Source organism: Neovison vison, chromosome 3, assembly GCF_020171115.1.
Source record: "Neovison vison isolate M4711 chromosome 3, ASM_NN_V1, whole genome shotgun sequence".
Lineage (NCBI taxonomy): Eukaryota > Metazoa > Chordata > Mammalia > Carnivora > Mustelidae > Neogale > Neogale vison.
This window is the reverse complement of record NC_058093.1, coordinates 232,734,373-232,806,461: the sequence shown is the minus strand read 5'-3', so window position 1 is coordinate 232,806,461 and position 72,089 is coordinate 232,734,373. Positions and strand designations below refer to the sequence as shown.

Genomic DNA, 72,089 nt, shown 5'->3' with positions numbered 1-72,089 from the left:
TTTTCAGTGATCCAAAATTCATTGTTTATGCACCACACCCAGTGCAATATGTGCCCTCCTTAATATCCACCACCGGGCTCACCCAACCCCCTTCTCCCCTCCTCTCAAACCCTCAGTTTGTTTCTCAGTGTCCACAGTTTCTCACGGTTTGTCTCCCGCTCTGATTTCCCCCAACTCACTTCTCCTCTCCATCTCCCAATGTCCTCCACGTTATTCCTTATGCTCCACAAGTAAGTGAAACCATATGATAATTGACGTTCTCCTCTTGACTTATTTCACTCAGCATAATCTCCTCCAGTTCTGTCCATGTTGATACAAAAGTTGGGTATTCATTCTTTCTGATGGAGGCATAATACTCCATTGTGTATGTGGACCATATCTTCTTTACCCATTCATCTGTTGAAGGGCATCTTGTTTCTTTCCACAGTTTGGCAACTGCAGCCATTGCTGCTATGAACATTGGGGTACAGATGGCTCTTCTTTTCAGTACATCTGTATCTTTGGGGTAAATACCCAGTGGTGAAATTGCAGGGTCAATTTTTAATTCCTTAAGGAATCTCCACACTGTTTTCCAAAGTGGCTGCACCAGCATGCATTCCCACCAACAATGTAACAGGGTTCCCCTTTCTCTACATCCTCTCTGACACTTGTTTTTACGGTTTTGTTGATTTTGGCCATTTTAACTGGTGTAAGGTAGTACTTTAACTGGTGTAATGTGGTTTTGATTTGAATCTCCCTGATGCCTAATGACGATGAACATTTTTTCATGTGTCTGTTAGCCATTTTTATGTCTTCTTTGGAGAAGTGTCTGGTCAGGACTTCTGCCCATTTTTTGACGAGATTATCTGTTTTGTGTGTGTTGAGTTTGAGGAGTTTTTTATAGATCTTGGATATCAGGCCTTTGTCTGTAGTGTCATCTGCGAATATCTTCTCCCATTCCATGGGTTGCCTCTTTGTTTTATTGACTGTTTCCTTTGCTATGCAGAAGATTTTGATCTTGATGAAGTCCCAAAAGTTCATTTTCACTTTTGTTTCCTTTGCCTTTGGAGACATGTCTTGAAAGAAGTTGCTGTGGTTGATGTCAAAGAGGTTACTGCCTATGTTCTCCTCTAGGGTTTTGATAGATTCCTGCCTCACGGTGAGGTCTTTTATCCATTTTGAGTTTATCTTTGTGTATGGTGTAAGAGAATGGTTGAGTTTCATTCTTCTGTACATAGCTGCCCAATTTTCCCAGCACCATTTATTGAAGAGACTATCTTTTTTCCATTGGATATTTTTTCCTGCTATGTCAAAGATTATTTGACTGTAGAGTTGAGAGTGACTATCTGGGCTCTCTACTCTGTTCCACTGGTCTATCTGTCTGTTTTTGTGCCAGTTATCATGCCGTTTTGGTGATCACACCTTTGTAGTAAAGCTTGAAATCAGGCAATGTGATGCCCCCAGTTTTTTTTTTTTCTTTTTCAACATTTCCTTAGCAACTCCGGGTCCCTTCTGGTTCCATACAAATTTTAGGACTGCTTGTTCCAGCTCTTTGAAAAATGCTGGAGCCATTTTGATCGGGATGGCATTGAAAATATAGATTGCTCTAGGCAGTATAGATATTTTAACAATCTTTATCCTTTCAATCCAGGAGCATGGAGTGCTCTTCCATCTTTTTGTGTCTTCTTCAATTTCTTTCATGAGTATTCTGTAGTTCCTCAAGTACAGATCTTTTACCTCTTTAGTTAGGTTTATTCCCAGGTACCTTATGGTTCTTGGTGCTATAGTAAATGGAATTGATTCTCTAATTTCCCTTTCTATAATTTCATTGTTGGTGTATAAGAAAGCAATTGATTTCTGTACATTGATTTTGTATCCTGCCATATTACTGAATTGCTGTATGAGTTCTAGTAATTTGGGGGTGGAGTCTTTTGGGTTTTCCATATAAAGTATCATGTCATCTGCGAAGAGAGAGAGTTTTACTTCTTCTTTGCCAATTTGAATACCTTTTATTTCTTTTTGTTGTCTGCTGTTTCTAGGACTTCTAGTACTATGCTGAACAACAGTGGTGAGAGTGGACATCCTTGCTGTGTTCCTGATCTCAAAGGGAAGGCTGTCAGCTTTTCCCCATTGACGATGATATTCGCTGTGGGTTTTTCTTTTTTTTTTAAAGATTTTATTTATTTATTTGAGAGAGACAGTGAGAGAGAGCATGAGCGAGGAGAAGGTCAGAGAGTGAAGCAGCCTCCCCATGGAGCTGGGAGCCTGATGTGGGACTCGATCCCGGGACTCCAGGATCACGCCCTGAGCCGAAGGCAGTCGTCCAACCAACTGCGCCACCCAGGCGTCCCTCGCTGTGGGTTTTTCATAGATAAGATTTTATGAAGTTGAGGAATGTTTCCTCTATCCCTATACTTTGAAGGGTTTTAATCAGGAATGGATGCTGTATCTTGTCCAATGCTTTTTCTGCATCAATTGAAAGGACTATATGGTTCTTCTCTCTTCTCTTATTGATTTGTTCTATCACATTGATTGATTTGTGAATGTTGAACCACACTTGCATCCCATGGGTAAATCCCACCTGGTTACGGTGGATAAGATTTTAAATGTACTGTTGGATCCTATTAGCTAGGATTTTGTTGAGAATCTTGGCATCTATATTCACCAGGGATTTTGGTCTGAAATTCTCCTTTTTGGTGGGGTCTTTGCTTTGTTGGGGGATCAGGGTAATCAGAGTCTGGAAGTTTTCCTTCAGTTTCTATTTTTTTAAAACAGCTTCAGAAGAATAGGTATTAGCTCTTCTTTGAATGTTTGGTAGGATTCTCCAGGGAATCCATCAGGTCCTGGGCTCTTGTTTTTTGGGAGGTTTTTGATCACTGCTTCAATCTTGTTACTAGATATTCTATTCAGGTTGTTAATTTCTTCCTGATTCAGTTTTGGAAGTTTATGGGTTTCCAGGAATGTATCCATTTTGTCTAGGTTACTTAACTTATTGGCATATAACCTATTGATAATAATTTCTAATGATTGCTTCTATTTTCTTGTTGTTAGTCGTGATCTCTCCCTTTTTATTCATAATTTTATTTATTTGGGTCCTCTCTCTTTTCTTTTGGATTAGTTTGGCCAGTGGCTTATAAATCTTATTGATTCTTTCAAAAAAAACAGCTTCTAGTTTCACTGATGTGTTCTACTGTATCTCTAGTTTCTATCTCATTGATCTCTGTTCTTGTGTGTGGGGTTGGCTTAATTTGTTGTTGATTCTCCAGCTCTTTAAGGTGTAAAGAGAGCTGAGGTATTCTGGATTTTTCAATTGTTTTTGAGTGAGGCTTGGATGGTTATGCATTTCCCTCTTAGGACCGCCTTTGCCATATCCCATAGGTTTTGGACCAATGTGTCTTCATTCTCATTGGTTTCCATGAATTGTTTAAGTTCTTCTTTAATTTCCTGGCTGACCCAAACATTCTAAAGCAGGGTGGCCTTTAGCTTCCAAGTGTTTGAATTCCTTGCAAACTTTTTTTTCCAATTTATTTATTTTCAGAAAAACAGTATTCATTATTTTTTCACCACACCCAGTGCTCCATGCAAGCCGTGCCCTCTATAATACCCACCACCTGGTACCCCAACCTCCCACCCCCCCGCCACTTCAAACCCCTCAGACTGTTTTTCAGAGTCCATAGTCTCTCATGATTCACCTCCCCTTCCAATTTACCCAAATTCCCTACTCCTCTCTAACGCCCCTTGTCCTCCATGCTATTGGTTATGCTCCACAAATGAGTGAAACCATATGATAATTGACTCTCTCTGCTTGACTGATTTCACTCAGCATAATCTCTTCCAGTCCCGTCCATGTTGCTACAAAAGTTGGATATTCGTCCTTTCTGATGGAGGCATAATACTCCATAGTGCATATGGACCACATCTTCCTTATCCATTCATCCGTTGAAGGGCATCTTGGTTCTTTCCATAGTTTGGCGACTGTGGCCATTGCTGCTATAAACATTGGGGTACAGATGGCCCTTCTTTTCACGACATCTGTATCTTTGGGGTAAATACCCAGGAGTGCAATTGCAGGGTCGTAGGGAAGCTCTATTTTTAATTTCTTGAGGAATCTCCACACTGTTCTCCAAAGAGGCTGCACCAACCTACATTCCCACCAACAGTGTAAGAGGGTTCCCCTTTCTCCACATCCTCTCCAACACATGTTGTTTCCTGTTTTGTTAATTTTGGCCATTCTAACTGGTGTAAGGTGATATCTCAATGTGGTTTTAATTTGAATCTCCCTGAGGGCTAATGATGATGAGCATTTTTTCATGTGTCTGATAGCCATTTGTATGTCTTGATTGGAGAAGTGTCTGTTCATATCTTCTGCCCATTTTTTGATGTGTTTGTCTGTTTCGTGTGGGTTGAGTTTGAGGAGTTCATTATAGATCCTGGATATCAACCTTTTGTCTGTACTGTCATTTGCAAATATCTTCTCCCATTCCGTGGGTTGCCTCTTTGTTTTTTTGACTGTTTCCTTTGCTGTGCAGAAGCTTTTGATTTTGATGAAGTCCCAGAAGTTTATTTTCGCTTTTGTTTCCTTTGCCTTTGGAGACGTATCTTGAAAGAAGTTGCTGTGGCTGATATCAAAGAGATTACTGCCTATGTTCTCCTCTAAGATTCTGATGGATTCATGTCTCACGTTGAGGTCTTTTATCCATTTTGAGTTGATCTTTGTGTATGGTGTAAGAGAATGGTCGAGTTTCATTCTTCTACATATAGCTGTCCAGTTTTCCCAGCACCATTTATTGAAGAGACTGTCTTTTTTCCACTGTATATTTTTTCCTGTTTTGTCAAAGATTAATTGACCATAGAGTTGAGGGTCCATATCAGGGCTCTCTACTCTGTTCCACTGGTCTATGTGTCTGTTTTTATGTCAGTACCATGCTGTCTTGGTGATCACAGCTTTGTAATAAAGCTTGAAATCAGGTAAGGTGATGCCGCCAGCTTTATTTTTGTTTTTCAGCATTTCCTTAGCGATTCGGGGTCTCTTCTGATTCCATACAAATTTTAGGATTATTTGCTCCAGCTCTTTGAAGAATGCCGGTGGAATTTTGATCGGAATGGCATTAAAAGTATAGATTGCTCTAGGCAGTATAGACATTTTAACAATGTTTATTCTTCTGATCCAAGAGCATGGAATGGTCTTCCATCTTTTTGTGTCTTCTTCAATTTCTTTCATGAGTGTTCTATAGTTCCTCAAGTACAGATCCTTTACCTCTTTAGTTAGGTTTATTCCAAGGTATCTTATGGTTCTTGGTGTGAGGGCGATCTGGCTGCGACATCTGTCACCCCACTGATCGCCAGAGTTGATTTGGCTGATCTGGCTGGCTAGGCGGGTGTCCCCTTCCTCCCTCACCGCTCCATGTGCGTCCCTCCCGAAGCTGCGCGCTCGGTCGAAGAGGACGACCATCCCCGATAGAGGAGAGGACCGTTCTTCAGTCAAGGGTATATGAGTAGCTGCGCTCCCCTGCTAGAACCTCCAAACAAGCTCTCAAGGTCCTTGCAAACTTTTTCTTGTGATTGAGTTCCAGTTTCAAAGCAGTGTAGTCTGAGAATATGCAGGGAATAATCTCAGTCTTTTGGTATTGGTTGAGCCCTGATTTGTGACCCACTATGTGGTCTGTTCTGGAAAAAGTTCCATGTGTGCTTGAGAACAATAAGTATTCTGTTGTTTTAGGGTGGAATGTTCTGTATATACCTATGAGGTCCATCTGGTCCAATGTATCAGTCAGCGCTCTTATTTCTTTGTTGATTTTCTGCTTGGATGATCTCTTACTGTGAGTGGTGTGTTAAGATTCCCTACTATTACTGTATTCATATCAATGTGACTCTTTATCTTGATTAACAGTTGTCTTATGTAGTTGGCTGCTCCCTTACTGGGGGCATAAATATTTACAATTGTTAGATCTTCTTGGTGGATAGACCCTTTAAGAATAATATAGTGTCCGGGGTGCCTGGGTGGCTCAGTGGATTAAAGCCCTGCCTTCGGCTCGGGTCATGATCCCAGGGTCCTGGAATCAAGCCCTGCATCGGGCTCTCTGCTTAGCAGGGAACCTGCTTCCTCCTCTCTCTCTCTCTGCCTGCCTCTCTGCCTGCTTGTGATCTCTGTCAAATAAATAAAATCTTAAAAAAAAAGAATGAGGTAGTGTCCTTCTTTTTCTCTGACTACAGTCTTTAGTTTAAAATCTAATTTATCTGATATGAGAATCACTACCCCTGCTTTCTTTTGAGGCCAACTGGTATGAAAGATGCTTCTCCATCCCTTCACTTTCAGTCTGAATGTAGCCTTAGGTTCCAAATGGCTCTCTTGTAGACAACATATGGACAGGCCCTGTCATTTTATCCAATCTGCAACCCTGTGCTGTTTTATGGGAGCATTTAAACCATTCATGTTGAGAGTGATTATTGAAAGATACATTTTTATTGACATCACATTGCCTGTGAAGTTCTTGTTTCTATAGATTGTCTCTGTGAATTTCTGTTCTATGTCACTCTTGGGTTCTTTCTTCTTTTATAGAACCACCCTTAATATTTCTTGTAGTGCTAGCTTGGTGGTCATATGCTCTTAAAACCTTGCTGGTCTTGGAAGCTCTTTATCTCTTCATCCATTTTGAAATGTAACCTTGATGGATAAAGTATTCTTGGCTGCATGTTCTTCTCATTTAGTGCCCTGAATATGTCTTTCCAGCCCTTCCTGGCTTGCCAGGTTTCTGTGTACAGGTCTGACGTTATTCTGATAGACCTTCCTCTGTATGTAAGGAATCTCTTCCCCCTAGCTGCCCTCAGAAGCTCTTGTCTAAAATTATGATTCATCAGTCTCATAATTAAGTGTCTTGAGAGGTCTTTCTAGATCCATTGATCTTGGGGGGTGTTCTCTCTACCACTAGGGCACAAATGCTGGTTCCATTCCCCAGACTGGGAAAATTTTCAACCAGAATTTGTTCAACTATATCTTCTATACCTCCTAGTCTTCTCGGTTTCTCCACCCCCTCAGGGATCCCAATAATTCTGACATTAGAACATATCATGGCATCATTTATTTCCCTAATTCTGTTTTCCTGGCTTCTAAGTTGTTTCTTCCATGGCTTCTCCTGATCCTTTTTCTCTATTAGTTTATATTCTAGATCACTAATTCTATCTTCTGCCTCAGTTACCCTAGCTGTTAAAATATTTAGATAAGATTGGATCTCACTGATAGCATTTTTAACTTCTTCCTGGGCAGCTTTCTCTTCTGCTCTTAGAGATTCTATGTTGTCACTAACGATTTTCTCCATCCTAGCCATTGCCTGCATAATTGTTACCCTGGAATTCCCTTTCCGACATACTGTTTATGTCCATATCCATAGTTCCTTTTTAAAAAATTTTTTATTTAATTAATTTATTTGATAGACAGAGATCACAAGTAGGCAGAGAGGCAGGCAGAGAGAGGGGGGAAGCAGACTCCCTGCTGAACAGAGAGCCCGATACGGGACTTGATCCCAGGATGCTAGGGTCTGGACCTGGGCTGAAGGCAGAGGCTTTAACCCACTGAGCCACCCAGGCACCCATATCCAATTGTTCTGATGGAGAGGGCACAGTCTCTGAATTTTCCCTCTGTTGGGCATTCCTCCTCTTACTCATTCTGGTGAGAGGTGGTTCAGGGGGATGTATATCTGAATATATCAACCACGATCCAGGCAAGGTGCACCCTGGAATGCTTCTAAGCAATCAGAAGTCACCACCAAAAAGAAAGAAAAAAGAAAAAGAGAGAGAGAGAGAAAAAAAAAAAAGAGAGAAGACCCAGCTGGAATGGGTCCCAAAGGTTAAGATTTATAAGGTAAACAAACAAAAAGACCAACAAAAGTAAATGGCAAGAACAAAAAATCAGAAAAAGAACCCAGCCAAAATGAACCCCAAGAATAGGATTTATATAATACCAGAATAAAAACAAATACACAGAAACACTAACAGAAGAAAAAGATGGGAGGGTGGTTATAAATCCTTGATGTGGGTGAGGAAGGTTATTTTGATTCTTCCTGGGTGTGTCTTGGTATCTTTGTTAAAGGACTCAACTTTCCAGAGATAAAGGGAGATTAAAACTGGTTTATATGTATGGGTAGTATTGATTAAGGAAAGAGGATTACTTGAAGTTTATATCTATAAGTATGTTTTAAAAATAGAAAAAAACCACAGGTATATGTATGAAAAAAGTTCAAGTGAAAAGATTATTATGGAATATGTTGTATTAAACCTCTAGTTGTAATGGTTAGGAGGTTAAAAAAATTAAAAAGCACAAGATAGTGACAACGAATTAAAAATAAAAGTTGTATCTATGAAATATACAGGTTTTAGGGCAATACTGGGAGTTTAATATATTGTTTTCCCCTGTATTGGAGGTTTACAGTTTTATGGGACCCTATGGTGGTTGTCCTCTTGTTCTTTTGGCTGGCTTTCCAGGGAAGGGCCTGCCCTGTTTTTCAGTCAGTCTTGCTTTGGGTTGAGTCCTTCTGCCCCCTATCGAGGGGCTGCGCTCTGTGGAAACCAGTTTTTCAGGCTTTTGTTCTCTGGAGGTTTTTGGGTTTTGGTGGCTTTCTGAGGGTTTTTGGAGATTTAGTGGAAAGCAAGCTGCACCCAGACCTCCGTCTCAAAGAGAAGCTTCAGTCTGCTCCCCTCTGGTTGGTCAGGAACACAGACTCCCCTTCTGCAAACTCCACTGAGCCATGCGACTCCCCACAGGCACTACATGTCCCCAGCCACCCTCTTAGGGGTCACCTGAAGCACCCACTTGTCTCTGCATCCCTGTGCCACTAAAACCACAAGTGTATTGGTCCAGGGAGTCTGCTTCCGGTGGCTGTCTTTGCCAGGACTGCTGTCTGGGATCACAACAGCGAATGTTGCCACTGCAGGATCACAACCAGAGATCACACTGAGTTCCTTCAGGCCCTGGCTGGGAGAGTCCAGACCCTGCCTGTTCCTATAGACTGCTGGCTAGTGCCCGAATGGAGCTTTCTCAGGCACAGACGGGGAGTGGTTCAGAGCACATGCAGAACACAAAAGTTCTAGGAAACGCAGGCTGGTGCCATCACCAGACTCCCTCATGCAGGGGCGGGAGTGCATCCAGCCAAGCAGTGGTATAAGCCACACAACCCCAGGGGCTACACTGCACTCTCTCTGGCAGGGGCTGTCTCGGGCTGTGGCCATCCTGGGTCCATGGGCTTAGGCCCATGCCTGTGACTGCCCAATTCCACCATTTGCCCCTTAAGATCTTTTGCTCTTTTTGAGTGCTTTTAACAAGATTCCAAGTTAATGCTGATCCCCAATCACAAGGCACTTTCGTATTGAGGTATTACTTTCCAGTGCCCCCTTCTGTTTATCTTCAGATATCAGTCCAAGGGTTCCCACTCCACTTTACCTCTCCACTGGTGTCTTCTGCCCCTGTAGAGATGCAGAAGTGTATAATCCTACATCTCAGGCTGATTTCATGGGTGATCAGAGTGTTCTGGTAGATAATTAGCTCACTTTAGGAGACTCGATGAAACAGGGTTTCCTACTTCTCTGCCATCTTGCCCCTCCTCTGTTACATTCTAACAGATTTTTAAATGTGCTTGACATTAAAAAATAAAATGGTTCTATTTATTTATTTATTTGATAGACAGAGATCACAGAGGCAGGCAGAGAGAGAGGAGGAAGCAGGGTCCCTGCTGAGCAGAGAGCCCGATGCGGGGCTTGATCCCAGGACGACCTGAGCAGAAGGCAGTCTTTAACCCACTGAGCCACCCAGGCGCCCTCTTGTGGTTCTTTTTTAAATGTATTTTGAAATAATTCATAGGAATTTCCCTCTACCCTTCCCCATCACTCATGCTCACTCTCTCATGCACATACTCTCTCTCTCAAATAAATAAAATCCTAAAAAAAGAGAGGATACAAGAAAATATACATGCATTTTCTAATTTGTGCAGAAAGAGAGGAAAAATAAAGATAACATAGGAAGATCATATATACCTTTCACTGAGCTTTTCCCCTTGATACAGGAGGTTATCATAACCAGGACACTGACATTGATAACATGTGAATAGTTCTATGCCATTTTATAATATGTGAAGATTTCTGTAACCATCACCACAATAAAAATAGAGGACTATTCTGTTATCACAAAGTTCTCACTCATACTACCCATCTATAGTCATACCACTTCTAGCCCACCCCACTATCTCTAACCTCTGGCAAACACTAATATGTTTTCCATTTTTATAATTTTGTCATCTCAAAAATGTTATACAAATGGAATCATACAATATGTAACCTTTTGAGATTGCTTTTTTTCGTTCACCATAATGCCCTTGAGATCCAGCTAATTTTTGTGGATCAGTGGTTCATTCATTTTTGCTGCTAATACATGATATGGACTTACTGCAGTTTAACCTTTACCCTATTGAGCAACACTTTGATTGTTTCCAGTTTGGGGCCATTACAAATAAAGCTGCTGTGATTATCCGTGTACAGTTTTTATAAAGACATACATTTTCATTTCTCTGGAATAAGTATCTAGAACCGTAATTGTTAAGTCACACCATTTGCTTAGTTTTTTAAAGAAACTGCTTGTTTTCCAGAACTGATACACAATTATATATTCCTATCAGCAACGTATGAAAGATCTAGTTTCTCTGCATCCTCACCAACATTTGACATTGTCTATTTTTCAAATTTTAGCTATTCTAATAGGTCTGTAGTGATCTCTCATGGGGTCTTAAGTTTCATCTCTCTAATGCCTACTAATGTTAAACATCTTTTCATGTGCTTATTTGCCATCCTTATATTCTGGTCAGTGAAATGTCTCTTTGTCTTTCGCCTATTCTCTAACTGGATTGCTGAGTAGTAAGAGTTCTTTATATATTCTCGATGAGTCCTTTATTAAGTATGTGGTTTGCAAATGTTTTCTCCCAGTTTTTGGCTTGTCTTCATATTCTTAACAGGGTATTTTATAAATTAAGAGTTTTTACTTTTGATGTGGTCCAATTTTTTTGGATTTCTTTTATGGATCATGCTTTTGGTATCATGTTAAAAATTCCTCACCAAGCCCTAGATCCTAAAGATGTTCTATATTTTCTTCCAAAATGTTTTATAGTTTTACATTTTACATTTAAGACTATGACCCATTTTGAGGTGACTTTTGTATGTGAGGTTTAGGTTGAGGTAACTTTTTTTGGTCTCTATATATCTAATTTTCTAGCACCATTTGTTGAAAAGACTGTCCTTCCTCCATGCAGTTCCTATTATTCCTTTGTCAAAAACTAGTTGGCCATACACGTGTGGGTTCTCTCTTCTGTTTGATTGATCAGTGTATCTATCCCATCACCAGTATCACATTGTCTTCAAATTGAAAAGAGGGATTCCTCCCATATGTTATTCTTCTCCAAAATTATTTTAACTGTATGAGTTTCTTTGCCTTTTAGAAAATTTACATTTACACAAATATATTTATGTTTTATATGTAAATAAATATTTCACAGTCCACACATATATCAAGTCAACATGTTGTATGCTTTCATATATACACAGTTTATTCATGAATCATACCTCAATAAAGCTGGGGGGTAAAGAGAAAATAGACCAAAACCTTGATAGAAAAGGGGGTAAAGACATGAACAGATAACTATTAAAAGATTTTTTTAAATGACCTTAAACACATTAAAACCTGTTCAAATTCACTCAAAGTAGAAAAATACATGTTAAATAGCACTGAGATGCCCCTTCTCACCTATTAAATGGCTGAAAATTAAAATTTATGGCATGGTAACATACCCTGTAGCTTACAATGTGGGAAAATGGGCATTCTAATACATTGCTGGTGGGAATGCAACTGGCAAAACCCTTTTGAAGGGGAATTTGACAATATTAAACAAAGCTACATTTACAGTTAGTTACAGAGGCACTGCTTCCCTATTTTGTGAAGGAACGTGCCTCCACAAAAATACCTATGTGCAAGATTATTTGTTGATGTGTTGTATGTAATTTCAAAACAATATATACAATTCAAAAGCCCATACAGAGAAGAGTGATTGAATAAATTATATCCATAAAATAGAGTATTATGCAGCCGTGAAAAAGAAAGAACGAAGACGCTCTCACTGAACTGCTATGGGATTATTTACAGGATTTATCTTTAAGTTTAAAGAGGAAAATGCAAAATGTTATGCTACATTTATTTATAAGAAAGAAGAGGATAGAGATGCCTGAATGGCTCAGTTCGTTAAGCATCTGCCTTCACTCAGATCATGATCCCAGGGACATGGACTGAGCCCCACATCAAGCTCTCTACTGAGCTTCTCCTCTCTGCTTCTCCTTTCCCTCTACCCTTCCCCATCACTCATGCTCACTCTCTCATGCACATACTCTCTCTCTCAAATAAATAAAATCCTAAAAAAAGAGAGGATACAAGAAAATATACATGCATTTTCTAATTTGTGCAGAAAGAGAGGAAAAATAAACTAAATACTATTAAGATAGGTGGTTGGGATCTGGGTAGAAAGAAGTAGGACATGGAACAGATTAAAGGCTCAAGGAGGTATACTCTGCATACTTTTTTCAGTACACTACTGAGTTTTAGAATCATGGTAACATTTCACATATGCCAAAAATCATCATCATCATCCAAATGAAATACAAACAGTAATACATGAATTTAGCTGTATTCAAAATGAATAATATCACCATGCCAAATAAGTTTAGATAAAGAAGTATAACCTAGATAATTCTAGAAAACATTATTTTGACCTCATACTGTAAGGCTAAAGAGAAAAAAAGAATTGAATACAAATATTACTTTTCAGTTTACATATGTGCTTTTCACAGAGACATGGGTTACTCTAATACTTTACATGTATTCTAGGACTTAGCCAATAAACATATTGTGACAAAGAAAGGAAAAGGAACTGGAGGTTTGAAAAGGGCTGAATGATTCAGAGTAGGGATGGTGCAAAATATGACCTACCCAGAGATCTACAAACCCCTGCTCTGCAGTCAAATGCTCTACCACTGAGCTACACCCCCAAAACCCCTGCTCTGGAAACCTGTGGTTTCAATGACTCAAAAGAACAATGAATGACAGGAGAGGAAGACTTCCATGGGGACTGGGACTAAACAAATAAGGTTATAGCTTTTTCTTTTCTTGGTGTGTGATCCTGAGTCATAATACTGGCAGGACCTTTGAAAGTTTCCTCTCTGTACCAAGTTTTCCTTGGTACACTCCTCTATTGAAGACAGCCGGAGCTCAATTAAGCAGCACTAAAATTTTGTGCTTTCATGAAGGTTGCAAAGTTAGGGCACTCCTGAGAAGAGAGACCACAACAGGAGTAGGAAGAGGCACAGTCAAACTACAGATGTCATCTTTTAACTCTCAGGATAGAAGCAGCTATCCTTGCAACAGGCAGCAAAGCTTTGAGCTTTAACCATACTATGTCACTGACAAAGGTATGGATCTCAGGCAAGGCAACTGAGACAGAAGTAGAAGTGGTTTCAACTGGGCCATGAAAATTACAACTGTAGTTACTTTGCCTCCCTTTTGCTCTTCCTTCTATGAAATCAAGTGGTCATGGGTAAGGTTTAGAGTGATTTTTCTTCCAAGAATTCTTGAATGGGCACTTGAGAATGAGCCCTTCCTACATTAAGCTGCATGACATATTTATAGCTGATAATAACTATTCTTCAAGGGGTACATTATAAATGGAAATCTCTTTATTATAAAACAGTCATCCCTAGCAACTTGATGATATTCAAACTTCTGAAAGAAAAAGCAGAAAAATTGTCCTATATTCTACTCATACAAGGAAAATAGCCTCTTATTAATATGAAGCAAAAGGATTATTTATCAAGAACTACCATGTTTATACACATCAAAATGGGATACTAGGATTAGACATACCTTTTACTCAGGATGAATGGATGTTCAGAGGGTGAACTGCATTCTCTGTGACTATCAGCACTTGCTCAGGGGTATAAAGGGAGTCCGGACTTTATATGACACTGCCTTTGGCATTAAGACCATCTATACTTCAAAGAATTTTGGGCATATGGTTTTCAGCATATCTTTAAAATCAGGTTATTCTTGTACAGTGAGTGGAGATAAACAAGAGGGGCTCTTAACCACTTCACAATTTCAGAGCAAAATAGAACCCTCTTCCTTTTCAATGTCGTGTATGTGGTCACTACCCAAGCATACAGAAATATTTACTGTAGTTGACAGTATGCAGTTCCAAGTGTGGAATAATAATGCTACCAAGACAATACAGATTGTAACGGATGTTCATGTTAACAGGTACAAGAAGAAACTAAATGTACTGTAACCCAGTATTATTTACTAGGTTAAAGATATAGACAGAAAAAAACCTAGTGAAAAATCTCCCTGAATTTGCAAGAAACACTTCAAAATGTTAATTGCTAGAGAGACTGGCATCTTTTGAGAAGAGTGAGGCGTAAATGTCATTCATATGATCATTGGCCAAAGTCTTGGGAAGTACCAGAGCCATGCATTTCTTTTCTTTTTTTTTTTTAAAGATTTTATTTATTTATTTGACAGGGAGAGATCACAAGTAGGCAGAGAGGCACGCAGAGGGAGGGGGGAAGCAGCCTCCCTCCTGAGCAGAAAGCCCAATGCAGGGCTCGAACCCAGGACCCTGGGATCATGACCTGAGCCAAAGGCAGCGGCTTAACCCACTGAGCCACCCCAGCACCCCAAGCCATGCATTTCTTAGTGGGACCTGCATTGCTAAGAATTCAACCAGTGTTGAATCTTTCTGTCATGAAAATATAACACATTTTACAGCTTTTATGGCTCACAAGCTTGGCCAAAACTTGGGAATGAAGCATGACCATGTGGGCCTGCAAGTGTCATGGCCAGAAGCTCTGACCTCTGAATGAATTTCTTACTGTAGATAAGGGCTTCAGCAACTGCACCATTGACTACTTCCACTGACTATTGCATAAGCACAGAGGGTATAGCCTGTTTAAAAAAACCTGAGCTCCAAAGCTTCTTTGGAAAGCCATACTGGGGGAAAAGAAAAGACAGTTAATAAGGGAAAAGAATGTGATTGTGGCAGGGTCCTTGGTTATTAAAAGGATCACTACTGTCTGTCTTCATGCCAGTGAAGGAAGGTTCAGATAACACATTTGGGATCCTTCTAAAAAAAAACCAGCATATTTCTACACCCTGCTGCCTCAGAGTAGATGAGTGTGACCTCCCAGAACACTGAAATGGCATTTCCAGGTAATGCCAGACAGATACAAGGAAGGTGGCGTTCCTTACAAAGAACAGGTTACTATTACCAGGGCTGGTGCTGAAGCCTGGAGAATTGGTGTGTTAAAATCTTTGGAAAGGACAAAAAGGTAGCCTGGAAAGTTGTAAAATGTGAAAGGCTGTTGACTGAATTAAAAAACATCAAACTTTACCCAGTTCCCCATGTAGGACATGTGGTATTGGAGTGCAGAATTTTTTGAAGTCATGGACAGAGCTGTTGAGAGGGATGGTACCCAACATCATTCACAGATCTATATTAATCAGACCTGCTTAGATACCTCTATACTCTACTATGACTACAACCTGGACAAGTGTCATGGAGGGGTATTTGCAATAATTTTATGAATATCACTGTGTCTACATCCATACCCCTCCTACATGTGAATCTAGGGCTTTGGGGGGCAGTTTGAATAGTGGCCCAGCTCCATGTGTCTGCTCTGACTCTCAGTATGACAAAAAGCTTATAATCCTAATCTGGATCTTGCCTAGCCTTTTACTGTCTCTCATTCCTACTATGTTTTTGTTTACTTACATCCATAGAAGATCTAAAACCAATGTCTGTGCAAAAAATTCATCAGAGAAGCAAGATGAACAAACCTGAAAAACATTTCATCATTACCTTCTTTCTGATAATAAAGCCAAATATGAAGTGATACAAAAAAGACCTTTCTAAAAAATATTTTATTTATTTGTGAGAGAGAGACAGAGAGACAGAGAGCAAGCGCGAGCAGAGGAAGAGGAAGAAAGAGACTCCATACTGAGCGTAGAGCTGTGGGGCTCAATCCCATGATGCAGAAATCATGACCTGAGCAGAAATTAAGAGTCAGATGCCCAACCGACTAAGCTTCCCAGGTACCCCACTTAAAAAAACTTTTTAAGAATCAGACTCCGTAGTTCTGGTGTCCCTCAAGGTCTACAGAAATAGGAATTTTTTTTCCATCTGCCACCCCAAATGTTAATACATACTCATTTTTTAAATTAAAAGAATTTAAAGAAGCTCCCTATGTGAAGCAATCTTTCTTGTTCTGTGCGACCCAGAAATCAGGTTTCCAGAACTATGGGGCAATGACAGGCCTCAAGATGTGATCTTGAAGTAAAAAGGCCAGGTCACCCTCCACAGTAGGGTGAAGCTCATGGCCTCAAACCTAAAGATCCGTTACTGATCTCCCTAACATTTCTACAGAGAGTTCCTTCAGAGTGATTTCTGGAATTTAGGTTTCATAGTATCCTATCTAATTCACCATTGTAATCTACTCTGTCAATTATCTCTAACCTTGAGGATTTTTCCTTGGACAGACCAAAGGAGTAAATTAGGTGCGAAGCATCTCGTTATTAGTTCCAGGTGTTTTATTTGATTGTCATTCCAGCTACTTTGTCCATTTGGCTTTTCTTCTTTGTTTCGGCATCTTAGTATCTGATGCCCTTAGTATCTGGTTTTGTTCATAACTTAACTAAAGAGATCAAACACCACTTGTTGTGTGATTAAAGAAGAAGGGTGGTCCCTGGCTGGCTCAGTCAGTTAAGTGTTTGAATCTTGGTTTCAGCTCAGGTCATGATATCAGGGTCCTGGGATTGAGTCCTGTGTCAGGCTCTATGCTCAGCATAGAGTCTTCTTGTCCCTCTCCCTCTGCTCCACCCACTGCTTGCACTCTCTCTCTCAAATAAATAAATAAAATCTTTTAGAAGAAGAGGAGGAGGAGAAAGATGATGAAGGAGAGGGGAGGGGGAAGAAGAAACAGGTAGACATTCTTGCTAGTGAATGTGGCTCTGCAATCTGGGAATCTTTTCTTTCCCAAAAGGTTCTTTCTAGCCATTCATTCACTTATTCATTCATTTATTTTATAAACATACATCGAGCACCTACCATTAGGTTAAACCATGCAAAATTGATGATATTAAGTCATTTGCACCTACAAAAATGCTAAGTTCAAATGGTTCAATCTAATTCTATGTCCAGGGACTATGAAACCTACCTTTGGACTTCTGCTTATAAATGCGAGTTGAGAGTTTTTGATACCTAAAGTTTCTTTTAATCCTGATTTCTCTTAGATCATATTATCCCTTGTAACTTCATGAGATTGGCCTTAATTTCCTAGAGCAGATGGTTCCTACTGTCAAGACTTAGAACAGCACTGAACAAATAAGAGAGGAGGCTGTGCCTGAGGATCCCACTGTCAGTTTTTTGGTAGTTACTGTCCTCGCTTCTTCTGAGTTTCAAAAACTCTTCAAAAAACAGAAACCCAGGACTTTCTTTGTCCAACTTCAGAGAAAATAACAATACTAGCAAAATCTGAGCAAGTTGCTGCATGCCATCCTACTTCCCACACGACCACAGAGTAGAGAGCCTGGAAATGGCACATGTAAGTAATAACTTGGAAATTATCCAGAAGAGCTTTAAACAAATATAGTATTCACTGAGGTATAGAAGTCTATCTCTTAGAAGGAAAGTGACTTTACCTCTCCGAACAAAGACTTTAGTAAATCTGAGAATAACAGAGAGATCCTGCCCAATTCAACAAGAAAAGCTACTAACCACAGCACTACATCCTCTTTCACTTCCATAGTTTAAGGCATGGTTGGAAAGACCTGAGATGTTGTTCCCCAACATTCTCAATCCATTAATGTGGAATAATTCTGGTTCCTGGATGTTCCAGTATTACAGTTTCAAAGAATGGTGGAGGGCTGGTATCAAAACCAAGGGCAGACTCCATCGTATCTAGGCCCCTGCTATAGAATCTCTTCTGTGAGCATAATAATGGTGTTTGGGTGTCTGCATCACGCCGAGCCTGTTGCTTTAGTTGGTAGAACTTGTATTGTGTCCAGCTATATACTCCACAGTTGAGAAGACCCTGGGATGATGCTGTTATAGCCTGAGGAGATGAAGTGATGGAACCCATCCTTCAGGTTTTCAGAGATCCAGGGAATTGTCCCCATTCCCCTTATTTATAAAGAACTGTTATATTTGTTTTATCTCAAACAGCAAAATCTGGTGTCAGTTTTTCATATTTTTCTAGCTATTTTTTTTACTATGCTCAATTAGCTAAAATATAGTACATCATTAGTTTTTGATATAGTGTTCAACAATTCATTAGTTGCATATAACACCCCGTTCTCAACATAACACATGCCATCCTTAATACCCATCACCCGGTTACCCAATCCCCCCACCCCCTTTGTTCTGTAACCCTCAGTTTGTTTCATGGTCCCGACTCTCATGGTTTGTCAACCTCTCTGATTTCATCCCATTCTAGCTCTTCCTGAACTCATTCTTTGCACCATACCTTGTAATGGATGACTGCGGGTTGGTCATACTTCTTGGCACATACATAACGAAAATGAATGGATTTCAATCCCCTTTCTCATTACTCCCATTTCCCAGGTCAGGCTTGAGGAAAATGCCCTATCAGTATAGTCAAATAACCCAAAAAAAGCTTCATAAGTCTAATAAAAGAGGAAAAGAGAGAACTGTTCTATCTCTGTATTCGTCGCTCCTCATTTACCTGGAATAGCTAATCTGTCCCATTCAATTCGCTTTGGGTGGGAGAGAGATTATGTCACAATCAGTGTTTCATAAAAACATTATCTGGTAGATTTTGGTTTTTTGTTACCCATTCCTTAAAAACACACCAATAAAATGAAGTTAACCAGAGATACATATGCTCTGGAATGCATGGCAACACTTTCACAGAAGTATCTACTTTATCTGTGAGGAAAACTTCACACTTTTCATAACTGAATATAAATAATACATTTTCTTTTTTGCAACACAGAAATAAATACACTAAGGGAAAAAACTGTGCTTACTGAGTAATGTCAGTGTAAGAGAACAGGATAAGAGAGTGTAAAAATGGATAATGAAGGTGTTACCTGGAGAACACAGAGGGCCATGTGAAGCTTCATGTTCTGTAGCTTGGTCAACTTTATGATCACCAGAATGACAGCTGTGAAAACACGAAGTATAAATCTTCTCGCCATCCCTACCTGTCTGAGCATAAAATTCCCCAGTATAGGGACACCTGGGTGGCTCGGTCGGTTAAGCATCTGCCTTCAGCTCAGGCCATGATCCCAGGGTCCTGGGACTGAGTCCTGCATGGGGCTCCCTTTGCCTGCCACTCCCGCTGCTTGTGCTCTCTCTCTCTAATAAATAAAATCTTTACAAAAAATCCCCCAGTATACATGCCTATGCATCATGAGAAATAAGGATACAGGCATAATGAAGACTAGGAATGAGATTAACCAGTAACATGCACCACTGGGCCTCCGGTCTCCTACTTCCATTCCTCACTGACTAAACTTTGCAGGTTACAGTGTAGCAATGTTGGTTAAGATACACTATGGGGAGATAAGTTACACTTCTTGGTGCTTCAGAATTCACCAAGATCTTTCATAAGTACTATTCAATCTGATCTTCATTATATTTTATGTACTAGGAGGGACAGGTGTTAGTATCTCTGAACTCTATCAGAATGTTTCCTCTCTAAGGTTGCATCTCATGTCTAAAACACAGGAAGAAAAAGAAGAAAGTGGGACCAACATAGATTTTACAGTTGGACAGGAATTTTACAAGTTGCAGTCATTCTTCTTGGTGAGACCACTTTGCTTCATCAGAACCCAATAGGTGTCCTCATTATTGCCCAGCTCTTCCTTTTAAGATACCCACCTGGGCCCCAGCAGCAAAAGAAGGCCAACGGGTAGAAGCGTACTCGCTGCTCCACAATGTGAATCACTGCCCACTGTTCACTCCCCAGGAAGCCAGTTTTTTTCACAAACTTTTTATAAAGGGTCTGGGCTTGGATGAGTAAGACCTAAACAGGGGTACATCAATGAGTAGTTTGCCTGAGGCTTGGTAAAACTTCCATGCTTTAGCTTCCTATTGTTATAGGGGGATCACCTCTCTCAGGATCTGACAGCAGGAAAACTTGTTCTCCTGTCTTTACCATCTAAGACTGGATTTTTCTGAAAGAAAATCATCTTCAGAGTGAACTTTTCTAGCCCAGGGGAAATGGATAGATATTAGCCAAACCTGTGGTTACCATGTTCAATACATAAACTTTACATCAACTCAGGCTTCCCCCCCGCCAAAAAACTGAGGCTAATCACAGTATATATAGGAAGTTAAAGCTAAGATCTAACCAGGCCCTCTTTTAAAATGCTTTACTAGGGGTGCCTGGGTGGCTCAGTGGGTTAAAGCCTCTGCCTTTGGCTCAGGTCATGATCCCAGGGTCCTGGGATTGAGCCCTGCATCGGCCTCTGCTCAGCAGGGAGCCTGCTTTCTCCTCTCTCTCTCTGCCTGCCTCTCTGCCTACTTGTCATCTCTGTCTGTCAAAAATAAATAAATAAATAAAAATAAAATGCTTTACTAGAGCCTGTGTTAGAAAGTATTCTGTGCTTAATACCCTTAAAATAAATACATCAGCACCATGGCTGAGCTGAAATTCTCAACTCAAAGCAAAATAAAGTTTTAGGAAGTCTCTTCTTGCCCTTAGATGGAAAAGGGGACTGTTTTCCCCTTACCTCTGGGGGTTCTCCATATAAGCTAATGAAACAAATATAAATCAGTTCAGACCTCCAATGTGCTTTCTGTGGGGAGTAAATTAGGTAATAATCTTGGTAACAAATCTGACAAATCTAAAATTCTCCCTAATCATCCAGACCTACTCTCTAAGTTAATAAGCCAATTATTTCATTAAGTTTAGCCATGTAATTTCATTTCCTCACAGACATAGGAATCAAAAGAAGGCTTTCACTTATTTGGGAATATTAATGTCTAGTAGAATCAGTTCTGAAGATTGCATTATTTAAAAAAGCAATCAAGAATCCCCAGGGTAGCGGCACCTGGGTGGCTCAGGTCATGGTCCCAGGATCCTGGTATTGAGCCTGGTATCAGGCCGCTGCTCTACAGGAAGCCTGCTTCTCCCCTTTCCACTCCCCACCAACTCCCCACTCCCACTCCCCCTGCCTGATTTCCTCTCTCGATGTCTCTTTCTTTCTGTCAAATAAATAAATAAATTCTTTAAAAAAAAAAAAAAAGAATCCCCAGGGTACCAGGCTATGGGATACCTGCCTCTCTTGTCAATTAGTTCTAAGTGAAGATCATCAGAATCATCTTAATATAAACTATTCATTTCACCCTCTTTACAAAGTTGCTGATTTGATCTAAGCTATCTCCACAATTTATTTTTAAATTGTTAAAGGAAATTCTCCATAATTTTATTTTGTTCACAAGTGCCAGCTGCACTAGCAAAAATTCCCTCATTATTTGGAAAATAATCAAATTAAATCACAGCACATTTCTAATGTTCTAGAGCGTTATACTTGACATATACTATACAGTATACATGACATATACTAATTTTCTGGTCTGGTCTTCCATGAGGATCCACAGGAACATATATTAATTAGTCCTAGAGTGAGCATAATTCTCACATAATGACCAGAGACTCTTTCCCCCCTAATCATTTAATCTTGGGAAGTCCAAATACTGAGATAGTAATTAAACTGTCAATTATCTCTTAGCTACTTTCTTAGTTCTAAGACTTTAGGAAATGCCTCTCCATCCCATTTTTCCCAGTCCCTGGGAATAACGTCCTATCACTCCCAATCCCCTCTCTTTCCATAAGAGCAGATGGCACCATACCACAATGGTGAGGAGGCTGAGGAGAAAGCTGGTCAGGAAAATGGTGATCCCATAAAAATAAAGTGTGCTACAGACAGATGTGTTGGCAGAAGGCAGTTTAGCCATGGCTGATGGTGGTGAGAACATCAGAATACACCTAGGAAGAGAATCAATGGACAGGACCACTACTACAGATACGACACTAGAGAGATACATATTTGGTAAAACAAAATTTATTAAGTATTCAATTTTACTTACCATTCTGCTAACCCTGGCCCATAATACCTTATTCTTTCTTATAGATACATTATCTTCCAGTCACTTCATATTATATTCCTATTTATGTATCTTTTGCTTTGATTATACCTTGTTCTATAGACTCTACCAAGGTTCCATAGAACCTTGTTCCAAATACAAGCAACTTGGCCAGAATGTATGTAGAAAGTCTTTTCCATCTCTATATATAGAAAAGAAAAGGTGCAGTCTACCACAGAAATGACAGATTTGGCCCTTGCTTACCTGTGGCTCTGGCTGAAGTTGTGGAAACATTCACTAACATTGCCCAGACAGAATACAGGTATCATTAACAGAAGAGGTATCAGGCTGGGAGGGACAAAAAAAAAAAAATCACCCTAATAGTCCGGCATTTTTATGGCCTTTCCCCATCACAAAATACTCTGTTCTTCTCCCAACTCCATCACCCCTCCACTCTCCACAAATATATATATATATATATATATAAAATATATATTACATTATATATAATACATTATATATAACATATAATAAATATATTATATAATAATATATATTCATATATATAATTATATAGATATAATTTCTTCAAGAAAAATGCCTCAAAAACCTTATATATAGAGGTGCCTGGGTAGCTCAGTGGGTTAAAATCTCTGCATTTGGCTCAGGTCATGATTTCAGGGTCCTGGGATTGAGCCCCAAATCGGGATCTCTGTTCAGTAGGGAACCTGCTTCCCCCTCTCTCGCCAACCTCTCTGCCTACTTGTGATCTGTCAAAAAAAAAAAAAACCTTATGTATACTTTTTGTCCAATTGGTGGGTAAGTGTAGTGGAGAATGCATTTCCTACCTAAATTAATGATCCCTACAATGGTGTCAGAGAGTCTCTGGGTGTGGATCAAAGTGAAAGGAAAAAACCTAACAGGGGGTTATGTGCTAACTTTCCATGGCCACCAGGAATAACTTAATTTTCAACACCCCATATCTAGGAGCTTTTTTAAAGCATACACTTAAATAACCAATTATTAATCCAGCTAAATACAGCCAGCTTCCTACAAGAGGGAAAGATCCACAAGTAAAAGTTATAAACTCTAATGTCAACTCTGACATGACTACTACATTAGGTGAGATCCAGACCCCTCTGAGGGTAAATAGTTCCAAGACTCTCACCCAGTGTTATAAAGGTGGATGAGATCTTGAAAGCTATCTGTTATAACTCTTTATGATATAAAACAGAATTAGAAGTCCAAAGACTTAAAGCGAAATATTTGTTGAAGATCACACAGAATTAATGGCAGAATTAAGGTTAAAATCCGAATCTAAAATTGCTTGCCTATTCTACCTGGGAATATGCTTCCAATGATCATATGTTTGTTGCTTCTAACTCAGTAAGGCTCTGTGAGGACCTAGGAGTGATAGACTCTATGGAAATGAAGGGCACTGTCCTATTTGTTCTCACCTAGACCACAGAATAATGAGTTTACACCTTGCTAGGAAAGGAAAGCAAAAACCTTACCTTGACAAAATGATGGTTATTTGACCAACATGACAAGTATAATCTATAACCTATGAAAAAAATAAATATGAGCAAAGTCTTAGTATACTGTCAATCATAATAAAATAAATATCAGGTCATTACTTATCACTTGTACAAACAAAAATTCCCAAGAGCCTGCTTCTGTCAAGCAATATTTGCTACAAAACTCAATTAAACAGATAGTTCTTTAGCAATGGAGACAAGAGAATTTTATCTCTATTACTATAATCTAAAAAGTACAACAGCAACAACAGCCACAAGGAAAGCCTGTGGGAAGTAGTTTAATATAAGACTTGGATACCAAAACAAATTCTTTAAAAAAGAAAGGTAAATATGAAATCATACAGTACTCCTCCATCTTCTAATAACAGTTCAATCCTATTCTCTTTTAGATCCAGGGAGGTGTGGACTTTTCAGACCTTAAGAGTGGAGCAGAAGTCTATGTATAAAATGACCAGCAGAAAGCTTAGTAGGCCAGGATTAGCATAAAGGAGGGAGGTCAAATAAGCCCTTTGGATATAACATCTATTAGAATCTAGAAGAAAGAACATTCCAAACACCCCCAGTTGTGTTAGACACTGAAAAATAATTTATAGAAGAATGTTATCTACCCACTGGAAGTTTATGATAAAAGAATTTGAATAGAACACCTCAAAGTGAGAATAGACTAGAAAACAGCTTTTTTCTGTTCTGAGGAAAGAGATCCTATTATATTCTAGAATGGCATTGTTAGGGGCGCCTGGGTGGCTCAGTGGCTCAGTGGGTTAAGGACTCTGCCTTCGGCTCAGATCATGATCTCGGAGTTCTGGGATCAAGCCCCGCATCGGGCTCTCTGCTCAGCAGGGAGCCTGCTTCCCCCTTCCCTCTCTGCTTGCCTCTCTGCCTATCTGTGATCTCTGTCAAATAAATAAATAAATAAATCTTTAGAATGGCATTGTTAAAAATCAATAAGCATTAAGTGAGCAGTTAATCAATAATCAGAGATGGGTAATTGATTTGCCCTAAAAACTATGGATCAGAAAGAGTAAATGATTTCAAGTAAAACAGTCACTGTTGACTTTAAGTAAAATGAGAAAAGTAAAATCAATCTTGGGTGACCTCTCCTACCTGTGTCCCTTCTTCCCTTTTTATTCTATCCTCTACCCATCAGGCTAAACTGTTTTTAATTCTTGTTCTTACCTTACTGTCAATGAATCTCTGATTTAAAAAAAAAAAACTTAGATAATAGTACCATTTATTCATTCAACAAATTTTTATTGAGTTTCATCAGGCATATGAGAGTATACCACTTTCATTAAGTCTAGAAGTGATTTGTAGGCTCTAGAGAAAGGTATGTGGGTAAGTTCTCCAGATTAATTTACTCCATGATGATTTTAAACAAAAAATCCCCTTCAAAAAAAACAAAACAGGGGTGTCAGTTGGTGGAGCATGCAACTCTTGACCTCGGGGTTGTAGGTTCAAGCCCCATGTTGGCCACACAGATCACTTAAAATAAACTCTTTTAAAAAACCACAATAGGGGTGCCTGGGCGGCTCAGTGGGTTAAGCCTCTGCCTTTGGCTCAGGTCATGATCTCAGGGTCCTGGGAATCGAGCCCCGCATCGGGCTTTCTGCTTGGCAGGGAGCCTGCTTCTGCCTCTCTCTCTTTCTGCCTGCCTCTCTGCCTACTTGTGATCTCTCTCTCTCTGTCAAATAAATAAAAAATAAATTTAAAATGAAAAACAGTCTGCGGGGTTTGAAGTGGTGGGGGGGTAGGAGGTTGGGGTACCAGGTGGTGGGTATTATAGAGGGCACAGCTTGCATGGAGCACTGAGTGTGGTGAAAAAATAATGAATACTGTTTTTCTGAAAATAAATAAATTGGAAAAAAAAGAATATGGTATATAATACATAAAGCATACAAAATTTTAAAAAATAAAATTAATTAATTAATTAATTAATTAAAAAATTAAAAACCACAATAGAATGGATACTATAGAAATAAGAAAACTGGAATATTAAGTGAGATCTATACAATAAGATTAAAATATACAATGGCAGCCAAAGAAATGAAAATTGCTAACATCATAAAAATGTTTTTTTAAAAATGATTTTATTTATATGAGAGAGAGTGAGAGAGCATGAGCAGGAAGAAGGGGAAGAGGGAGCAGGGAGCCTGAGGTGGGGCTCAATCCCAGGACCCCAGGATCAAGACCTGAGCCGAAGGCAGACACTTAACCGATGGAGCCACCAAGCCGCCCCTATAAATGTTTTCTACCAAGATCACTTAGTGATATACTGAAAGAATCAGGAATAAGAAACTATACAACGGAATACTATTTAGCACTAAAAAAGAATGAATGACTTACATATGCTATAATGGATAAACTTCAAAAGCTTATAAATGAAATCAATCAGACACAAGAGAATATATATTGGATGATTCCATCTATATGAAATGTCCAGAAAAGGAAAATCTACAGAGTCAGAAATTAGATTAGCAGTTCCCTAGTACAGGGGGTGGGTAGGAAATTAACAATAAATGGGCATGAAGAATTCAATTAGGATGAAGAAAATATTTTGGAACTGATTTATGATATTATTTTACAATAATAGTAAGTCTTCTTTAGAAACCACTGGATTGTAACTTAAAATAAATGAATTATGTGATAAGTAAAATATGTTTGCACACACAAAAAATCCATATGTACTTAGTGTTCTCCTCTCTTTTATAAATGTCATACTAGACAGTGCACCAAACTCTCTTTGAACCAAAGAAGGGAAGACAACTATTCCCTGGATCCATCTTGTTTTCTGATTACCAAACACGAACCCTTCTGCTCTTCTGCAAACCACCATCTGTTATCCACACATATTGAAGAATTATAGCAGAGCAAAACAGACATTCTCCCTTTCCAACACCTGGAGCCCAAATCCCATGTGAGCAAACTGAGCACCTTCCCTGACTCTACCCAAGATCTTATTCTTGGCATGCCGGACTGGCATGGAGCTAAGAAGGACGGAACTAGGCAGTAATGACAGTACTGCAAATAATGTTTCCTATAATCAAAACCTTTTTATTTTTTTGATGGCAAGAGAGAAGAGGAAATCTTTTCAACAGAATGGAAACATGACTTCTCTTTTATTAAGCTCCATGAATTCACCTACCCAGTCCTGAGTGCTTGCACTGTTTATCAAGAATATATGGATTTGTTTCATCATACTCTTTTTTTTTCCATTGAGGCATTTTATTTGTACATACGTATTAAACCCCTGAGAAAAAGAATTCCAGGATTTTCCCTCCTGTGTGTTTTCATCTTGCTTATTCATGGTCCATGATACCAGCTGAGGTTGTCAGTACAATGAAACCAAACTGGTGGGGTAGAAGCAGGTTATTCTTCCATTTTTCTACATCTTTCAGTTGTACATTAAATTGGGACTGATCATTCCACACTTGTTTAACCTGCCCCTGAGGTTCACAACAATTTTCCCCACTCTGTGATCATCAATGATTTCAAATTCGCCAATGTAATCATGCTTCATCATCACAGTGAGAAACCAGACGATGACTTTGGAGCACAGCCTAATAAGAACCTGGGTTTTGTCTCTCTTTTCAGCATTTTTTAAATTTATTTGACAGACAGAGATCACAAGTAGACAGAGAGGCAGGCAGAGAGAGAGGGAAGCAGGCTCCCTGCTGAGCAGAGAGCCCGATGAGGGATTCGATCCCAGGACCCCAAGATCATGACCTGAGCCGAAGGCAGCGGCTTAACCCACTGAGCCACCCAGGCGCCCTCTTTTAAGCATTTTTAATGCTCTTAAGAGCATGTGCCAGGACATTCATGCACATCACTATGGTGGCACTAAAGACAGAGGAAAGAAGGCAGGAGGGGTGAGTCCACAGAATTATGGGTAGCATAGTTTGTTTGTTTGTTTTAAGATTTTATTTATTTATTTATTTATTTATTTGGCACAGAGAGAGAGAGATCACAAGTAGGCAGAGCAGCAGGCAGAGAGAGGGGGAGGAAGCAGGCTCTGCACAGAGCAGAGAGCCCCATGCATGGCTCTATCCCATGAACCTGAGATTACAACGGGAGCTGAAGGCAGAGGCTCAACCCACTTAGCCACCCAGGCATACTGTTCTTAACTATCAACTCTGAATAAAACTTACCAGTGGAAATGTGCTCTCTCCATTCTGGTTGTGTCTCATCCTCAACTCTTTGTACAGATACCAGATGTAATTGACGGTGTAAAGAAATGAGGAAATGTAGAATATCTAGGTGAGAATAAAAAAAAAACCTCATAACTGTTATGGTCTGACTTCTTTCAATTTATTACATTATCTTCTACCATAAGAATCCTACTTAATGGTCTATTAATAATGTACCATCTAATATCCATAACATGCAAAACTGGGCCATGTCTGGGAATTCTACCCAGGCCTACCTATTTTACGTCTTGGATTCCTTATTTTATCCTTTTGACTATTTAGAGAAATCACATCATTAGCCACCTTTTCTCACCCAGCTGTTCTACATTTATGAAGATATCCTGGAGTATTTTTCTATTTTATTTTTTAATTGGAAAGACTGTAAAGGTTTCCATTTCTAATAATTTGAATTATTTGAACCAGTTTCCCATTTAAAAAAAAAAACTAAACATAGGGGGCATCTGGGTGGCTCAGTGGGTTAAAGCCTCTGCCTTCGGCTCAGGTTATGATCCCAGGGTCGTGGGATCGAGCCCTGCGTCAGGCTCTCTGCTCAGCAGGGAGCCTGCTTTCACCTCTCTCTCTCTCTCTGCCTGCATCTCTGCCTACTTGTGATAAATAAATAAAGTCTTAAAAAAACCTAAACATAGTAGATGAGATATTTTTTAGATCCTTAAAAGGATCAAAGAACTGACAAGATAGCAATGAATAAGCAGGACAAAATCCCAGAGAAAAAAATTTCTGCTTCCATCTTTGATGAAATAATAGAAATAGAATTTGCCCTTCAGCCTTAAAAACTAAAAATTGGGGAAAATATATGGAATATCCTGTTTTCAAATATTAAGGTAACCATCAGTCCAGAACAGTAATCCCTGAAAGAAGAAAAACAAGCAAACGACCCAACTCACTGGCAGGAAAAAGTGAGTGCCGTGAAGGAGAAACCAACAGACGGGCTGTCTTGGTGAGTGAGGAGGCAGAGTTCAGAGTTTGGAGAGGCCAAAGCAGCTATAATATATGAAGTAGATTATCAAAGAAGAAGTAGCTACACAGGTGTAGTGCTCTGGAGATTTGCAGTGGTACCGTCAAGTCCTTGATTAAGTACTGATCTATACATGTGAGACAGAAAACCATGAAGACCAGGAGCAGAACAACCACAGAGGAATAGGTGAAACAATCTCCAAAGCAATAGTTTGTGTTTCCATCACTCAGAGTGTAAAGATGTCCTAATACATAGGCAGGAAATGAAGATATTACAGCATAATAAGGTAGAATCATAAGAAGAGTCCCTTATGATTAGTGTCCCTTTGTCACTAATGGGACAAAATTAGCTGTACATGGAAAACTGTCTGAATCAAAGTTTAAAAGTATGTCTTAGAAAAATAAGCAAGTCTTGAGGGACGCCTGGGTGGCGCAGTTGGTTGGACGACTGCCTCCGGCTCAGGGCGTGATCCTGGAGTCCCGGGATCGAGTCCCACATCAGGCTCCCAGCTCCACGGGGAGTCTGCTTCGCTCTCTGACCTTCTCCTCGCTCATTCTCTCTCTCACTGTGTCTCTCTCTCAAATAAATAAATAAAATCTTTAAAAAAAAAAAAAGAAAAATAAGCAAGTCTTGAAAGCATCATATAGATTCAGAGTTCACTACATCCAAGCCAAAAAAAAATACATACATATATATATATGTATGTGTATACACACACACACACACACACACAGCAGATTGTACATTTCACAATGTATATATACATTGTGAAATCTGCTATGTCTGGCATCTAACAGAAACTCAATCAGTAAAACTGGTAACCATTTAAACTAAGATCAAGAAAGAACTAGAGTTGGGGTACCTGGGTGCCTTAGGTAAGCATCTGCCTTTGGCTCTGGTCATGATCCCACGATCCTGGGATTGAGCCCAGTGTCCAGCTCCCTGCTCAGCAGGGAGTCTGCTTCTACCTCTCCCTCTGCTCCTCAGCCCACCCATGCTCTTTCTACCTCTCCCTCTCAAACAAATAATATAAAAGAAAAGAAGAGAAGAGAAGACAAGAGAAGAGAACAGAAGAGAAAAGAAAAGAAAAGAGAAAAGAACCACAGTAAAATTAGGGGTAGCCTGGGTGGCTCAGTCGTTAAGCGAGTGCCTTCAGCTCAGGTCATAATCCTGAAGTCCTGGGCTCAAGCCCCAAATCCACATTGGGATCCCCACTCAGCAGGAAGCCTGCTTCTCCCTCTCCCATTCCCCCCTGCTTGTGTTCCCTCTCTATTTGTCTGTCTCTGTCAAATAAATAAATAAATAAAATCTTTTTTTTTTTTTTTAAGAAATCATGAAAGTACTGCATAGTGCTTTCAGGAAAAAAAAAGGAGGCTATACTACACAGCTTATTTTGTTTTTGTTTTTAATTTTATTTATTTATTTGAGAGAGAGAGTGAACAAGAGAGAGCACACAGCAGAGGGAGGGGCAGAGGGAGAGGAAGAAGCAAACTTCCCTGCTGGGGAGGGTACCCAACAACATAGGGCTCGATCCTAGGACCCTGGGATCATGACCTGAGCCAAAGACAGACACTTAACCAACTGAGCCACCCAGGTGCCACTATGCAGACTGTTTTTATGAACAAAGAATTAAGCTGATTATAAAACCTCTATAGAGATACTATCAAAAACAAAGAAAGAAAACTACAGAGCAATATATACTTCATGAATAGATACAAAACACTACCAACTGAATATATCAATAAATAAAAAGAAATACATAACTAACAGTATAATTAATCTGAAGAATGAAGGACAGATTGACATTTAAAGTCAATTAATGAATCCATAATGAGCTACGATTTCACACCTACTAGGATGGATATAATTAAAAAGATAATAATAACAAGTATTGGCAAGGATACAGTCATTGGAACTCTCATACACTATTGATCAGAATATAAGACAGTGTAATTGCTTTGGAAAACTGGCAGTACCTCAAAAGGTTCAAAACAGAGTTATACCATATGACCCAGAAGATGCACTCTTAGGTATATACCCCAGAGAAATGAAAACATGTCCACCCAAAAACTTGTACACAAACATTCAGATCAGCATTATTTATAATAGCCAAAAACTGGAAACAACTCAAATACCCATCACTTGTTGAATGAATAAATAAAGAGCTATATCCATTTAAAGAATATTATCCACCAATAAAAAGGAATGAAATCCTGATATATGCCACAACATGATGAACCTTGAAAACACTGTTCTCAGTGAAAGATGCCAGTCACAAAGGACCATATATTGTATTATTCCATTTATATGAAATGCATGATTCCATTTAAATGAAATGTCCAGAATAGGCAAAATTATAAAGACAACAAGTACAGTAGTGGTTACCGAGGGTTGGTAGGAGGAGACTGGAGAGTGATGAATAGGAAGTGTGCGGTTTGAGGTAATGAAAATATTCTATATATCAAAACTAATGATGTGCTAAAGGATGGTTAATTGAACATAATAAAATTTTTTAAAATATTCTAAAATTGATTGTGACGATGGTTGCCATTGACTTGTATACTTTAAATGTGTGAATTAGGGGCGCCTGGGGAGCTCAATCGGTTAAGCCTTTGCCTTCAGCTCAGGTCATGATCTCAGGGTCCTGGGATCGAGCCCCTCATAGGCTCTCCGCTCAGTGGGGAGCCTGCTTCCCCCTCTCTCCCTGCCTGCCTCTCTGCCAACTTGTGATCTCTCTCTCTGTGTGTGTCAAATAAATAAATAAATAAATAAAGTCTTTTTAAAAATAAATAAATAAATGTGTGAATTATATATCAATAAAGCTGTTAAAAGTAAATGCTAAACCACTCCTAGAGTCTACCACTTGGTCCTGGTGAATAATCCTTTTAATGTACTCTTGGATCCTATCGGCTAGTATCTTGGAAAGAATTCTTTTTTTAAAAAAAATATTTTATTTATCCATTTGACAGAGAGAGATCACAAGTAGGCAGAGAGGCAGGCAGAGAGAGAGAGGAGGAAGCAGGCTCCCTGCCGAGCAGAGAGCCCGACGCGGGACTCGATCCCAGCACCCTGAGATCATGACCTGAGCCGAAGGCAGCGGCTTAACCCACTGAGCCACCCAGGTGCCCCTCTTGGAAAGAATTCTTGCATGCACATTCATCATGAAAACTGGTCTGTAATTCTCCTTTTTGGTGGGGTCTTTGGGTTTTGGGGTCAGGATAATGCTGGCCTCATAGAACAAGTTTGGAAGTTTACCTTTCATTTATTTTTTTGAAACAGTTTCAGAGGAATAGGTATTAATTCTTCTTTAAATGATTGGTAGGGGAATTCCTGGGTGGCTCAGTCAGTTAAGTGTCCACCTTTGACTCAGGTCATGATGCCAGAATCCTGGAATCTAGCCCCATGTCATTGGGCTCCCTGCTCAGCAGGAGAGTCTGCTTTTTCCTCTCCTTCTGCTCTTCCCCCTGCTCATGCTCTCTCTTGCTCACTCACTCTCTCTTAAATAAATAAATAAAATCTTTTTAAAAAAATGTTTGGTAGAATTCCACTGGGAGTCCATCCAAAGTGGGCTCTTGTTTGTTGGGAGATTTTTGGATTACTGCTTCAATTTCTTTGCTGGTTATGAGCCTGTTCAGGTTCTATTTCTGTTCTATTTCTTCCTGTTTCAGATTTGGTAGTTTATATGTTTCCAGGAATGCATCCATTTCTTCCAGATTGCCTAATGTGTTGCCATATAGTTGCTCATAATATTCTTTTGTAGTTGTTTGTATTTCTTCGGTGTCGGTTGTAATTTCTCAACCATCATTTTGTTGTGGTTTCTCCTCATCATTTTGTTTATTTGGGCCCTTTCTCTTTTCTTTTTGCTAAGTCTTACTACAGGTTTATCGATCTTATTAAATTTTTTTGAAGAACCGACTCCTAGTTTCCTTGTGATATGTTCTACTGGTTTTTCCATTTCCATATTTCCATTTCCAATTTCTATATCATTGATTTCTGCTCTAATTTTCATTATTGCTCTTCTCCTTCTGGATGCAGCCTTTATTTGCTGTTCTTTTTCTAGCTCCTTTAGGTGCAAGATTAGGTTAGGTATTTGAGACTTTTCTTATTTCTTGAGAAAGGACTGTACTGCTGTAGACTTCCCTCTTAGGACTGTCTTTGGTGCATCCCAAAGGTTCTGAACTGTTGTATTTTCATTTTCATTTGTTTCCATGTATTTTTTTAACTCTTCTTTAATTTCCTAGTTGGCCCACTCTTTCTTTAGCAGGATGCTTATTAACCTCCATGTAATTGTGATCCTTTCAAAGTTTTTGTGAATGAATTCAAGTTTTAAAGCACTGTGGTCTGAGAATATGCATGGTATAATCTCAGTCTTTCTGTATGTTGAGATGTGATTTGTGACCCAGCATGTGATCTATTCTGGAGAATATTCCATGTGCACCCAAGAAGAATGTCTATTCTGTTCTCTAGGATGAAATGCTCTGAATATATCTATTAAATCCATCTGGTCCAGTGTGTCAGTCAAAGCCCTTGTTTCAGTGTGATACACCACATCAATAAAAGAAAGGAACAAGAACCATATTATCCTTCAGTAGATGCAGAAAAAGCATTTAACAAAGTACAGCATCCTTTTTTGATTAAAAACTCTCTGCTAAAGAACCAAGATACCCTTCAACGGATGAATGGATAAGGAAGATGTGGTCCATATACACTATGGAGTATTATGCCTCCATCAGAAAGGATGAATACCCAACTTTTGTAGCAACATGGATGGGACTGGAAGAGATTATGCTGAGTGAAATAAGTCAAGCAGAGAGAGTCAATTATCATATGGTTTCACTTATTTGTGGAGCATAACCAATAGCATGGAGGACAAGGGGCGTTAGAGAGGAGTAGGGAATTTGGGTAAATTGGAAGGGGAGGTGAACCATGAGAGACTATGGACTCTGAAAAACAGTCTGAGGGGTTTGAAGTGGTGGGGGGGTGGGAGGTTGGGGTACCAGGTGGTGGGTATTATAGACGGCACAGCTTGCATGGAGCACTGGGTGTGGTGAAAAAATAATGAATAATGTTTTTCTGAAAATAAATAAATTGGGAAAAAAAACTCTCTGCTATATAAGGCTAGAAAAAACATACTCCAATATCATAAAAACTATATGAAAAACCCACAGCAAATATCATCCTTCATAAGGAAAAACTGAGAGCTTTTCTCTTAAGGTCAGGAACACAACAGGGATATCCACTCTCACCACTGTTGTTCAACACAGTACTGGAAGTCTTAGCCTCAACAATCAGACAACAAAAAGAAATAAAATCCATCCAAATAGCAAAGAAGAAGTCAAACTTTTACTCTTCATAGATGACATGATACTCTATAAAGAAAGACTCTATAAAAGACTACCCAAAAACTGCTGGAACTGATACAGGAATTCAGCAAAGTCACAGAATATAAAATCTATGCACAGAAAAGTCAGTTGCATTTTCATACACTAACAATGAAACAGAAGAAAGAAAAATCAAAGAATAGATACCATTTACAACTGCACCAAAAACCATAAAATACCTAGAAATAAACCTAACCAAAGAGGTAAAGGATCCATACTCTGAAAATATAGAACAATTAAGAAAGAAAGTAAAGAAGACAAAGAAATGGAAAAACATCCCATGCTCATGGATTGGAAAAACAAATATTGTTAAAAAGTCTATGCTACCCAAAACAATCTACACATTCAATGCAATTCCTATCAAAATGCCATCAGCATTTTTCACAGAGTGGAACAAATAATCCTAAAATTTTTATGGAACCAGAAAAGACCATTAATAGCCAAAAGAATCTTGAAAAAGAAAACCAGAGCTGGAGGCATCACAATTTCAGACTTCAAACTATATTACAAAGCTGTAATCATCAAGACAATATGGTACAGGCACAAAAACAGACACACGGATCAATGGAACAGAATAGAGAATCCAGAAATGGACCCTCAACTGTATGGTCAACTAATCTTTGACAAAGCAGTAAAGAATAGCCAATGGAAAAAAGACAGTCTCTTCAACAAATGATGGTGAAAAAACTGGACAGCCACATGCAGAAGAATGAAACCAGACCACTTTGTTAAACCATACACAAGAACAGGGGCGCCTGGGTGGCTCAGTGGGTTAAGCCTTTGCCTTCAGCTCAGGTCGTGATCTTGGGGTCCTGGGATCAAGCCCTACATTGGGCTCTCTGCTTAACAGGGAGCCTGCTTCCCCCCTTACTCTGCCTACTTGTGATCTCTCTCTGTCAAATAAATAAAATCTTTTAAAAAAACACCATACACAAAAACAGACTCAAAATGGAAGAAAGACCTAAATATGAGACAGGAATCCATCAAAATCCTAGAGGAGAACACAGGCAGCAACCTCTTTGTCCTCAGCCACAGCAACTTTTTGCTAGACACATCTCCAAAGGCAAGAGGAGCAAAAGCAAAATGAACTACTGGGATTTCATAAAAATAAAAAGTTTTGCACATCAAAACTAAAAGGCAACCTACAGAATGGGAGAAGATATTTGCAAATGTCTTATTACATAAAGGGCTAGTAACCAAAGTATGTAAAGAACTTTCAAACTTAACATCCAACAAAACAAAACAAAAAATCCTGTCAAGAAATGGGCAAAAAGGGGTGCCTGGGTGTTTCAGTGGGTTAAAGCCTCTGCCTTCAGCTCAGGTCATGATCCCAGGGTCCTGGGATCGAGCCTCACATTGGGCTCTCTGCTTAGCAGGGAGCCTGCTTCCTCCTCTTTCTCTCTGCCTGCCTCTCTGCCTACTTGTGATCTCTGTCTGTCAAATAAACAAATAAAATCTTTAAAAAAAAAAAACCTTAAAAAAAAAGGGCAGAAAACATGAATAGATATTTTTCCAAAGAAGACACAGAAATGGCTAACAGACAAATGAAAAAAATGTTCAATGACTCAGCATCAGGAAAATACAAATCAAAACCACAATGAGATACCACCTCACACCAGTCAGAATGGCTAAAATTAACAACTCGGGAAACAAAAGATGTAGAGGAAGGGGAACCCTCTAAAACTGTTGGTGGGAATACAAACTGGTACAGCCACTCTGGAAAACAGTATGGAGGTTCCGCAAAAAGTTAAACACAGAGGCGCCTGGATGGCTCAGTGGGTTAAGCCTCTACCTTCAGCTCAGGTCATGATCTCAGGGTTCTGGGATCAAGTCCCCCATCGGGTTCTCTGCTCAGCAGGGAGCCTGCTTCCCCTCTCTCTCTGCCCATCTCTCTGCCTACTTGTGATGTCTCTCTCTGTGTCAAATAAATAAATAAAATTAAAAAAAAATTAAACACAGAGCTACCCTATGACCCAGCAATTGCACTACCAGGTATTTATCCAATGGATATGCAGTCATCTGAAGAAGCATATGATCCCCAGTGCTCATATAAGCAATGCTCACAATACCCAAACTATGGAAGAGACCAGATGTCCATCAACAGATGAAAGGATAAAGATGTATATGTGTATACATATACAATGGAATATTACTAATCCATCAAAAAGAATTAAATCTTACCATTTGCAATGATGTGGATGGAAATGGAGGGAATTACGATAAGCGAAATAAGTCAATCAAAGAAAAACAATTATCATATGACTTCACTCATATGTGGAAATTAAGAAACAAAACAGAAGACCATAGGGGAATGGAGGAAATAAGATGAAATCAGAGAGAGCGACAAACCATAATAGACTCTTAACTAGAAGAAACAAACTAAGAGTTACTGGAGGGGAAGTGGGTAGAGGGTTGGGGTAACTGGGTGGGGGCACTAAGGAAGGCACTTAATGGAATGAGCACTGGGTGTTATATGCAACTGATGAATCACTAAATTCTACCTCCGAAACAGTAATACACTATATGTTAATTGAATTTAAATAAAATTAAACAAATGAATGTAATAGGATTCTATACATTACAATTGGTCATGACATCCCAATAACTAAATAGTTGTTGGATTAGTTTTATCCCTATATAGCTTGCTCAATATTTTTTGTTGATTGCTGACACCATTATATACTCATGAAACTGATTTTTAAACTCCTATGTTTTTCTAAGAGTTTCATTGTTTCAGCTCTGAAATTTTAAGTCTCTAATCTACTTTGAGTTAATATTTGTGTGTTGTGTAATGTAAATTCAGCCTTTTGCATGTAGATATCCAGTTGACCAAACACAATTTATTGAAAAGGCTATACTTTCCCCGCTGAACTGTTTTAGCCACTATGTCAAAAGCTGATTATTCAAAATGTTAGGGTTTATTTCTGGGCTCTCAGCTCTATTCCATTGACATATACGTCAATCTTTATACCAGTACCACACTGTCTTGATTAATGAAACTTTGTAGTAAGTTTCAAAATCAGGAAGTGTGAGTAGTCTGGCTCTGTTCTTTTTCAAGATCGTTTTGGCCACTCTGGGTCTTTTGTATTTCCACAAATTTTGGATCAACTCATCAATTTCTGCAAAAAAAAAAAAAAAAAAGGCAGTTGGAACTTTCATAGGAATTGTGATAAAACTGTAGGTCACTTGGGGATCATCTTGTTGTCATCTTAAAAATATTGTCTTATACAACTATCATATGATCTCCCTGATATGAGGAAGTGGAGATGCATGTGAGGAGTTTGGAGGGTAGGAAAAGAAAAAATGAAACAAGATGGGATCGGGAGGGAGACAAACCATCAGAGACTCTTAATCTCACAAAACAAACTGAGGGTTGCTGGGGGGAGGGGGGTCGGGAGAGGATGGGGGGTTATGGACATTGGGGAGGGTATGTGCTATTGTGAGGGCTGTGAAGTGTGTAAACCTGGCAATTCACACACCTGTACGCCTGGGGCTAAAAATACATTATATGTTTATAAAAAAAAACACTTAGAAAACAAAACAAAACAAATATTGTCTTATATGGGCACCTAGCTGGTGGGTTGGTTAGGTAAACTAACTCTTGATTCTGCCTCAGGTCATGATCACAGGATCCTGGGATCGAGCCCCAGGTCAAGCTCCCTGTTCAGTGGGGAGTCTACTTGTCTCCCTCTCCCTCTACCCCTACTCAGCCTGTGCTCGCTCTCTCTCTTTCTCTCTCTCAAATAAATCTTCAAAATAAATTGTCTTGTGAGGCATGTATGGCTGGCTCAGAGAGTAGAACATGCAACCCTTATCTAGGGGCTATGAGTTCAAGCCCCACATTGGACTTAGAACTTACCTTAATAAAAAAAGAAAAAAATACTGTTTTTGATCCATCAACATAGAATTCCTTTCCATTTACTTAGATTTTATTTGTCAACAATATTTTATAGTTTCTAGCATACTATTTTTTTAAAAGATTTTATTTATTTGACAGAGATCACAGGTAGGCAGAGAGAGAGGAGGAAGCAGGTTCCCTGTGGAGCAGAGAGCCTGATGCGGGGCTCGATCCCAGGATGCTGGGATCATGACCTGAGCCAAAGGCAGAGGCTTTAACTCACTGAGCCACCCAGGCACCCCCAGGATCATTACTTTTAAATCATGGATACTTCTCCACTATTTGCATGTACCATTATTTATTTAATCATTCTTTAACTGATAGTTATTTGAGTTCTAACCTTCTGTTATTACAAAAAAATGATGTATGAGTAAGTAACATTTTTGCCCAGTCATGCAAATATTTCCAAAGAATAAATTTCTGGAAGTAAAACCACCATATGAAAATTATTATTTTTTGGGACGCCTGGGTGGCTCAGTCGGTTGGACGACTGCCTTTGGCTCAGGTCATGATCCCGGAGTCCCAGGATCGAGTCCCGCATCGGGCTCCCAGCTCCACGGGGAGTCTGCTTCTCCCTCTGACCTTCTCCTCGCTCATGCTCTCTCTCTCACTGTCTCTCTCTCAAATAAATAAATAAAGTCTTTAAAAAAAAAAAAGAAAATTATTATTTTTTGAGAGATATCACAAAATTGCATATAAAATATTTTTACCAATTGATATTACCAGCAAATATTCCTGTTTTCTTCATATTCTCATCAGTTTGTATTATGTCTTATTTTTTTAAGATTTTATTTATTTGATAGAGAGAGACACAGTGAAAGAAGAAACACAAGCAGGGGGAGTGGGAGAGGAAGAAGCAGGCTTCTTCCCAAGCAGGGAGCCCGATGTGGGGTTCAATCCCAGGACTCTGGGATCATGACCTGAGCAGAAGGCAGACACTTAACATCTGAGCCACCCAGGTGCCATGCCATCTTATTATTATTTTAATTCATACTTTAATTATTAGAAGGATTGAGCATCTTTTCACTTATTGGACTTTTTATTTCTTCTGGAAACTTCCCATTTACATATTCTGTGAGTCAAATTAATCTCTTGCAAAGCCCACCCAGCTCAACCAAACAATCAAACATACATGGTTTTTATAAGCCACTGACCTCTATATAGTCACTGACCTCTCAAAAATGACAGCTTAAGTAGGAGGGAACACAATCACACTGTCATTATCAAGGTATAACAGCCACCTTGGCTTATGTCCCAGATAGGCAGTCCATGACTTTAGCTTCAGTCCATGAAATGCTACAATCCATGAATTTAGCTTCCAAGATCTCTGTAAGGAACATGCCTAATTTTAAGATTCATTGTATCCAGAGAAGCTAAAGGTATTAATGCTTTATTTACAACCTTCCTAGTTTGGGTGTATTTCATTTATCAGGGGTCATTTTTTTTTTTTTAAGATTTTATTTATTTATTTGAGAGAGAGAGACAGTGAGAGAGAGCACGAGCGAGGAGAAGGTCAGAGAGCGAAGCAGACTCCCCATGGAGCTGGGAGCCCGATGCGGGACTCGATCCCGGGACTCCAGGATCACGCCCTGAGCCGAAGGCAGTCGTCATTTTTACTGTAAAAAATGTTGGGGGCGCCTGGGTGTCTCAGTCGTTAAGCGTCTGCCTTCAGCTCAGGTCGATCCCAGCCTCCTGGGATGGAGCCAGACATCAGGCTCTCTGCTCGGCGGGAAGCCTTCTTCTCCCTCTCCCACTCCCCGGGCTTGTATTCCCTCTCTCATTGTCTCTCTCTGTGTCAAATACATGAAATCTTACAAAACGAAAAAAAGAAATGTTGCCTGCAAATACTACTGATGTTCCAACCTAGCTGATTTCCAGAAGAATAGTAGGCATACCTTGTTCTATTGTGCCTCACTTTACTGCTCTTTAGAGATACTGCATTTTTTACAAATAGGTTTGTGGAAACCCTATATCAACCAAGTCTACTGGCACCATTTTCCCAACAGCATTTGTGTACTTCATATCTCTCTGTTACATTCCAGTAATTCTCAAACTATTTCAAACTTTTTCATTATGCTATATTTGTTATGGTGATCTTTGATCTTTAATGTTACTATTGCAATGGTTTGGGACCCCCCAAACCATACCCATACAAGACAATGAACTTAACTGATAAATACTGTGTGTGTCCTGATCGCTGTAGCAACTGGTCATTCCTCCATCTCTCCTTTTCCTCAGTCCTCCCTATTCTCTGAGACATAACAATATTGAAGTTAAACATCTTAATAATCTGCAATGGCTTCTGTAACTGTTTAACCAAAAGGAAGAGTAGCATGTTTCTCAGATTATTATTTTTTTAAGATTTTATTTATTTATTTGACAGAGAGAGAGAGAGATCACAAGTAGACAGAGAGGCAGGCAGAGACAGAGGGGGAAGCAGGCTCCCTGCTAAGCAGAGAGTCCAATGCAGGGCTCAATCCCAGGACCCTGAGATCATGACCTGAGCCGATGGCAGAGGCTTAACCCACTGAGCCACCCAAGCGTTCCCTCAGATTTTTTTTTTTTAAGATTTTACTTATTTTAGACAGTGAGAGAGAGAGCAAGTGGGGAGGAGAGGAAGAAGCAGGCTCCCCACTGAGTTCAACCCCAGGACACTGGGATCATGACCTCTGCGGAAGGTAGATGCTGAACAAATTGAGCCACCGAGACACCCCTGTTTCTCACTTTATTTATTTTTTATTTTTAAAGATGTTATTTATTTATTTATTTGACACAGAGAGAGAGAGAGAGACAACACAAGCAGGGGAGTAGGAGAGGGAAAAGCAGGCTCCCTGATGAGCAGGAAGCCTGATGTAGGGCTTAATCCCAGGACCCTGGGATGGTGACCTGAGCAGAAGGGAGACACTTAACGACTGAGCAACCCAGGCACCAGTTTTTCACTTTAAACTAAAAGCCAGAAATGGTTAAGCTTAGTGAGGAAGGCATGTCAAAAGCCAAGACAGGTCAAAAGCTTGGCCTCTTATATCAGTTAGCAAAGTTGTGAGTACAAAGAAAAAGTTCTTAAAGGAAATTAGAAAAGCTATTCCAGTGAACACAAAAATGGTAAGTGAAACAACCTTACTGCTGATAGAGCTTCAGTGATCTAAATAGAAGATTAAACTAACCACAACAATGCCTTAAGCCAAAACCTAATCTAGAGCAAGGCCCTAACTCTTCAATTCTATGAAGACTGAGAGAAATGAGGATGCTATAGCAGGACACTTTGAAGCTAGCAGAAGTTGGTTCATGAGATTTAAGAAAAGAAGCCATCTCCATAACATAAAAGTACAAGGTAAAGCAGTAAGTGTTGATGTAGAAAAGCTGCAGCAAGTTACTCATAAGATCTAGCTATGATAATTAATGGTGGCTATACGAAACAACAGATTTTCAATATACATGAAGCAGCCTTTTATTGAAAGAAGATGCTGTCTAGCACTTTCCTAATTAGAGAGGAGAAGTCAATGCTTGGCTTTAAAGCTTCAAAAGACAGGCTAACTTTCAGGGGCATCTGGGTGGCTTAGTTGGTTAAGCATCTGCCTCTTGCTCGGTCATGATCCCAGGATCCTGGGACTGAGGCCCATGTCAGGCTCTCTGTTCACTGAGCAACTTGCTCCTACCTCTTCCTCTGCCCCTCTCCCTTCACATATCTTCCCAGCCACCATGCCCCAGCTCATGCTCTCTCACTCTCGCCTCTCAAATAAATAAATAAATAAATAAAATCTCCAATTAAAAAAGGGGGGGGGCGCCTGGGTGGCTCAGTCAGTTAAGCCTCTGCCTTGATCTCAGGGTCCTGGTACTGAGCCCTGCATTGGGCTCTCTGCTCGGTGGGGAGCCTGTTTCCCCCCTCTCTCTGTCTGCCTCTCTGCCTACTTATGATCTCTCTCTCTCTGTCAAATAAATTAAAAAAATATTAACAAAAATAAAATAAAATAAAAGGACTGGCCAACTTTCTTGTTAAGGGCTAATGTAAGTTGAAGCCAATGCTCACTTACTTTCAGAAAAAAATCTAGGACCCTTAAGAATCATGCCCATAAGTCTACTCTGCCTGTGCTCTAGAAATGAAAAAGAGAGAGAGAGAGAAAGAAAGGAAAAAAGCTTGCCTGAATGACAGCACATCTGTTTACAACATGGTTTAATGAGTAATTTTAACCCACTGTTGAGACCTGCTGCTCAGACAAAAAGATTCCTTTCAAAATATTACTACTGCTCATTGACAATGTACTGGGTCACCCAAGAGCTCTGATAGAAATACACAATGAGACCAATATTGTTTTCCTGCCTGCTAACACAATATCCATTCTGCATCCCATGGGATCAAGGAGTAATTTAGACTTTCAAGTTTTATTATTTGATACATTTCATAAGGCTATAACTGTCACAGATAGTAATGTCTCTGACTGATCTAGGTAAAGTAAATTGAAAACCTCTGGAAAACATTCATCATTCTAGTAACATTAAGAACATTTGTGATTCTTTGGGAGAGGTCAAAATATGGGGTTTGGGGAGGGATAGGGTGTTTGTGTGTTGGACACTGGGGAGGGTATGTGCCGTGGTGAGTGCTGTAAATTGTGTAAGACTGAGGATTCACAGACCTGTACCCCTGAGGCAAATAATATATTATATGTTAATAAGATAATATTTTTAAAAATCAACATTAACAGGAGTTTGGAAGAAGCTGATTCCAACCCGCATGTATGACTTTGAGGTATTTAAAACTTCAGTGGAGGAAGTACTTCAGCTGTGGTGGAAATTGGGAGAGAACTAGAAGTGGAGCCTGAAGATGAGACTAAATTTCTGCAATCTCATGATCAGACTTTAGAGGATGTGTGCTCCAAAGTATAGTATAATGACTGCCACACTGTAAACAATAAGTTTTCATCGAATAACTCTGAGTTCCTTTACCCAAGGCCATAGGCAGATGCAAGTTTAGATTTTAGGAAAAAATCTTAAAGGAAGATCCCTAAAACCTTCCCACCATTACTATGACAAACATATGAGAGAAGTGATGATCTATATTAGGGAGTGGTGTCCTTTAAATTACATGGCTATTCAACACTGGCAGTTTTAAGAAGCAATAGGTATCCATTATATACAATGGAATATGATTCACCCACAAAAAAAAAAAAAAGAAATCTTCCATTTGCAACAACATGGATGGATCTAGAGAATATTATGCTAAGTGATATAAAGAAAGAAACATACCATATGATTTCACTCATATGTGGAATTTAAGAAACAAAACAAAAGAGCAAAGAGAGAGACACCAAGAAATAGACTTTTAATTAGAGAATTGATGGTTACCAGAGGGGAGGGAGTTGGGGGCTTGGGTAAAATAAGTGATGGGATTAAAGACTACGCCTATCATGATGAGCACCAGGTGATGTATGGAAGTGTTGAATCACTATATAGTACACCTGAAACTAATATAACACTGTATGTTAACTAACTGGAATTAAAATTAAAACTTAAAAAAAAAAAAAAAAGTAATTTCATTTAAGCCCAGTAGAGGGAACCAGGATGTCATCGTATCTGACTGATTCCGCCACCCTCCCACTAGATATGTAAACATTCTAAATTTGACACTTCTCTCAGGTTTCAAATTTAAAAATCTGTAAAATCCTGAGAGCATTGTTGTTAACAACCTTGATGATTATGACTAATATTAACATTCTTCAATATCAAATAGGGGTGACTAATTATAAATTTATCATCCTTTGGGGCACCTGGGCTGCTGAAATGGTTAAGCATTTGCCTTTAGCTCAGGGCATGATCTCCAGATCCTAGGATCAAGCCCCATGTCAGGCTCCCAGATTGGCGGGGAGTCTGTTTCTCTCCCTCTCCCTCTGCCTCTTCCACTGCTTGTGCTCTTTCTCTCTCTCTCTCTTTCACTCTCAAATAAATAAATAAAATCTTTTTAAAAATAAAATAAAATAAACTTATCATCCTAACTACTTGTAGTCTTTTGAGACACTCACAACTCATCAAATCCATTATCTTTATTCTCCTAAAATCCCAGTGAGGCAAACAGTTACAGAATGACTGCCATGTATAAAGAAGAATTTATAATAGGGAAGATGAGTAAGAACCATCTATTCAACCTTATATTTGTATAATGCCTTATAACTTAAAAGTACTTTTACAAGCCGGCTGAACCACCTTAGGACTAGGCCCCTTTCCTGTCACACCCCTTCTCCCCTCCTGTCCTCTGGGAAGGGCTCCCCCCAGGGCAGGGGGCTATGGTGGTCCTCACCGCAGGGCTCCCCTGCCCTGTCCCTCCTCGCTGCACTCTTGCAGGGGGTCTGGCCACCGGGGGAGGGGGTGCTCCCAGGCCCTGACCGCCCCCACCCCGTGTTCCTGCCGTGTTGAGTCTGGCTCATCCCTGCCTGAATAAAGCAATCCTTGGTCTCTGAAAAAAAAAAAAAGTACTTTTACATATATACTGACATATGATCTTATTTTTGTGATTAAAAAAAACAAAACTAGTACTTTAACATGACTTATTTAAGGTCTGTTAAGCAGCAGAAGCAAGATCACTGCTATTATTAAATTAGTAAAAAACCAATGTAAGAACTTATTTGCCCCAAATATCTCCTACACCAATCTAAAACATATCCAAAAGATAACTCCAGAATCTCAATTTTCAACCAGACCTTTTTTTGTTTTTTTTTAATTGAATCCTGAAACTAAATAAGATCTTAATAGCTTATTTAGTTCACTCACTTACAAAATGAAGATACCTAAACTTAAAATGTGGTTTTCTACTTTTTTTTGTCTTGAAAAGACAGCAGCTCAAACTTACCATAGAAAATAGAAATATAGTACAATCTAATATAAAAATACTTTCAGATGGGATTTTGAACAAATTCATTCTTGTCTCTGTAGATAAGAACACATTCTCTGAGCAACAGAAAATAAGGTAAGAGAATTATACTCTAAAGTAGATTCTAGATGTCCCAAAACACTTAACAGTTTGGGTAAAGCTACTTCTGTTACATGGACCTAGGATACAAGGGATTTTTGCTATTGTTGTTAAAAGTATTCACTCTTAACAAAGGCGAGTGATCATGACACAAATCTGTTCTGTCACAGATCAGACATGGTGCCATGGCATTAATCAGATGTTGGTTAGTACACCATGGCTAAAAGAGATAGCAGCTAAAGTGGGCTAGCGTCAGAAATCTACCCATAGAAAAGGGCTTAGGGCCTTTAAGCATGAAATTAAATCCAGAGAAGTCAGCTATCAATTAGCAAAAGTTTATTTGAGGTCCTATTATATTTAAACCAGATCCTAAAAATCACAATAATAATGTCACACAAACCACTAGCCACTGTAAAATTTAGGCCTTGGAGTTAGGCAGGCTAAGTCCAAAAGATCAGAGAGGCAGTGAGAATGTATTAACAAGCAAATATCATGAAGTAAAATCCTAGATAAGAGAATATTTTTTAATAGACTGCTTTTTACCAGACAAATTCAGAAGGTAACAGATCAATAAATATGGGGAGGAAACAAAAGGCCTGCAGGTGAATTCTGTTCCTAAGATAATCAGCAGATATCCTATTTTACCTCCAAAAATAACAAGAACAGCAATAATTCACACTAGGGGCAAGTACTTTGCATTTTTACCAAGTTTAGTCTTCATGACAACCCTAAGAATCCCATCATTATTCACATCTTACAAGGGAAACTAAGACTTAGGAAAAATAACTTGCTTAAAAATCATACAGCTAGGGTGCCTGGGTGGCTCAGTGGGTTAAGCCGCTGCCTTCGGCTCAGGTCATGATCTCAGGGTCCTGGGATCGAGTCCCGCATCAGGCTCTCTGCTCAGCAGGGAGCCTGCTTCCTCCTCTCTCTCTCTCTCTCTGCCTGCCTCTCTGCCTACTTGTGATCCCTCTCTGTCAAATAAATAAATAAAATCTTTTTAAAAAAATCATACAGCTAATAGGTACCAGAACTGGGATTTAAACCCAGATCTGTTTGACTCCAAACTCTATGCTTTAACTTCAAGCCACGATTTTCATGTTGTCTGCAATTCAAACTGGTATCTCTAAAGTATCTGACCAGCATACTCTTCTAGGAAATGAAACATGGTTCATTCACTAAGAAAAGATGACTGCTGACACTTCAACCCATGTCAAAATAAACACTAGAATAGCCCAAAGTAAATAGGGAAGCAGACTGGGATAGTGTCTGGCACTGTCATTTTCCCTTATCTTATTTCTCTATCACAGTTATCTCTGATCAACAAAAATACTAGCACAGCAATAATCCTAGACCCTTTCAGAAAAAGCAAGGAATTTGTTCCTGATCCCAAGATTGATCATGGGGACTATCATATACAAATTAATCTTCTTGGTATAGATCTAATCATCTAACAGAATTAAAAATTCTCAGCATCTTAGACTATGGATCAGATTCCATCTTTCAGACCCAAATACTATACGCCAGACAAAACCTTCAGATTCCAATGTTATGGTGGCATGGTAAAATCTATTTACTGGTTGGCTGAGTTTACTAAAAAGAGAGCACTTGGAAAATCTCACATCTTAATTTATTAATCAAATAATGAAATTATTTCTGATGGCCTAGTTCTCAAACTCACTTTGCTTCTCAGATAAGTTCCAGAACAAATGACTAGCTCTTGGTAAATTATTTCTTCTGTTCCAGTTCACTGAAGACACATAAAAGCACCAGAGCTGCAGTGAGCCAGTGTTCATCCCTGACCAGCTCTGGGTCTCCTACAAAACTCTTTTCATTATCTAAATCAGGCAAGAACTCAGTAACTCCAGACACATAATAAAGTAATAACATAAGAGGTGAATAAGCCTGATTCTAATTTGCATCCCACACCTACCCCAGTGGAGGAGGAATAGCTCAAAACAAAACAAAAATGCACATGTCCTGAAGCTTTAACATCTGAAACCTGGAAAGAGCTATGAAGGCCTCTATAGTGCAGTAATTTCCAAATGCTAGTTCAAAAATTAGTGATGATCCCTGGCAAAAGAGGCATTGGTCTAAGAAATATTAAGAAAAAGATAGGGATGTAATTAAATTTTTCATATAGCTAAATCTACTCATTTCAAGAGTCCATGTTCTTGGGGCACCTGGGTGGCTCAGTGGGTTAAAACCTCTGCCTTCGGCTCAGGTCATGATCCCAGAGTCCCGGGATCAAGACCCGCATCCCATCCAGCTCTCTGCTCAGTGGGGAGCCTGCTTCCCCCTTTCTCTCTGCCTGCTTCTCTGCCTACTTGTGATCTCCTTCTCTCTGTCAAATAAATAAATAAAATCTTTGAAAAAATAAAATAAAAATAAAGAGTCCATGGTCCCGTCCGAGACTATATTTCGCCTAGTTTTTTAGTATGAATTGTTATTCCTTTTGTGAAATTAGGTATAATTTGTTTAAAAGTATTCCTAATTTAGCAAAATAGCAACAGTATGAAAACTCACATTTTTCTCTTTACTTTTACTCATTTGTGCATTTGTGAAACCCTGAAGTCCAGGAATCTGTGAACCACTTATCTGGTGTATCACCTGGAAATCCATTTCACATGGATGAAAATTACACATACATTTGACAGGGAAACACCAAACTGACCCTAATGATTTATGATTTACTCCTGCATAATACTCCTCAAGGTTTCTACCCATACTATTTTCCTACTCCTGCTTAAGCCCATTTTCTTTCATTCTGCTTCAGTGGAATTAATTAATAACTACTAAATATGTTCTAAAAATCTTGGCACTTGTTTTCAAAAATTTTTTTTTCTCAAAGGATCTCGCTTGGGGCCCCTGAGTGGCTCAGTGGGTTAAAGCCTCTGCCTTCAGCTCAGGTCATGATCCCAGAGTCCTGGGATCAAGACCCACATCAGGCTCTCTGCTCGTCGGGGAGCCTGCTTCCCACTCTCTCTCTGCCTACTTGTGATCTCTGTCTGTCAAAGAAATAAATAAAAAATCCTAAAAAAAAATTTTTTTTAAAATAAATAAAAGGATCTCACTGTTCAAAGAATGAAACTGGAAATTTAAATTAAGGAACCTGAATATCTTGTTTGTTTAGATCAGGTGACAAGTCCTTTCCTTACTATGACTCTTGGAAAATCTAGGACCTCTCATCTGCTTGTGCAAATAAGGAGTGCCCCACCTCCACCCACTCCTAGTGTTTTTCTCAAGAACCAATTACAGGGGAATGAGAGACATTAATCTCAGCTGGTTGAACTGTGAAAGGGGTAGAAAAGGGAGTGAACTTCTTTTCATGTGTAACCCCAGGTATGCAAAAACATATGTTTTAATTTTTATCAAGAACATGTATTAATTTTATAAATTATAACAAATCTTTATGTAGAAAATAAAAAAAACAAAAATTTTCCATTTTTAAGGAAAGAATGTATTTTTTAGTCTCCAGGTCTCTAAAGAGTTATTGAACTTGGAACCAGGATTCTCCAGTAACACAGAGAGACATAAAAGAGCCAATTTAGGGACGCCTGGGTGGCTCAGTTGGTTAAGCAGCTGCCTTCGGCTCAGGTCATGATCCCAGCGTCCTGGGATCGAGTCCCACATCGGGCTCCTTGCTCGGCAGGGAGCCTGCTTCTCCCTCTGCCTCTGCCTGCCTCTCTGTCTGCCTGTGCTCGCTCTCTCTCCCTCTCTCTCTGACCAATAAATAAATAAAATCTTTAAAAAAAAAAAGAGCCAATTTGGGTTTGCTCTTATGACATAATAAATACATATTTGGTATCTGCCCCCTTAGTTCCTGACACAGCGCTCCTAAAACCCTTGGAATTTTCTGAGCGATGAGAATGATAGGAGAATCTCACACAGAGCTCCTAAATCCCTTGAAATTTCCTACGTCATAGGAGCACCTTTTGTTCTAATGAGATGATACTTGGTGGGCTCCTCGATAGCTGGTTACCAGAAAGATCAAACCGTGACTTGAGACTTAGAACTTTCAGCCCTACATCCCCAGGATGAGGAGAGAGGCTAGAGACTGAATTAATAATTGATCATGCCTACAAGATGAAGCCTCCATAAAAAACTCTAAACTACAAGATTCGGAAAGCTTCTGGGCTGGTAAACATATCCAGCTCCACAGGGACCAAAGCTCCTGCATTCAGGATCCTTTTGGACTTCTGTATCCGTTTATCTGGCTATTCATCTGTATCCTTAATTATATCCAACTAGCAATAATAATTGTCGTAAAAATCAAATGACTTCCTCAAAATCATACAGAGTCTCAACAGCAAAACAATGCAGTAATAATTGTCATTTCTGATATCCCTGCTAATGGAAATATCTTCTAATGGATGTACAAAATAAATAGAGATAGAGTATAGAAGTCCACATACGCAGTTCATAGTTATGGCAGCTTGATGTTGAGCGTATTCCTGGGGAAAGAGCTTGGTGCTCACTGGCTGGGGAATGCACTGCCTCTATTATGGCTTGCTGCAAAACAAACACTGGATGCTATTTTTGCTTTTTTGCCTTTTTCCACAAAAGCCAAAATCCTCCTTAGATTTCTTTTGGTTTGTAAGGACAGGTATTCATGTAGGTCTTTCTTTCTTTTTTTTAATTTTATTTATTTATTTGAGAGAGAGAGAGAGACAGTGAGAGAGGGAACACAAGCAGGGGCAGTGAGAGGGAGAAGCAGGCTTTCCAGCAGAGCAAGGAGCCTGATGTGGGGCTTGATCCCAGCATCCTGGGATCATGAACTGAGCCCGAGGCAGACGCTTAACAACTGAGCCACTCAGGTGCCCCTCATGTAGATCTTTCTTAAAAGCAAAGAGGTATAACACAAACTATTGACAAGTCAGGGATACCTATGTCTCATTCTCTCCTTAAGTTGAATAAATGGACCAACTGACTATTCAAATGAATTGTGTGTTTCAATATAAAGAAAAGGCCCAAGTTAAATAGCATTTTTCCCCCCAAGCTGACAGAGTTGATCAGGAGGGAAGACAACAGGGAATATTAAAACATTAATCTGAAACAGTCTAGACATTTTTCTACTCTAAAGAATAACTTAAATATTTATTGAGAATTATTTAAATAATATATTACCCTAAAAGCTCCAAGTTAACCCTGAATATTCAAACAATGAAGTTTTTTAGTGGCACCTAGGTGGCTCAGTGGGTTAAGCCTCTGCCTTCGGCTCAGGTCATGATCTCAGGGTCCTGGGATTAAGCCCCGCATCAGGCTCTCTCCTCAGCAGGGAGTCTGCTTCCCCCTCTGCCTCTCTGCCTACTTGTGATTTATCTGTCAAATAAATAAATAAAATCTTAAAAAATAACAAAAACAACAACAAAACGCTAAAGTTCTTTGAGCATATTCTTAGTCCCAAGCTTTACTTATGAATTTCTATGGCCAAGATGGAATAACAAGAACTCAATTCACCTTTCTGGCAAACAAACAAAAAAGACAGTAAAAACATTTCAAACAAGAGTTTCAAGACACAAGACATCAGATAACAAAGTCAGTGATCTCTGAAACATGGAAATATGAGATGAGCCACAGAACTACCTCAGCTTTCTTTTTTTTTTTTTTAAGATCTATTTATTTGAGAGAGAGAGAGCATGCCCATGAGGGAGGGCAGGGCAGAGGGGTAAAGAGAGAATTTCAAGCAGACTCCAACACTGAGCACAGAGCCAGATGTGGGGCTTGATCTCACAGCCCTGAGATCATGACCTGAGCCAAATTAAGAGTTGGCCACTTAACCAACAGAGCCACCCAGACACCCCTACCTCAGCTTACTTTTTTAAAATTTTATTTTATTTTTTTATTTGAGAGAGAGAGAGAAAGTGAGAGAGAGAGAGCACAAGAAGGGGTAGGGACAGAGGGAGAAGCAGACTCACCACTGAGGAGGGAGCCCAATGCAGGACTTGATCCCAAGACTCCGGGATCATGACCTGAGCCAAAGGTCACTCAATCAACTGAGCCACCCAGGCATCCTCAGCTTATTTTATAATATATATATACATACAAACACACACACACACACACATTTTTATATATAACATATATAAAACATATATAAACATATATAAGAACACATATCTAAATAATATATACACATAAATTTTTATACATAAACATATATAAAACATATAAACATATAAAATTTATATATAAACATATAAAAATTTCTATATTTGTGTGTGTATATATTATGTGTTTATTTATTTATTTATTTTGGTCAGAGAGAGAGAGAGAGAGAGAGGACAAACAGAGAGAGCAGCAGGCAGAGGGAGAAGATGACTCCGGGCTGAGCAGGGAGCCTGATGCGGGACTGAATCCCAGCATCCTGAGATCATGACCTGAGCCAAAGGCAGATATTTAACCAACTGAGCCACCCAGGCATACCTAAGCTTACTTTCTAAAGAGTTTCCATGCTATAGTACAGGAAGACAAAACTAAGGGAGGGCTTGCAAACTCTGAGTTGAGGAGTTAGAAATGAGAATCCAGGAAGACGAAGGCTGCTAGAGTTCACAGAACAGAGTGCTGGAGAGGAAAGAGCTGCTCAGAGCACCCTGGATATTTGCAGATCTTCCTGGAGTGTTCAGCGAAGTACTAACTGATGTGTGTGTGTCAGGGAACTATCCAAAGCTGAAAGAACTATCTAAAAGTATTACAGAATAGTATCTAGAGTTCACATAGGCCCAAAAGTAGTTCCTACCACCAAGATATCAAAAAACTGGTAATTCAACAGGACATAAAATAGAGTACTCAGGAAGGTCTTGGCTCAGTTGTGAGAAATAATTAGCCTGAGACTGAGCATCACTCCAAAACTAACTAAAAAAATCATAAAAGGAAGATCTGAGAGATTCAAACTATTTCTAAGTAAATTATCTGCATCTAAGGATAAAATACAAGAATGGTTGTAGGTATACAGAAATATCTAGTACACCCCAAATATAAAATTCACAGTGCCTGCCATCCAATAAAAGATGCAAAGAGGGAGTAAAACATGATCCATACAGAGAAGAATAATCAATCAACTGAAACTACCCAAAACTGAAACAAATATTAGAATTAACAGTAAAAGACAATAAAATAGTTATTATATTCTATCTCATATTTTTAATAAGTAGAAACATGGAAGGTATTTTTAAAGACCTTATTTGAGCTGTTAAATATAAAAACTACAATGGAGGAAATAAAAATATATACAGATTAGACACTACAGAAGAAATGACTAATGAATCTGAAAGTATAACAAAGGAAAATATTCAAAATGAAAAACAAAGCCAAAAGACAAACACAAAAAAAGAATCCCAAAACTGAAAAAGCATGAGTGAACTATGGGAAAGCTTCAAGTACCATTATATATAGGTAATAGGATGCTGAAAGGAGTGCAAGTAGTGGGGAAAAGGGAAACAGACAACATATTTGAAGGAAATAATGAACAAAAGCTTTCCAAATTTGATGAAGACTATAAACTCATAGATACAAAAGCTCAATTAATCCCAAGGAAAAGAAATACGAAGCAAATGACACCAAGACCCATCATAATCAAATTATTCATTTTTTAAAAGATTTTATTTATTTATTTGTCAGAGAGAGAGCTCACATGCACAAGCGGGGGTGGGGGAGCAGCAGGTAGAGGGAGAAGCAGACTCCTTGCTAAGCAAACAGTCTGATGTGGGACTGGATTCTAGGACTCTGGGATCATGACCTGAGCTGAAGGCAGATGCATAACCAGCTGAGCCATCCAGGTGTCCCAAATTATTCATTTTTAAGACAAAATCTTAAAAGCAGCCAGAAGAAAAAAGATGCAGAGAGGAACAAAGATATAGTATCAGATTTCTTAAAGGAAACAGTTCAAGCAAAAAGAGTGAAGAAATATGTTAAAGTACCAAAATTTTCTCAATCCACAAATCTATACCCAGCAAATATACTCTCAAAAACAAAGGCAAAATAGACATTTTCAAACACACAAAAGCAGACCCATAACATAAGAAATGTTAATGAGTATGCCTCAGGCAGAAGATAAAGGGTATCACACAAAAATCTGAATTTTCCCAAAAGAATGAAAAACAGGGCGCCTGGGTGGGCTCAGTGGGTTAAGCCGCTGCCTTCGGCTCAGGTCATGATCTCAGGGTCCTGGGATCGAGGCCTGCATCGGGCTCTCTGCTCAGCAGGGAGCCTGCTTCCTCCTCTCTCTCTGCCTGCCTCTCTGCCTGCTTGTGATCTCGCTCTGTCAAATAAATAAATAAAATCTTTAAAAAAAAATGAAAAACATTGGGAATAGTAAGTGTAAAAGTTTTTTTTATTATTTAAATCTCTGTAATGATAATTAACTGAGCAAATATAAAAATATATTGTGAGCTTTACAGTATACATATAAGAAATACATGACAATAAGCATAAAGGCCAGGAGAGGAGAAATTAAAGTATTACACTGTAAGATTGTCACCCTACATGTGAAGAGATATGATTATTACTTCCACTATGATAAGTTAAAATGTATACTATGAGTCCTAACATAACCACTAAGGTAACACGACAAAGGGTTTTAGCTAATAAGCCAACAAAGGAGATAAAAGGTAATAATAAAAATAGTATATTAGGGGCGCCTGGGTGACTCAATGGGTTAAGTCTCTGCCTTCAGCTCAGGTCATGATCTCAGGGTCCTGGGATTGAGCCCCATGTCAGTCTCCCTGCTCGGCGGGAAGGCTGCTTCCCTGCTCTCTCTGCCTGCCTCTCTGCCTACTTGTGATCTCTCTCTCTCTCTCTGACAAATAAATAAATAAAATCTTTTAAAAAATATATAGCTGTCCAGTTATCCCAGCACCATTTATTGAAGAGACTGTCTTTTTTCCACTGTATATTTTTTCCTGTTTTGTCAAAGATTAATTGACCATAGAGTTGAGGGTCCATATCTGGGCTCTCTACTCTGTTCCACTGGTCTATGTGTCTGTTTTTATGCCAGTACCATGCTGTCTTGGTGATCACAGCTTTGTAATAAAGCTTGAAATCAGGTAACATGATGCCGCCAGCTTTATTTTTGTTTTTCAACATTTCCTTAGCGATTCGGGGTCTCTTCTGATTCCATACAAATTTTAGGATTATTTGCTCCAGCTCTTTGAAGAATGCCGGTGGAATTTTGATCAGAATGGCATTAAAAGTATAGATTGCTCTAGGCAGTATAGACATTTTAACAATGTTTATTCTTCTGATCCAAGAGCATGGAATGGTCTTCCATCTATTTGTGTCTTCTTCAATTTCTTTCATGAGTGTTCTGTAGTTCCTTGAGTACAGATCCTTTACCTCTTTGGTTAGGTTTATTCCCAGGTATCTTATGGTTCTTGGTGCTATAGTAAATGGAATCAATTCTTTAATTTCCCTTTCTGTATCTCTTACACCGTACACAAAGATAAACTCAAAATGGATAAAAGACCTCAACGTGAGACAGGAATCCATCAGAATCCTAGAGGAGAACATGGGCAGTAATCTCTTCGATATCAGCCACAGCAACTTCTTTCAAGATATGTCTCCAAAGGCAAAGGAAACAAAAGCGAAAATAAACTTTTGGGACTTCTTCAAAATCAAAAGCTTCTGCACAGCAAAGGAAACAGTCAAAAAAACAAAGAGGCAACCCATGGAATGGGAGAAGATATTTGCAAATGACAGTACAGACAAAAGGTGGATATCCAGGATCTATAATGAACTCCTCAAACTCAACACACACGAAACCGGCAAACATATCAAAAAATGGGCAGAAGATATGAACAGACATTTCTCCAATCAAGACATACAAATGGCTATCAGACACATGAAAAAATGTTCATCATCATTAGCCCTCAGGGAGATTCAAATTAAAACCACATTGAGATATCACCTTACACCAGTTAGAAAGGCCAAAATTAACAGAACAGGAAACAACATGTGTTGGAGAGGATGTGGAGAAAGGGGAACCCTCTTACACTGTTGGTGGGAATGCAAGTTGGTGCAGCCTCTTTGGAGAACAGTGTGGAGATTCCTCAAGAAATTAAAAATAGAGCTTCCCTATGACCCTGCAATTGCACTCCTGGGTATTTACCCCAAAGATACAGATGTCGTGAAAAGAAGGGCCATCTGTACCCCAATGTTTATAGCAGCAATGGCCACGGTCGCCAAACTATGGAAAGAACCAAGATGCCCTTCAACGGATGAATGGATAAGGAAGATGTGGTCCATATACACTATGGAGTATTATGCCTCCATCAGAAAGGATGAATACCCAACTTTTGTGGCAACATGGACGGGACGGGAAGAGATTATGCTGAGTGAAATAAGTCAAACAGAGAGAGTCAATTATCACATGGTTTCATTTATTTGTGGAGCATAACAAATAGCATGGAGGACAAGGGGTGTTAGAGAGGAGAAGGGAGTTGGGGTAAATTGGAAGGGGAGGTGAACCATGAGAGACTATGGACTCTGAAAAACAATCTGAGGGGTTTGAAGTGGTGGGGGGGTGGGAGGTTGGGGTACCAGGTGGTGGGTATTATAGAGGGCATGGATTGCATGGAGCACTGGGTGTGGTGAAAAAATAATGAAAATTTTTCTGAAAATAAATAAATTGGAAAAAAAAAAAAAATATATATATATATATATTTTCCCAAAAAGGGAAAAAAGAGAAAAACAGAAAACAAAGGGCAAAATGATAGATTCAAATAAAACAGTACAATCAAATTAAGTGTAAGTGGCCTAAAAACCACAATTAAAAGGCAGAGATTATTGGACTGGATAAAATACTAAGACCTAAATACATGCTGGTTACAAGAAATGCATTTTAAATAAAAATATACAAATAGGGCGCCTGGGTGGCTCAGTGGGTTAAGCTGCTGCCTTCGGCTCAGGTCATAATCTCAGGGTCCTGGGATCGAGGCCCGCATCGGGCTCTCTGCTCAGCAGGGAGCCTGCTTCCTCCTCTCTCTCTCTCTGCCTGCCTCTCTGCCTACTTGCGATCTCTGTCTGTCAAATAAATAAATAAAATCTTAAATATATATATATATATACAAATAATTTAAATTTACAAGGAGATAAGATATACCATGTCAATGATAAATGAAAGTGAAACAACAAAACAGTAACAAAAGGTGAAATGGCTATTTAAATATCAGAAACAAAGTAAATTACAGAGCAAAGAAAATTACCAAGGATAAAGGTCATTTCATCATGGCAACTAGTTCATCTAAACAAAAGAATATGAAAATCTTAAATTTCTATACTCCTTGGAAGAGAACTTAAGAATACATGAAGCAAGAACGAATAGAACTAAGATGAGAAATAGATAAACCCACAATTATTATCAGGAAAATCACTATCTTTCACTAATGAATACAACAGGTAGACAGAAAAACAGCAAGAATCTAATAGACTTGAAGGTCACTATCAATCAACCTGACGTAATCAACAGGTATAGAACATTCCATCCAGTGACAGCAGAGTACATCCTAAAATCCACACATAACCTCAAGGGACCCTGAGATTGTTTTGGCTAAAACAATCTTTTTCTTCTTTTTTAAAATTTAAATTCAATTAATTAACATTTAATGTATTGTTTCAGGGGCACAGGTCTGTGATTCATCAGTCTTATATGATACCCGGTGTCATTACAACACATACTCTCCACAATGTCCATCACTCAGTTACCCCATCCCTCCACCTCACTCCCCTCCAGCAACCCTGAGTTTATTTCCTAAGATTAAGAGTCTTTTATGGTTTGTCTTCCTCTCTGGTTTCATCTTGTTTCATTCTTCCCTCTCTTCCCCTATGAACCTCTGTCTTGTTTCTTAAATTCCATATATCAGTGAGATCATATAATTGTCTTTCTCTGATTGACTTATTTCACTTAGCATAATACCCTCTAGTTCCATCCACTTCATTGCAAATGGCAAGATTTTTTTTTTTGATGGCTGCCAAAACAGTCTTTAAAAAGAACAAAGTTGGACGACTCCCACTTCCCAGTTTCAAAACTTAGTACAAAGTAACAGTAATTGAAACAGTGTGATACTGGCTTAAAGACAGACAAACAGAAATAACGGATCAGAATAGAGAGCCTGGAATAAAATGTCACATGTAAGTCATATGATTTTAAACAAGAGTGGCAAGACCATTTAGTGAGGAAAGGACAGTCTTTTTAGCAAATGGTATTTAAAATACTGAATATCGGGCACCTGGGTGACTCAGTGGGTTAAGCCTCTGCCTTCAGCTCAAGTCATAATCCCCGGGTCCTGGGATCAAACCCATTATCAGGCTCCCTGCTCGGTGGGGAGCCTGCTTCTCCCTCTCTCACTTCCCCTGCTTGTGTTCCCTCTCTTGCTATTTCTCTTTCTTTCTGTCAAATAAATAAATAAATCTTTAAAAAAAAATAAAATACTGAATATCCACATGCACATGAATGAAGCTAGACACTTACACTGTATACAAAAATTAGTTTAAAATAGATCAAAGACTTAAACCTAAGAGGTAAACTCCTAGCAGAAGACAGGGGAAAAGCTTCATGACCCTGGGCTTGACAATGATTTCCTGAATACAAAATCAAAAGCATGGGCAACAAAAGAAACAATATATTGGACTACATCAAAATTAAACAGAGTGAAAGGGCAACCTATGAAAGAATGGGAGAAAATATTTGTAAATCATATATTTGAAAAGGAATTAATATTAATAATACATAAAGAAGAACTATGAATCAACAGCAAATTTAAAAATGGACAAAGAACTTGAATAAACATTTCTTCACAATAGATATATAAGTAGTCAATAAGCACACAAGATATTTAACATCACTAATATCACTGACATTTTTTAAAAGATTTTATTTACTTATTTGAGAGACAGAGGGAGCAAAAGCAGGGCAGAAGGAGAGGGAGAAGCAGACTCTGTGCTGAGCAAGGAGCAAGGAGCAAGATGTGGGGCTCTATCCCAGGACCCTGGGATCATAACCTGAGCTGAAGGCAGATGCTTAACTGACTGAGCCACCCAGGTGTCCCTAAACTGTACATTTAAAAATGTTGGGATGTGAATTTTGTTACATGTTTTTAACCCAATTTTTAAAAAATTTAGTGATTAAAATAGTCTTATGATAAGCACTTTATCACAATTTTTTAAAAAGCTAGGGGTGCCTGGGTGGCTGGGTTGGTTAAGCATGGGCTCTTGGTTTCAGCTCAGGTCATGATCTCAGGGTCATGAGATGGAGCCCTGCATCAGGCTCAAGCTGAGCATGGAGACTGCTTAGATTCTCTCTCTCTAGGCACCTGAGTGGCTCAGCTGGTTAAGTAACTGCCTTCAGTTCATGTCATGATCTTTGGGACCTAGGATTGAGCCCCACATCCAGCTCCCTGCTCAGCAGGGCCCTCTCCCTCTGTTTGTGCTCTCTCTCAAATAAAGAAATAAAATCTATAAAAAAAAATGATTCTCTCTCCCTCTGCCCCTCCCCCACTCACATGTGTTTTCTCTGTCACTAAATAAATAAGAATAACTAAAAAAGCTAGTGTGTTTTAGCCCTCTTCAGCCCATCCCTCCCATTGATTACAAACAAAAACTCTGGGAAAATATAAAAATTAACTGCTTGAAGACTGAAAAGTAAAAATCAAACAAAGGAATCAAATATAGAGAAGCAAACTGCACAAAAGTAAGTTTCCCAAACCTTTCTCTCTTGCTCTCTTATAGCTCTTCCTCAAGTGTACATCCCAATCATAATGCTTCTCAATGAAGGCCCCTGAAACCCTCACAGAAACCTATATTCTAGGCCACATAAACCAAAGAATGTCCCATTTCAGGCAGGAAAGTGTAGGTGGAAACCCAAAAGTGACAGATCAAGAAAAGCAGATGTCCTAATTCTGTGTATGGTGCCATATAAGTCTCAACCTAACCACTGCACTATGCACGCACATGTCAGCCCAAAACAAGCATAGCTAAGGCTTAGAGAACTAGGTATAGAGAACTTGAACCTAAAAATGATGAAATGAAATTCACATTCTAGGCCGCCTGGATGGCTCTGTTGGTTAAGTGACTGCTTTCAGCTCAGGTCATGATCCTCGAGTACCAAGACCAAGACCTACTCAATAGGGAGTCTGCTTCCCTCTCTGACCCTCCCCCACTCCTGCTCTCTCTCTCAAATAAATTTTAAAAATTGTGAAAAAAGGAATTCACATTCTAAACCTAATCAGGTTGACTGTCTGCTAAACAAAAACATTAGCATTCGCCAGAGAATTACAAAAGAACCCCAAGTCTATGAAGTGTCACAGTCACAATGTCCAAGATGAAACCCTAAATTACTTGACACACAAAGAACAAAAATTTGTCACCCATTATCATGGGAGAAGACAATCAACAAACACCACTTAGAGATGGCCAGATATTGGAAATATCCAACCAAAAAATTTTTTTTAAGATTTGTTTATTTTTTTGACAGAGAGAGACACAGCAAGAGAGGGAACGCAAGCAGGGGGAGCGGGAGAGGAGAAGCAGGCTGGGAGAAGTGGGAGAAGCAGGCTTCCCACTGAGCAGGGAGCCTGATGCAGGGCTTGATCCCAGGACCCTGGAATCATGACCTAAGTTGAAGGCAGACACTTAATGACTGAGCCATCCAGGGCCACCAACCAAAATTTTTAAAAGCAACTATTATAATTCATATGATCCATGAGGTAAAAGAAAACAAACTTGAAAATATTTTGGGGGGTGATGGAAATAGAAATGTTTGTTATCTTAATTGTGGTAATGATTTTTTTAAATTTTATTTATTTGTTTAACAGAGAGAAAGAGAGAACTCAAAAGTAGGCAGAGAAGCAGGCGGTGGGGAGGGGAAGCAGGCTCTCCGCTGAGCAGAGAGCCCAATGTGGGGCTCAATCCCAGGACCCTGAGATCATGACCTGAGCTGAAGGCAGAGGCTTAACCCACTGAGCAACTCAGGTGCCCCATGTGGTAATGATTTGAAAGGGGTATATATATACTAAAAAAGACAAAATTGTACACTTTAAATATTGTTGTGTAGGCGTACCTGAGTGGTTCAATTAAGCATCTGACTTTGGCTTGGGTCATGATCTTGGGCTCCTGGGACTGAGCCCCACATCGGGCTCCCTGCTGAGTGGCGGCTCCGCTTCTCTGCTTCTCCCTCTTCCTCTGCCCTCCCTACCCCTGCTCATGTTTTCTCCCTCTATCAAATAAATAAAATCTTTTAAATAAATCTCATTTATTATATGTATAGCTCAATAAAGTTATAAAAAAACAAAGTAACATTAATCATACCTATGCCAAGCACAAGGTAAATAATATTAACGATCATTTTACAGACTAGGAGAATAAAGTTCAGAAATTATTAAGTATTTGCCTAAGGTTACAAAGTTAACTGGGTCCAGAATTCTATACAGATTTTTTTTCTTACTTCCAAAACTATATTATTTCCTTAGCGGAGAATATAATACAGTGTTACTCAATTTATGAGATATTAGGACTGAATAAAGTGTGTTTTTATGATACTAAAATTCTTATGAGATATTTAATATATATTAGTACATGGATTTCATACCACCAATTACATGTATTATTTTCATACTAAATTGAAAGAAATATTCCCTCTAGTAACAAATGTCAAAGGAAACACATAGCAGTGAGTACCGATTGCATTTTTTTTAAAGATTTTATTTATTTATTTGACAGACAGAGATCACAAGTAGGCAGACAGGCAGGCAGAGAGAGGGAGAGGAGGAAGCAGGCTCCCTGCAGAGCAGAGAGTCCGATGCGGGACTCGATCCCAGGACCCTGAGATCATGACCTGAGCCGAAGGCAGCGGCTTAACCCACTGTGCCACTCAGGCGCTCCCTAATTGCATTTAAAGATTTTATTTATTTGACAGAGAGAGATCACAAGTAGACAGAGAGGCAGGTAGAGAGAGAGAGGGAAGGAGGCTCCCTGCAGAGCAGAGAGTCCGATGCGGGACTCAATCCCAGGACCCTGAGATCATGACCTGAGCCTAAGGCAGCGGCTTAACCCACTGAGCCACCCAGGTGCCCCCGATTGCATTTTAACCTCTACTTTTTCACACAGCAAGTCTGAGAAATATAAGAAATATATACAGATGGTACTGTGTGGGTTAATCCACTGATAAAAATCTGTGAAAAATCTATAATCCATACATGATAATCTATAGTATTTCCCAATTGAAGCCAATGTTTATTCTTTTTTTTCCATTTTATTTTATTTTATTTCTTTTCAGGGTCAATGCTTATTCTTTTTTTAAATTTTTTATTGTTTATAAACATATATTTTTATCCCCAGGGGTACAGGTAATGTTTATTCTTTTAATAAAAAAAAGTATTATTCTCAAAAGCTGGGTTTTTTTTTGTTTTTTTTGTTTTTTTTGTTTTTTAAAGATTTTATTTATTTATTTGACAGAGAGAGATCACAAGTAGGCAGAGAGGCAGGCAGAGAGAGAGAGGAGGAAGCAGGCTCCCTGATGAGCAGAGAGCCCGATGCGGGACTCGATCCCAGGACCCTGAGATCATGACCTGAGCCGAAGGCAGCGGCTTAACCCACTGAGCCACCCAGGCACCCTCAAAAGCTGTTGTTAAAGAATGTTTTATTATATGGAAGTACACTCATGATATGTTGAAAAATAAAAGCAAATTATATGAAGTATTAATGTGTTATTTGTTTTAAAATGCATATATGTACAGAGAAAAAGATTGGAAACATACATAATATATATAAAATAATATGTGAGTGATTATAGGTGATTTTAATTATCTTTTTGCTAATCTGAATTTTCCACACTTTCTATAAAAGTGTCCTACACATAGCAGTGTTTTTTTAGTATATGTGCTGCTGAAGTGAGCACAACAAGCCGTGTTTTTTAATATGGAAAAAAATTCAGAGCTATTGTTTCAAAGGACAACAATAAACAAAGGGATCCCACTTACCAAGATAGATTATCTTTGTTTTTTATTTAGGTCTGAGTATACCTGTCTTACAAGATACAGTCACAGTCTAGTACTACTCACCTGTCCAACTGCTTGCAAGTTATAGCAGACAACATCCTTATTGGCTACTGAAGTTCCATAAAGAAGTGCCTCAATGAGCCAGCATATCCCCAGGAGAAGGTCAGAGAAGCTCAGATAAAAGAGTGGCCTTATCTGTCAAAGCAACAAGAGCCTCATTTTATAAATGATGTAGCTAGGAGAATAACAATCAATTATTTTTAAGTTATATCTTTCTAGGAGAAACCTGGGCATCATTTTTCTGGGGTCTCTGTCATTGGTGGACTGTGGGGAATGTAAAGGAATACTCCACGTAGGAAGGAATCTGTAATTTCAACTATCCCAACTATCCTGGAATAAGACTACTCATGGATAGATTAGCATTGACCTTCTTCCTTATAGACACATTCATTCCTCAGATTTAGGGACAAAGGAAAGAATGGAGAGATAAGGAATTTTGTGATGGGAGATACACCACAAATAGAAAATTAAAAGTACTTGAGCTGCACGGCCAACATCTTCTAACAATAGGAAATGAGATCATTAGCTGAGTGTTTAGGGATAAGGTTAACACTCAAAGAAAATAAAAATGGGTTTTTAAAATCTTAATACAGTTTAACTTGCATTTTTCTCATTCTTTTCTTTATGAAAAAATTATAAGATATTTAAAGTGTGCAATGTGATGATTTGATAGACAAGTACATTGTGAAAGGATTTCCCCAAGTTAACACCTCCATCACCACACACATTTACTTTTTTTTGGTAAGAACATTTAAGTTCTACTCTTTTAGCAAATTTCAATTATACAACAGTGTTATCAACTATAGTCACCACATTATACATTACATCCTCAGACTTTATTCATCTTATTTCATCAATGAAAATTCAGAGTAGGGGGTGCCTGGGTGGCTCAATGGGTTAAGCCTCTATCTTCAGCTCAAGTCATGATCTCAGGGTCCTGGAATCAAGCCCCAAATAGAGCTCTCTATTCAGCAGGGAGCCTGCTTCCCCCTCTCTGCCTGCCTCTCTGCCTACTTGTGATCTCTCTCTCTCTCTTTCTGTCAAATAAATAAAATCTTAAAAAAAAAGAAAGAAAGAAAGAAAGAAGGGGCGCCTGGGTGGCTCAGTGGGTTAAGTCTCTGCCTTCAGCTCGGGTCATGATCCCAGGGTCCTGGGATTGAGCCCTGCATCAGGCTCTCTGCTCGGCGGGGAACCTGCTTCCTCCTCTCCCTCTGCCTGCCTCTCTGCCTACTTGTGATCTCTGTCTGTCAAATAAATAAATAAAATCTTTAAAAAAAAGAAAGAAAGAAAGAAAGAAAACTCAGAGTAGGAAAAAATATTGGTATGAATTTTTTTAAAAGATTTTATTTATTTATTTGACAGAGAGAGAGAGATCACAAGTAGGCAGAGAGCCAGGCAGAGAGAGAAGGGGAAGCAGGCTCCCTGCTGCGCGGAGAGCCCGATGCGGGGCTCGATCCCAGGACACCGAGATCGTGACCCGAGCTGAAGGCAGTGGCTTAATCCACTGAGCCACCCAGGTGCCCCTGGTATGAATTTTATATGCTATCAGTGAAGTCTGTCCTTCTTTGTCACTTTCTAGTATTCTTCCCCTTTTGCCCTCCCAACTCCCACTTTTCTAAAAATAGTATTGGTTAGCATACAGAGAAAATTATAAAATGTTTATTGAGAGACATCAAAGAAGATCTAGAGTGAAGATAAACACTATGCTCATGGATTGTAAGACCTAAGATTACAAAAATCTTGTAAGTTCTCCCTAAATTGATATATAGATTAAATGCAATCTCAATTGTATCTCAACATATTTTCTTGTGGAAGTTGACAAGCTGGCTCTATATCTGATGTAGAAATACAAAATATCAAGAAAACCAAGACATTCTTGATAAAAAAGGAGAAAGATTTGTCCTACACATAGCAAAACTTAATATAAAGCTAGAGTGTAGATATTGTGGTACTAGCATAGGGATAAGCAATAGACAAATAAAACAGAATACAGAGCTCAAACAAACCTAAGCATATATGAAAACTTTTGATACATGATAGAAGAGGCTTTTTAAAAAAAAATATTTATTCAACAGAGAGAGAGAGACCACAAGCAGGGGGAGGAGCAGAGGGAGAAGGAGAAGCAGACTCCCTGCTGAGCAGGGAGCCCTACTGCAGGGCTCTATCCCAGGACTCCAAAATCACAACCCAAGGCAAAGGCAGACATTTAACCATCTGAGCCACCCAGGTGCCCCTAGAAATAGCTTAAGGACATTTTTATTATTACTGGCAAACTTATTATTATTACTGTAGTAATCTCTACACCCATTGTGGAACTCAAACTTACAACCCTGAGGTCAAGATTTGCAGGCTCTGCTGACTGAACCAGCCAGGCATCCCACAAAGTGGCTTTCTGGATCAAGAAAGAAAGGATAGTCTTTTCAAAACATGATGTTGCGGGGTGCCTGGGTGGCTCAGTTGTTAAGTGTCTACCTTTGGCTCAGGTCCTGATCCCAGGGTCCTAGGATCAAGCCCCACTTCTGGCTCCCTGCTCAGCAGGAAGCCTGCTTCTCCCTCTCCTGCTCCCCCTGCTTGTGTTCCCCTCTGTATCTCTCTCAGTTAAATAAATAAATAAAATCTTAAAAAACAAAACAAAACAACCATGATGTTGCAACAACTGGGGTCTATATGGATAAAAATAAAAGTGGACCCCTATGTTCTATCTCACACACTCAAAAATGAGTTCCAACTGGTTTAAATAACTAAATATGGAAAGCAAAACCCATAAAAAATTTTTCTTAGATAACAGAGGAGAATGTTTTGAACTTCTGGCCAGGGAAACATTTCCTAAACAAAAGAAAAAGGCTCTAAAAGGAAGTAATTGAAAAATTCAACCAGTGAAAAAAGAAAAATATGTCAAACGACACCACCAAGAAAGTGAAAAGACATGCCACAAAATGGGAGAAGATTATTTGCAGCACATAAAACTAACAAAGGGCCGGCATCAAAACAAAATTAAAAACAAAAACTCTTACAAAGCAATTTTTTAAAAAAATCTAGTAGAAAAAAATAGGCAAAAAATGTGAACAGGTAGTTAAGAGGATATCCAAATGACCATAAACATATGATAATATGCCTAACATGATTAGTAATCAAGGAAATGAAAAATTAAATCCACAAAAAATATTGTACACTCATGGCAAAAATTTTTTAAATCTGACAATATCCAGGATTAATGGAAACAAAAAGCAATGAAACTTTTCCTACCCAACTGGCACAACCATTTAGAAAAAGTTTGGCATTATCTAGGAATATGTCTCTCCTACAGCAATTCTATCATTAGGTAAATACACTAGAGAAATGTTTGCATGTGTGCACCAGAAGACATGGACAAGATTAAAGATTATATATAGATATAATATATATATTATATCTATACACCATACAAATATAATATAGATACATAAATTATGATGTGTTCAAAGTAGAGAATGCTAAACATCAGTGAAAATTAAATGAACCAGAGCTTTACACAAGAATAAATCTTACAAATAACACTGACAAAAAACAGCAAATCACAAAGCTATACAAAAATACATACAGTATTAGTCCATTTCCAAAAAAGCTCAAAAGTGAGCTGAATTAAATTGTTTAAATACACATACCTTGACAAAACTGTACATAAAAGCAAAGAAATTATGATCACAGAAGTCAGGATAGTGGTTACCTCTAGAGGTGAGGAAGAGAACTGTGACCTAGTAAGGAGCATAGTAGGTTGACCAGTAAGGAGCATTTTGGTACAGACAATTTCTATTTCTTATTCTTACTGGTTATAATCATTCTTTAAAAAGTGCATACAGGTTTTATGCTTTGTAATCCACATCTGATATATATCACAAGAAAAAGTAAATTTTTTTAAAGATTTTATTTATTTACCTGACAGAGAGAGATCACAAGTAGGCAGAGAGAGAGAGAGGAGGAAGCAGGCTCCCCGCTGAGCAGAGAGCCCGGTATGGGACTCGATCCCAGGACCCTGAGATCATGACCTGAGCCGAAGGCAGAGGCTTAACCCACAGAGCCACCCTGGTGCCCTTAAAGAATATTTTTAATCACAAAAAACACATGGAAGTCATAATCTGAAAAAGACCAAAATAGTTTATTAAATTAAAATAAATGTAGTAAATTGGAGAAATCCATAGGGAATCTTTGAGGTGATTAACTGATGAAACAGTGACTCAGAAAGGCTAACTGAAGAGAGAAGAAGGTGGCCAGACTAGCCAGTGTTAAATAATACTCAGGGCAGATATTCTTTACTACACACTTATGTGACTTCATTTCCCCATAAAGATCACTTTTGATATTCTTTGTAACCTGATTTCATTTGAATAGAAATATTGGGAAGCAGGATTTTAGAAGAGTATTCATATGAATACTATTTTAGGTCTTTCAACTCACCAGAACCCACTTGGACTCAGAATCTCCCCAGGGAAACCCTTTCCCACAGTGCATATTCTACCCCTTATCCTGCTCTTGATTTAAATGAGGTATGAATTGGGCATTTTTTTTTACAATTTTTTTTTTACAGATTTCTATTTATTTATTTGACACAGAGAGAGATCGCTAGAGAAGGAATACAAGCAGGGGGAACGGGAATGGGGGAAGGAGAAGCAGACTTCCCACTGAGCAGGGAGCCCAATGTGGGGCTCAATCCTAGGACCATGGAATCAGGACCTGAGCCAAAGGCAGACGCTTAACAACTGAGCCACCCAGGTGCCACTAGGCATGTTTTTTTAAAAGCAAAAACTTTCATATTTAGGACTATGCCTTTTGCTTTTATGTGTATTACAGATTACTGCACTGATCGTACTTTCCTTAAACCATGGGCTATACCTTCAACATAGTATTTTATAAACATAGGCAGGGTGAAATTTTTCTTCACTTCAACAATAGGTGCTCAGTTAATTTTTGTTGTTTACTTGACTGACTTTATCTCCTGTTACTAGAACTCACTGTTTTCTAAGCGTGAGTGAAAGTATATAAATCTCTTTTTATTCTCCATTTCCCTGCCAAAGACCTTAGTTATGTTTTAGTTGCAAATAGTGCTCTCTGTAAGGCTATTTATTGAATCAATGACCATAAATAAAATTGCATTCTTGCTCACAAAAGCCTCCTGGCTGCCTTTCTCCTCCAGAGTTTATTTGGTGTTCACTTTTAATTTTTTACCCATTAACAGTTATAAACTTGTGGGAGGTCATGGGCCAGTAGAATCTGTGAATGTGCCATCTGGCTGGAATTTTAGTAGGCTTACCCAGAGCAAAGGCTATATATAGTAAAAATAATAATAATATCTGATATTTATTAAATATAGTTTAAAATGTAAAAAAAATGTTATTTCACTCGTTTTTGTTTTTGTTAGCCAAAGCAGCTTGACCATTTACCCCTGCTTGCAAGGTATAGCATCTTACTTAGCTTTCCTCTCATTTGGAAGAGGGGTATGAGAAAAATTCCCTTTTGTACAGGTGAGATTAGTTTTTATATTAGGTAGTGTGTGATAATAACTTTAAAAATTTTTTAATTTAGGGGCTCCTGGGTGGCTCAGTGGGTTAAGCCACTGCCTTCGGCTCGAGTCATGATCTCAGGGTCCTGGGATCGAGTCCCCATGAGGCTCTCTGCTCAGCAGGGAGCCTGCTTCCCCCTCTCTTTCTGCCTGCCTCTCTGCCTACTTGTGATCTCTGTCTATCAAATAAATAAATAAAATCTTTAAAAAAATTCTTTAATGGACAAAAAGGAAAATTAGAGGATGGCTGATATTCTTAATCTGGAAAAATCGGAATTTTTCCTACACCAAGAAAACAGAATGTGTGGGAACCAGTGAACTAGTGATTGTTAAGGTCCTTTAAGCTCTGGTTATGTTTTGAAAGGTATGGGAACTGAAGCCAGAGAAACTTAAGGTCACATCCTAGGCCAAAGTAGATCCTACATCTTTATAAAGCTCTAACCCACTGTCATGCCAGAGGTCACCTTAGAGCAGTGACGTGAGTGGTCACTGAACCAGGAGCAATTTCGCCTCCCCTACGAGATATCTGGCAATAAATTTAAACATATTTTGGTTTTTACAACCTCAGATGTATGGGGAGGTGGTTTGCTTCTAACATCTAGTGGGTAAAGTCTGCAAAGCATCTGAAGGAGCAGACAGCCCCCTACAACAAATAATTGTCCAGTTCAACAGATAAATAATGCAGAGACTGAGAATCTCTGCTTAGCTGTCCTACTATGTAACTTATACTTCATTAACTTAATCACCTATGAATTCAAATTTCAGCAAAGGAGACAAACATTAGGGAAATCTGAATCACAGAAAGATATGTGGCCTAAGATTACTTTGGCAGTCAATGACAATACAGTACCAGGACTTCTACTTTCTAGTTACTTACATAGTCACATTCTATGCCTGAAATTCAAAATCCTATTTTCTTTTTCTTTTTTTTTTAAGATTTTATTTATTAATTTGACAGAGAGAGATCAGAAGTAGGTGGAGAGGCAGGCAGAGAGAGAGAGAGAGAGAGAGAGAGGAGGAAGTAGGCTCCCTGCTGAGAAGAGAGCCCGATGCGGGGCTCGATCCCAGGACCCTGGGATCATGACCTGAGCCAAAGGTAGAGGCTTTAACCCACTGAGCCACCCAGGCACCCAAAATCATATTTTCATTACATACCATATTTCAGTGGCTTAAAAAGCATATATGGAGAATGGCTTTGGAACAAGACAATCCTGTACTCAAATTCTAGCTCTAACAAATTACTGGCTATATATATATAAGATCTTAGGAAAGTCCCTCAACCTTACCAGGATTTCATTTCTTCACTATAATATCAGATTAGTAATATCTACCTCACAGAGTTGTTTTAAGGATTAAATGAAAAATGTATTTAAAACACTGAGCACATCTGTCTAGAATAAAATAAATACTAAATACTGTGTTTAATTTGAAAGGGGACTGTAGTTAAGAGTTAGACTTTTGAAAAATCTCTGTCCTGCTACTTATTATAAAATTTCAACAAGTTACTTCATGACTTTCCTCATCTCATGACTTAATTTCCTCATCTGTGAAATGGAGCTAATACCATCCATCCCATGGGAAAGTGATGAAAACCAATAGATAAAGTCTGTAAAGCACCCAGCATACTTGGAGCTCAGAAAGTGTTCAACATACGGAACTACTGTGATTAGGAAAGTGGGCCCAATAAAAACCCAATCACATTTTCCACATACAAAAGCCCTCCTAGGGACGCCTGGGTGGTGCAGTTGGTTGGACGACTGCCTCCGGCTCAGGGCGTGATCCTGGAGTCCCGGGATCGAGTCCCACATCAGGCTCCCAGCTCCATGGGGAGTCTGCTTCTCCCTCTGACCTTCTCCTCGCTCATGCTCTCTCTCACTGTCTCTCTCTCTCAAATAAATAAATAAAATCTAAAAAAAAAAAAAAGAGTTTAAAAAAAAAAACAAACAAAAAACAAAAGCCCTCCTATATATGTGAACTATATTTTGTCTAATTTTGTGCCATTTGGCCTAGTGAGAGAAAGTGTTGTTACATTTTTATTTCATAGCTAGGAAATATTCTCTCTTCCTAATCCTCTCTCAATCTGGAAAGTTTTTTTGTTTGTTTATACCTTAAATATATATAATTTTTGTTTGTCAATTAACCTCAAAAAAAAAGGAAAATATTTGTACTTGATCTTTTTGGTATGAATAATTTTACCTAGGATGTATTTTTGTTCTGTTTTCACCATTAAATTGTAATTGCCTAGAAGGCCTGAACAGCAAACCTAATATTTTCTGGAAACAAAGTCTGAGCTATTTCTTAGCCCCACTAGCAATATTGCCAAGATACCAGTATCAGAAAACTCACCTCTTTGCAGAATCATACTGTGCTTAGAGTGACTAGAGGCTTCAAACAACTCTATTTCCTAACTTTAATAATTAATGCATAGCAAAAAAATTGTACTTTTAGTAGCCAATCTCTCACTATTCAAAGTTACAGTTAAAATAATTACCTAGAAGAAAAGGGAAACCTATTGACTGTGTCTAAAATATCTCAATGTAATAAAATAATGACAAATTTACAAGTAATTCGTAGACTTATTCCATTATTTATAGGTGATACTTCTCTTATTTATTTCAAAGGCTAAGTCACTAAAAATGTTCAAATCCAACACAAAAAAGAGTTTGCTCACCTCCGGAGATTTCTGTATATTCTGGAATACAGCATAGGCAATAAGAGAACTTGAACCGATAACACTGACAGAGATAAAAGATAATCATTAAAAGAAGACTACTAGGGCTCCCTCATTTTTGCTAATGATTTTTTACAGCTTTACCGATATATAACAGATAAAAAAGAAACCACACACTTTTCTAAAATATGGAAAGCTTCATGAATTTGTGTGTCATGCTTGCATAGGGGACATGCTAATCTCTGTATCATTCCTACTGATTTTGCAAATCAGTTCTGCTGACCCAAGTCCTTTGATTTTCAGATGTTATTACTCAATCTGTTTTTTTGTTATTGTTGATGTTACATTTTATTAATCAGAAAATATCAACATGGTAAAGAACAGCATTTCTCCCTGAAGAGTAAAAGCAAATACCCAGGGGGAAAAATGCAGGAAACTTTAGAATTCTACAGTTTTGCTTTTACTAGTTAAAACAGTCATAGAACATGAGATTAAATAAATTTACCTCAGAGTAGCCATAACAAATTGTATCCACTGTATTGCAGAAAAAACCTAAACAAAACATAAAAGAGAATAAAATCAAAACTTTAACATTTAATATTCAACCTTACTCCAATTTCACTGTTTATTAACTGTCTCTGCAGAGCACAAACTCTTCAGTGCCTAATCAAAATACCCTACAAGTCTGAGACACAGCAGAAAGGCCTCTGGAAGGGCAGGGTGGTTCCTTGTTTCCTCTCTTACTGCTCCATCTCTAGGAAACAGTAAGATAAAAAGAGTAGAGAGGTGGACAGAAAACGAAAAGAGGTAGAGAGGTGGACAGAAAAGAGAATTGGATGAGAATATTTTAAAAGAAAAGAATAAAATGGAGAAGAGGAAGGAAAAGTTAAATTTTGAGAGAATAGACATGCATGAAAAGAACAGGTACAAGGAAAGGTAAACAAATACTAAATAGAGTTGAGTGATAACTAGAGAGAGAAAAAATAAAATAGTAAGGAGTAAAGAAATAGGAAGAAGTAGTAAAGAGATACTGTGAGTGAAAAGTACAGAACAAGGAGGAAGAAAGGGGGAGCAAAAAGAAAGGGACAACTTATAATCTCACCAAGTCCCAATTGTCCTCCAGAATGCTAGCCTCCAGCAGGAAGGCCATGGGGACTTCTGCCCCAGCTATGCTTACGCAGGCCGATCCTTCTCAGGTTCTGAATCCTGAAGCACAGAACAGGTGGCTCCACCCCCAGCTCTGCTGGGCTCCTCCCTACCCAATCCCGCTCTGTATCTTGAGGACAAGGAAAGAGGTGGTGACAAGTGGAGGAGAAAGCCAAGCAGAAAAGAACAAAAACAGAAAGAGCAGGTGACAAGGAAACAAAGTATTAGGAATTGTAAGAGGAAGAGACAGGAATAATAAAAAATAGAGAGAATGGTGAAAAGATAAAAGGAGCTGCAAGAGAGAAATGGAACAGAAAAAAAGGAGAGAAAGGTAAGGAAGAAAAAGGAGGTCTGCTTAACACTTGCCCCATTTAGGGATAAAAGCCTGTGATGGAAAAGAGAGACTGCATATTAAAGCAATCAGTAAATTTTTAGTAATACCAAGAAAAGCTGTGACGAGAATGGGCTATTAATATCTCACATTTAATAGTAACATCTGAAATCTTCTGTACCAAAACTTCCCACCAGAAAAATATTAAGTTACATGATTCATTTAATATACTTGTTTATATATCAAGTCTGTGTAAAGC

At 38.9% G+C, this 72,089-nt stretch overlaps 1 protein-coding gene and 2 pseudogenes across 1 annotated transcript; all 3 read right to left on the bottom strand.

Moving 5' to 3' along the window:
* Positions 1-16,953: 16,953 nt before the first annotated feature.
* Positions 16,954-71,574, bottom strand: TMEM116 (transmembrane protein 116). Its single transcript, XM_044244254.1, has 11 exons — positions 71,456-71,574; positions 70,859-70,905; positions 70,354-70,417; positions 62,150-62,281; positions 27,847-27,951; positions 23,678-23,727; positions 22,428-22,511; positions 21,930-22,065; positions 19,953-20,097; positions 19,160-19,233; positions 16,954-18,162 (listed from the first exon to the last, which is right to left on the bottom strand). Exons 1-11 carry the CDS (start codon positions 71,501-71,503, stop codon positions 17,911-17,913), a joined length of 1,137 nt encoding a protein of 378 aa, XP_044100189.1. The 5' UTR covers positions 71,504-71,574; the 3' UTR covers positions 16,954-17,910.
* On the bottom strand, positions 26,941-27,534 carry LOC122902093 (annotated as a pseudogene).
* Positions 70,536-70,632, bottom strand: LOC122903841 (annotated as a pseudogene).
* Positions 71,575-72,089: the final 515 nt, after the last annotated feature.

Coding starts and splice junctions, on each gene's coding strand:
- TMEM116 (XM_044244254.1), bottom strand. CDS start 71,503: ATGGCCTTCCTGCTGGAGGCTAGCATTCTGGAGGACAATTGGGACTTG. Junction 27,952..62,149: donor ACTTGCAAGCAGTTGGACAG/GTGAGTAGTACT, acceptor ATTCTCACCTAG/ATATTCTACATTTCCTCATT. Junction 23,728..27,846: donor GAGAGAGCACATTTCCACTG/GTAAGTTTTATT, acceptor TTTTTTTCATAG/GTTATAGATTATACTTGTCA.